At 45.6% G+C, this 72089-nt stretch overlaps 1 protein-coding gene across 7 annotated transcripts; it reads right to left on the bottom strand.

Moving 5' to 3' along the window:
- Nucleotides 1-15708: 15708 nt before the first annotated feature.
- brip1 (BRCA1 interacting DNA helicase 1) lies at nucleotides 15709-53214 on the bottom strand. Of its 7 annotated transcripts, XR_006760989.2 has the most exons (24): nucleotides 53110-53200; nucleotides 52527-52649; nucleotides 52162-52273; nucleotides 50429-50626; nucleotides 48434-48582; nucleotides 47967-48116; nucleotides 44325-44648; nucleotides 41696-41917; nucleotides 41209-41408; nucleotides 40163-40295; nucleotides 39873-40027; nucleotides 39517-39685; nucleotides 39207-39347; nucleotides 38732-38893; nucleotides 30906-31077; nucleotides 30544-30665; nucleotides 22666-22778; nucleotides 22411-22493; nucleotides 21651-22034; nucleotides 18911-19840; nucleotides 16413-17147; nucleotides 16208-16285; nucleotides 16034-16112; nucleotides 15709-15944 (listed from the first exon to the last, which is right to left on the bottom strand). XR_006760989.2 is itself a non-coding variant. In XM_045703729.2 (23 exons), the coding sequence occupies exons 2-23, from the start codon at nucleotides 52617-52619 to the stop codon at nucleotides 16105-16107; spliced, it is 4833 nt and encodes a 1610-aa protein (XP_045559685.2). In that variant the 5' UTR covers nucleotides 52620-52649; nucleotides 53110-53200; the 3' UTR covers nucleotides 15709-16104. The 7 variants fall into 7 exon arrangements, 5 of the variants coding, with proteins under 5 accessions (XP_045559685.2, XP_045559684.2, XP_045559683.2 ...); XR_006760988.2 differs by having other exon boundaries at nucleotides 16034-16285; XM_045703729.2 differs by having other exon boundaries at nucleotides 15709-16112.
- Between the last annotated feature and the right edge of the window lie 18875 nt (nucleotides 53215-72089).

The raw sequence follows: 72089 nt of genomic DNA, 5'->3' as shown, positions 1-72089 counted from the left end.
AGTCTAAGGCACTGCATCGCAGTGCTTGAGGTGTTTTTTATTTTTAATACATTTGCAATTTCTAAAAACCTATTTTTTCTTTGTCATTTTGGGGTATTGTGTGTAGCTTGATGAGGGAAAGAAACTATTTAATCAATTTTCGAATAAGGCTGTAACGTAACAAAATGTGGAAAAAGTCAAGGAGTCTGTATAATTTCAGAATGCACTGTACATGTTAGTCAATCATTTCACCCACACCGCTCCCACACGTGAACGAGCGTCTGTATAGCCAAGCGCTAAGAAAGAACTTGACGAGCTGCAAGTCCCGCCTCTCCCATCTACTCATTGGTTTTCAGGAGCATACAACCCCACGTGGGTATTTGAAAGATGAACGAGTAAATATTTATCTTCGTTCATATGCATTTAACATTTTAATTACTCTGCCATTTTCAAAGTCATGTCCCCTTCCTTCACTTTCCCTAAATAAGTCTAATCAATTTCGATTTTACAAACAGAGTTTATGTTATAAGAAGTTTAGGACAAGTAATCCCCCCCCCCCTTCCTGCCCTTCCTTCACCTGTTGGCTGCCATATGACAATGGCCCATTGAAACTACACCTAAACTATATCAAAACTAATCTCACACATAGGACTATAATAATAGATCGCCGAAAGATGAAATTGACAAAAGTCTGACGGGTGACAATATTATCAATTGCCTTGTGAATGAAGTGACTACAGTGCAGCGTGGGTAATTGACGAAGAAGGGAACAGAGCTTACCAAAAAGCAACTGTTTCCAATCATCTTCATGCAGGTAAGACGTTTTGATTTCATAACCTATCAGAAAGAACAGGTTCTAAGGTTTCTAAAACACATACTATACATTTGCCAAACAACTTAAAATGAAAGGGATACTTTGGGATTTTGGCAATGAGGCCCTTTAACTACTCCCCCCTAGTCAGATGACCTGGTGGATACCTTTATGTGCTTAATAGTCACATGTACAGGGTTGCAGGTGTGGTTGCTGGGTACAGTGAAAATCATAGGTCCGAGCTCCAACATGCAGGACTAAGTGAAATAAAATAATGAAAATTGTAATAAAAACAATATAAATATAAAAATAGCACTATATACATCATAACTGTAAAAGTGATTAATAAATGTCCATTGTGGTGGAGGCAGAGTAAAGACTGTTGAGGAGGTGGTGGTGAATGACCATGACCATGACCATTGAGGGTGTCTGGGGACCACGTTAAATAAAAAACAATAAAAATTACAATAAAAAAACTAGAATATACAATAATATTAAACAACTACAACAGTGATGAATGTTGTTGGGGTGGGGGCACAGTAAATTCCAGATGAGGAGGTGGGGGAAAATGTCCAAAGAGGGAGTAGCCGAGGGGAATGTCCATAAGGGGAGTAGCAGGGGAGGGGGGAGCAGGTAGCTAACTAGTTGTGGCTATTCAGCAGCCTGATGGTCTGAGGGTAGAAACTATTGCCCAGTCGTCCAGTTTTTGCCATGATGCTCCTGTACTGCCCGCGTCTGAGTGATTGAAGCAGGGTGAACAGGTCATGGCTCGGGTCCCTGATGATCTTCTTGGATTTCCTGCAAAACCTGGTGTCTTCCAGGGCAGGCAGTGTGCAGCCAATGGTGCGTTCGGGTGCACGTAGCACCCTCTGAAGTGCCTTACGGTCCGCGGTGTAGGAGTTGCAATACCAGGCTGTGATGCAGCCCGACAGTATGCTCCCGATGGTGCTCCTGTAGAACACTGAGGGCCCTAGGGGACAGGACAAATTTCTTCAGCATCCTGAGGTTGAAGAGTCGCTGTCGTGCCTTCTTCACCACGGTGTCTGTGTGGTTAGACCATTTCAGCTTCTCTGTGGTCTGTATGCTAGTATTTCGAAGTTATTGACAGTGTCCATGGTGGCTCCGTTGATGAGTATGGGGCGTGTCCAACCTGGTTCCTCCTGAAGTCCACAATCAGCTCCTTTGTTTTTCTAACGTTAAGGGAGAGGTTGTTTACCTGGCACCACACCTTCAGACTACCTACCTCCTCCCTGTAGGCTGTCTTGTTGTTGTTGGTAATCAGACCTACTACTGTTGTGTCGTCAGCGAACTTGATGGTGTTGGAACACTGAGAGGCCACACAGTCGTGGGTATACAGGGAATACTGGAGGGGACCGAGGACGCACCCTTGTGGGGCCCTCGTGTTGAGAATCAGGGTCAAGGAGGTAATGTTGTCTACCTTCACCACCTGGGGGCGACCCGTCAGGAAGTCCAGGACCCAGTGGCAAAGGGAGGAGTTCAGACCCAGGGTCATGAACTTTGTAATGAGCTTATAGGGCACTATGGTATTGAAGGCTGAGCTGTAGTCGCTAAACAGCATCCTCACATATGCATGTTATTTTGTTAAAAAAAATCATTGTGTATTTATTTTGTATTTAAATATATACATGTTTTTTTCCCTTCCCCCTTTTCTCCCCAATTTCGTGGTATCCAATTGGTAGTTACAGTCTTGTCCCATCGCTGCAACTCCCGTATGGACTCGGGCGAGGCAAAAGTCGAGAGCCGTGTGTCCTACAAAACACAACCCAGCCAAGCCGCACTGCTTCTTGACACAATGCCCGCTTAACCCGGAAGCCAGCCGCACCAATGTGTCGGAGGAAACACCGCACACCTGGCAACCGTGTTAGCGTGCATTGCTAGTGCGTGATTGGACAAGAACATCCCTGCCGGCCAAACCCTCCCCTAACCTGGACGACGCTGGGCCAATTGTACGGCGCCCCATGGGTCTCCCGGACGTGGCCAGCTGCGACAGAGCCTGGACTCGAACCAGGATTTCTAGTGGCACAGCTAGCCTTAGACCACTGCGCCACTCAGGAGATGCATTGCTTTTGTCCAGGTGGGTAAGGGCAGTGTGCAGTACAATGGCGATTGCGTCATCCGTGAATTGGAGAGGGTTGAGTGTGTCAGGGAGTGAGGAGGTGACATGGTCTTTGACTAGCCTTTTTAAGCACTTCATGATGACGGAAGTGAGTGCTACTGGTCGAAAGTGAGTGCTACTGGTCGAAAAATGTGATCATATTACTCCAGTGCTAGCCTCCCTACACTGGCTTCCTGTTAAGGCAAGGGCTGATTTCAAGGTTCTACTGCTAACCTACAAAGCATTACATGGGCTTGCTCCTACCTATCTTTCCGATTTGGTCCTGCCGTACATACCTACACGTACGCTACGGTCACAAGATGCGGGCCTCCTAATTGTCTCTAGAATTTCTAAGCAAACAGCTGGAGGCAGGGCTTTCTCCTATAGAGCTCCATTTTTATGGAATGGTCTGCCTACCCATGTGAGAGATGCAGACTCAGTCTCAACCTTTAAGTCTTTACTGAAGACTCATCTCTTCAGTAGGTCCTATGATTAAGTGTAGTCTGGCCCAGGGGTGTGAAGGTGAACGGAAAGGCTGGAGCAACGAACCGCCCTTGCTGTCTCTGCCTGGCCGGTTCCCCTCTCTCCACTGGGATTCTCTGCCTCTAACCCTATTACAGGGGCTGAGTCACTGGCTTACTGGTGTTCTTCCATGCCGTCCCTAGGAGGGGTGCATCACTTGAGTGGGTTGAGTCACTGACGTGGTCTTCCTGTCTGGGTTGGCGCCCCCCTTGGGTTGTGCCGTGGCGGAGATCTTTGTGGGCTATACTCGGCCATGTCTCAGGATGGTAAGTTGATGGTTGGAGGTATCCCTCCAGTGGTGTGGGGGCTGTGCTTTGGCAAAGTGGGTGGGGTTATATCCTGCCTGTTTGGCCCTGTGGCCACAGTGTCTCCTGACCCCTCCTGTCTCAGCCTCCAGTATTTATGCTGCAGTAGTTTATGTGTCGGGGGGGCTAGGGTCAGTCTGTTACATCTGTAGTATTTCTCGTCTTATCCGGTGTCCTGTGTGAATTTAAATATGCTCTAATTCTCTCTTTCTTTCTCTCTCTCGGAGGACCTGAGCCCTAGGACCATGCCTCAGGACTACCTGGCATGATGACTCCTTGCTGTCCCCAGTCCACCTGGCCGTGCTGCTGCTCAAGTTTCAACTGTTCTGCCTGCGGCTATGGAAACCTGACCTGTTCACCGGACGTGCTACCTGTCCCAGACCTGCTGTCCCAGACCTGTTGGAACCCTTACCTGTTCACCGGACGTGCTACCTGTCCCAGACCTGCTGTTTTCAACTCTCTAGAGACAGCAGGAGCGGTAGAGATACTCTCAAAGATCGGCAATGAAAAAAGCCAACTGACACTTACTCTTGAGTTTCTGACTTGTTGCACCCTCGACAACTACTATGATTATTATTATTTGACCATGCTGGTCATTTATGAACATTTGAACATCTTGGCCATGTGCTGTTATAATCTCCACCCGGCACAGCCAGAAGAGGACTGGCCACCCCTCATAGCCTGGTTCCTCTCTAGGTTTATTCCTAGGTTTTGGCCTTTCTAGGGAGTTTTTCCTAGCCACCGTGCTTCTACACCTGCATTGCTTGCTGTTTGGGGTTTTAGGCTGGGTTTCTGTACAGCACTTTGAGATATCAGCTGATGTAAGAAGGGCTATATAAATACATTTGATTTGATAGTCATTCAGTTCAGTTACTTTCCCTTTCTTGGGCACGGGATGATAGTGGACATCTTGAAGCAGGTGGGTATAGCAGCCTGAGCTAGGGAGAGATTGAAAATGTCCAAGAATACAACAGCCAGCTGGTCTGCACATGCTCTGAGGGCACTGCTAGAGATGCCGTCTGGGCCGGCAGCCTTGCAAGGGTCAACGCGTTTGACTTACATACGTCCTCAGTGGAGACTGTGTGTGAAGTCCACATTGTCATCGGGGGCTCTCCTCGGCAGCTCAGGGTCATTGTGCTCGAATCTTGAGAAAAAGGTGTTTTGCTCCTCCGGTAATGTGGTGTTGGTGACCACGATGTGGCTTTCTTTTTGCAATCCGTGATCGTTAGGAGCTCCTCCACATACGCCTTGTGTCCGACCCGCTGAATTGCTCCTCCAGTTTGTCACTATACTTGTGTTTCGCTATCTTGATCGATCTGCGTAGGTCTTATTTGTACTATTTAACCAAACTATTGTCCCGGTCACCTTGCCCTTTTCATAAGCAGCATCACTCTCTTTCAGTTTCCCTACAAGGCTGCTATCAATCCATGGTTTTTGATTCAGGAACGTCATCTATGCATTTTTTTAATGAATCCGGTGTCTCAGTCTGCGTATTCATTGACGTTATCTCCAGAGGCGACCTGGAACATATTCCAGTCCAGTTGGAGAGAGAATTCTGATTGGTCGGACCAACGCTGTACAGACCTGTCTCTACGTGCAGTTTAGCGTAATGAATGGAAGTCTTCCAGTCATGCGTTAACGCTAGTTAGTATTTGCTCACGAAACGAGCTCTAACTTCCTTCATACTGAACACAGAGACATACAAATGGAATCGACAAGTTCATCTGACTCTGGGAAGTAGATTTTCCAAAATACATAAGTATCCCTTTAATTAAGGCATGAGCTCTATTTCATAGAATATTACAGCCACTATTCCATGAGTTCTACATGTGAACACTTGTAGCAGCATAGCCATAGACTACTAAACACTAGTAACATAAAACAAACTTGAAATTATGTTCTTTTGAAATACAATTCCTTCGTTTTTTTGTTTCTGAAGACCTGCCGAAATGATATAATAATGGATTTCTTTGTGATGGTGTAGACTATAACACTTGAATTGTGGTGTTTTCTGGTTTTTCATTACATATAGCCTACAGCAACATAGAACATTTTAATTAGTTTCCCCCCTCATATTCTAATGGTAGGCATGCCTAAAACCTTCATAAACACAACCAGATGATACATTTCATATAAGCTATTGCAAAAAAGTATCTCGATCCCCAGCTTTTCTTAATAGTCGGAGTAGAGAAACACTACATTTTGTATGACCCCAGGTCAAAATTCTACAAAGATGCAGCTAAAAAAAGGACCTATATGCATTTCAGGTAAAATAACAACCCAATGTTCACCTCCCAGGACAAATTAGCTAGCAACAGCAAGTTAGCTAAATGTCCATGAATGTTTCATGTGTGTTTGACATGCCCCCAAAGTAATATAGTTGGTTTAGAGTTGGTTTTAATGTGTTAACCTGCGTGTCATGGTCTGATGTGGATGGACAAAATCCACATACACAGACACACGCGCGTGGCAGGTGTAGTCAGCATGCTCCTCCTTAGCTTCAAGTGCACTGTGTTGTATTCATGGCCAGGCAGCTAACCAGCAGGGTTCCAGCCACCATGCAAGCCTTTTTAACCCTTTAAACAGTGCCTCACAGAACAGAGCAGAGGTCTAAGGTATGGAAGGCAGAAAAAAATATGTGTATTGACAATGAGACATTCAATTATACAATTAAATTACAACAGTTTCAACTTTTTATATTTAAATAGTCTTGCTGCGATTATCTGAAAGTTCTCATCCATCCTGCAAACCACTCGCTCTCTGCAGGGAGGGTGTATGTGGTATGAGTCTCTGTCAGCGGCATTTGCGATGTGTTCCTAGCACACACTCAACTCGCGGCCATTGCTGTGGTCCTCCCTTTGTCCAGTGTTCCAGCTGAAAGGGGATTCAGCTGACATAATCGAATTCTGATCAAGAAATGATCCCGCATAGGCATTGATCACCTAGAGCAGGGTTCCCCAACTGGTGGCCCACAGGTGATTTTATTTAGCCCCCCAAGTTTTGATCAAAAAAAATGTACACAACTTTAAATTGTTGGAAATAAAATACTTTAAAAATCATCATTAAATCAGCTCCAAGTGATTTTAATTTTAGACATCTGTTCCAGATATGTGATCATATCCAAAATGTAAGCAAGGTTTGAAATTATTATGTTTTAGTCAAATATCATATCTGTTAGTGTTCCTTTTGGTAAATTTGCAGTCTACAAATTATTTCGAATTATGTTCCGGCCCCTTGACCATCCGCTCAAGAAAAAACAAATAAAATAAAAATAAAGAAAGAAAATTGGCCTGCGGTTGAATCTGATGATCCCTGACCTAATGAGAATTTCAATGGGGGCACCAGAGTACCAAAATTTTGACTTTGCTAGGGCACGCACCATTTTTTACAAGGGAGAAAAGGAGAAAATAGAATGCAACGGAGGGAGGGGAGATGAGGAAGTAAGATTGTCACTTGTGCCTCTGTGTTTACATCCCGAATGGCACCCTATTCTCTACATAGTTTGTTTGGTGAAGTTCAAAGCAGTTTGATTATTTGTTACATTGTGGTTAAAATTATGAATGTAAAAGACAAATCAAATAAATCAGATTCATAATTAATTAATTAGATACGTGTCGCGATCTTGTCATTTTTCCAATGCACCTAAAACGTTTGTAATTCATCAACACTGTCGAGTACAAGCATATTGAGGCTAATGACATAGGGTAAAGAAAACGTTTTCACATACTGTATGTAGCACCCTCTTGAACTGACCCATATTTTCCTGCATTCTAGAACACTGAGTGGACTCCTTTATTTATTGTCCATTTGTTTAATTAGAACGCAGGTGAAATCTGTTCACACGCAGATCTTTGTAAATGATGACTTTTGTAATCTTTTTTTTTTATTTATCTAGGCAAGTCAGTTAAGAACAAATTCTTATTTACAATGACAGCCTAGGAACAGTGGGTTAACTGCCTTGTTCAGGGGCAGAACGACAGAATCTTACCTTGTCAGCTCAGGGTTTTGATCTAGCAACCTTCCGGTTACTGGCCCAACACTAACCACCAGGCTACCTGCCGGATAAGGTTTGTAAGAAACGTGTCTTGTGTGTAGACACAGTGCACAACGTAAGTGGAAAACAAACTGAGCTGCAACACAGATGGCCAAAAGTCTGGGGTGTATCGATCGACTAAATATTGATCCAACATACACAGAAAACAATGTTGCTGGTAGTAGCGTTTGCTGGTATTCACACTAGTGATTATTATTTTGTGTATCTATGCACTCTCTTACAAACCTTTCTGTAATGTATTGAACAACTACATTTCCTTTAAATCATCTAATAATCATGGTTGAGAAGACTTGTGGGCATAGTGGGAAATGTTTATACATTGTTTTCATATGGAGTTCACACATCAAACTTTCCCTTCTAATTTTCTACAACTAGCCTACCATCCCTGCTTTAATCTGTCATTGACTGGTCAACTCAGGACAGAACTTTCCTAGACACGGCAGTGAATTTGTTCTGACCTGAGTTTACCAGTCAATCAAGGCCATGCCTTTCAATCAGAAAAGAGGAATTAACTAGCGGGCCTTGAGTTTGACAAGTGCTCTAGCCTATATAATTAGTATAAAAGGTAATAAACGAGAAATAATATAAAATACAATCTCTCAGTTTGTCGAAAACAAGTCATTAAAATCATGTTCTAAAAACAGTATTGTTTATGACACAAATGTGCTAGCTGTCACACCCAAGCTTCCCCAGTGTGCTAGCCATCACCCCCAAACTTTTGCAGAGCGGCATCTCTGTAATCTCTCATCACTCAATTGAACTATTAAAAAAGCAGCTCAGGAGTGATTAAGACATTGTAATCGATTAAGACTTGGCAGCAGCCGCATCGACCGACGGGTCAATAAAGGCTTGTTAACTCATTCACAGGGAGAAGAGTGACAACTTGGAATCGGTCTTCAGTCCGTCACCAATATCAGACAGATTATCTAATTAAATAATTATCCTGCCACTGTTGTGTTGTTGGTATTGATTTATCCACCCAAATGTCTCGCCACTCCACCCCAGGCGTAGTGTAGCATAGCATATGGACGCTTGGCAGGAGACAGAGTCTAAGTCCCAAATTGCACCCTATATAGCCAATAGGTCCTGGTCAAAAGTAGTGCACTATGTAGAGAATAGGGTGCCATTCGGGATGTAAACACAGAGGCACAAGTGACAAACACCAACTGAAACGATCTGCCCTAAGAACATGATGTGCAACAAAACAGTACAGTAGCCCTTTGTCTAGCACATGTACTGCAGTTTGAGGACATCAAACAAATGGCCTGTTATTAAACCTCTAAAATGTAACGCATGTAATTGTCACAGGATCCAACGAAAGTGGCGCCCCTCGTCGGTCGGTCGGGCGGCGCTCGGCGGTCGTCGTCGCCGGCCTATTAGCTGCCACCGATCGTTGTTTCTGTGTTTTTTGGTTTTGTCTGTGTGTTCCGCACCTGTTTTGTGTCTGTCATTAATGGGGGCTTATTTAGTGTGTTTTCAGTTGGGGTTTTGTGCGGGATTGTTTATTGTCCACTCAGGACGGTGAGACGTGATTTGTACATTTTCACTGACAGTTTTGTCAGAAGATTTACTGGGCTGCGCCCCTTGCTTTTTGTGCCGTGTGATAATTTTTCGTGTTTTATGGGAATGTGTTTTTCCCAGGCAGACTGTATGTAGCGCCCTGTGCCTTACAGCCTTTTGTGTGTGTCGATTTATTAAAAGACACTCACCTCCAGCACCTCTGTCTCCTGCATCTGATTCCGCCTCTACACTAGTCCAAGTCAGTCGTGACAGTAATCAAAAATGTAATCTACATACTCCCCCAAAATAAATATTTATCATGAGAGGGCCATAAACAATAACTAGTAATGCTGCATACATATTCATGGGGCAGCAGGTAGCCTAGTGGTTATAGTGTTGGGCCAGTAACCGAAAGGTTGCTGGATCGAATCCCCGAGCTGACGAGGTTAAAAAAATCTGTTGTTCTGCTCCTGAACAAGGCAGTTCACCCACTGTTCCCCGGTAAACCGTCATTGTAATTAAGAATTTGTTCTTAACTGACTTGCCTAGTTAAATTATAAATAAATACTCCAAGAAAGGTTAATTAAAATCTCACCTTTCTGGTAAAGGTGAGGTATAGTCACTTTTAAGTACACAGTACATATGAAATATTTACCAAATAAAGTAAAAATAACACAATAACGAGGCTATATGCAGGTGGTACCGGTACCGAGTCAATACAGGTTAATCAAGGTAATTTGTACATGTAGGTAGGGGTGACGTGACTATGCATAGATAATGAACAGCGAGTAGCAGCAGTGTAAAAATCAAATGGGGGGGGGGGGGGGTGTCAATGTAAATAGTTCGGTGGTCATTTGATTAATTGTTCAGCAGTTTTATGGCTTGAGGGTCGAAGCTGTTAAGCAGCCTTTTGGTCCTAGACTTGGCGCTCCGGTACTGCTTGCTGTGCGGTAGCAGAGAAAACAGTCTATGACTTAGATGACTGGGGTCTTGGACAATTTTTTGGGCTTCCCTCTGACACCGCCTAGTACGTAGGTCCTGGATGGCAGGAAGCTTGGCCCCAGTGATGTACTGGGCAGTACGCACTACCCTCTGTAGAGCCTTACGGTCATATGCCGAGCAGTTACCATACCAGGCGATGATGCAACCGGTCAGGATGCTCTCGATGGTGCAGCTGTAGAACTTTGAGGATCTGGGGACCCATGCCAAATCTTTTCAGTCTCCTGAGGGGGAAACGGTGTTGTCGTGCCCTCTTCACAACTGTCTTGGTGTGTTTGGACAATGATAGTTTGTTGGTGATGTGGACACTAAGGAACTTTAAACTCTCGACCCGCTCCACTATAGCCCCGTCAACATTAATGGGGGCCTGTTCGGCCCATCTTTTCCTGTAGTTCATGATCAGCTCCATTGTCTTGCTCACATTGAGGGAGAGGCTGTTGTCCTGGCACCACACTGCCAGGTCTCTGACCTCCTCCCTAAAGGCTGTCTCATCGTTGTCGCTGATCAGGCCTACCACTGTTGTGTTGTCAGTAATGTCGTCAGCAAACTTAATGATGGTGTTGGAGTCATGTTTGGCCATGCAGTCGTGGTTGAACAGGGAGTACACAGGAGGGGACTAAGCACACACCCCTGAGGGATCAGCGTGGCAGAAGTGTTGTTGCCTACCCTTTCCACCTGGGGTCGGCCCGTCAGGAAATCCAGGATCCAGTGGCAGAGAGAGGCGTTTAGTCCCAGGGTCCTTAGCTTAGTGATGAGCTTTGAGGGTACGATGGTGTTGAACACTGAGCTGTAGTCAATGAACAGCCTTCTCACATAGGTGTTCCTTTTGTCCAGGTGGGAAAGGGCAGTGTGGAGTGCGATTGAGATTGCGCCATCTGTGGATCTGATGAGGCGGTATGCGAATTGGAGTGGGTCTAGGGTATCCAGGAGGATGCTTTTGATGTGAGCCATGACCAGCCTTTTAAAGCACTTCATTGCTACCGAAGTGAGTGCTACAGGGCGGTAATCATTGAGGCAGGTTACCTTCGCTTCCTTGTGCACAGGGACTATGGTGGTCTGCTTAAAACATGTAGTTATTACAGACTTGGTCAAGGAGAGGTTGAAAATGTCAGTGTAGATACTTGCCAGTTGGTCCGCATGCTTTGAGAACACGTCCTGGTAATCCGCCTGGCCCCATGGCTTTGTGAATGTTGACCTGTTTAAAGGTCTTGCTCACATTGGCTACCGAGAGCGTTATCACACAGTTGTCCAGAACAGCTGGTGCTCTCATGCATGCTTCAGTGTTGCTTGCCTCGAAGCGAGCATAAAAGGCATTTAGCTCGTCTGGTAGGCTCGCATCACTGGGCAGCTAGCGGCTGGGTTTCCCTTTGTAGTCTGTAATAGTTTAAGCCCTGCCACATCCGACAAGCGTCAGAGCCGGTGTAGCAGAATTCAATCTTAATCATGTATTGACGCTTTGCTTGTTTGATGGTTTGTCTGAGGGCATAGCGGGATTTCTTATAAGCGTCTGGATTAGTGTCTCGCTCCTTGAAAGCAGCAGCTCTAGCCTTTAGCTCGATGCGGACGTTACCTGTAATCCATGGCTTCTGGCTGGGATATGTACATACGGTCACTGTGGGGACGATGTTGTCGATGCACTTATTGATGAAGCCAATGACTGAGGTGGTGTACTCCTCAATGCCAATGGATGAATCAAGGAACATATTCCAGTCTGTGCTAGCAAAACAGTCCTGTAGCCTAGCATCCGCGTCATCTGACCACTTCCGTATTGAGCGAGTCACTGGTACTTCCTGCTTTAGTTTTTGGTTTTAAGCAGGAATCAGAAGGATATAATTATGGTCAGATTTGCCAAACGGAGGGTGGGGGAGACCTTTATATGCATCTCTGTGTGTCTAGAGTTATTTTTCCTCTGGTTGCACATGTGACATGCTGGTAGAAATGAGGTAAAACGGATTTAAGTTCGCCTGCATTAAAGTCCCCGGCCACTAGCAGCGCCACTTCTGGATGAGCATTTTCTTGTTTGCTTATGGCCTTACAGAGTGGTTGAGTGGTGGTAAATAGACAGCTATAAATAATATAGATGAGAACTCTCTTGGTAGGTAGTGTGGTCTACAGCTTATCATAATGTACTCTACCTCAGGCGAGCCTCGAGACTTCTTTAATATTAGATATCGCGCAACAGCTGTTATTGACAAATAGACACACAGCCCCGCCCCTCGTCTTACCAGACGTAGCTTCTGTCCTGCCGGTGCATGGAAAATCCCACCAGCTCTATATTATCTGTGTTGTCGTTCAGCCACAACTCGGTGAAACATAAGATATTACAGTTTTTAATGTCCTGTTGGTAGTATAATCTTGATTGTAGGTCATCCATTTTAATTTGCCAATGATTGCACATTGGCCAATAGAACGTATGGCAGTGGGGGTTTACTCACTCGCCTAAAAATTCTCAACAGGCAGCCTGACCTCCACCCCATCTGTCTTTTCTTCACTAAAATTATGTGTTTTGGGCCCGTTCCTGAGAAAGCAGTATATCGTTCGCATCGGACTCGTTAAACTAAAAATCTTCTTCTAGTTCGAGGTGAGTAATCGCTGTTCTGATGTCCTGAATTTATTTTCAGTCATAAGAAACGGTAGCAGCAACTTCACTACATTCCTAAAGAAATGTATGTACTTTTACTCCATATCTAATTCACACACTTATCAAGAGAACATCCCTGGTTATCCCTACTGCCTCTGATCTGGCGGACTTAATAAACACATGCTTCATTTGTAAATTATGTCTGAGTGTTGGAGCATGCCCCTGGCTCTCCGTAAATTAAAAAAAAACAAGAAAATGATGCCGTCTGGTTTGCTTTATAAGGAATTTTAAATTATTTTTATATTTACTTTTGATACTTAAGTATATTTAAAACCAAATACTTTTTTACTCAAGTAGTATTTTACTGGGTGACTTCCCATTTTACTTGAATAATTTTCTATTAAAAAAGGTATCTTTACTTTAAGTATGGAAATTATGGACTTTTTCCACCACTGCTTGTAACTGTGAAATACAGATGTATATTTAGTGTTAGAGAAAATGTACATATTTTCTAAATTTCTCTCTTGATCAAACGTCTGCCCCCATCACTGTGAACTTCTCACAGAGCTTGGCTTCCAGAACTCGTGAGGAACTCACCTTTCATCTCCTATTAATCTTGTCCATCTATGACAAACAGTGTTTTTTGTTTAAAATCTATGAATTATTTTAGATTACTGGCTATAAAATCGGTCTCTGAATGTGCTACAGCGACAAAACCACTCTCTCCTGCTGCATTGCGATGTAAGGATTCCAGGCATATGCATTGTTAGTGGCTGTTCGTGACGTAGGGTTCAGTCAGGAGTTGATGGACAGCCGGAAGAGCGAATTAAATGGTCGGTGGGACATGCCAGCTTCAAGTGGTGTCAGATTTCACAACCTGCTTCACACAGGCAGAAGAGACATATTCCTGTGTCCATGAGGATCAGGACTACCACTCAATGCAAGCCATTTCGATTTATGGTGTCCACATACTGATTTATAAGTGAAAATGTCAGTCGGAACCGGTACTAGAACCAAGCAGGTCCCCAAAACAGGGGACTTTACATCTAAGAGGTTGTACAGTACAATGCCATCACACATGCATGTATGCATGCGCGCGCACACACTGTCGACCACAGATTGATATTGGCATGATGTTTCAGTCTTCATTTTGCATCATCATACAGTTCAATAATTACAGCATATTTCTGAACACAGAAGAGGGACAGATATTGGTTAAAATGCAACTTTCAAATTGGTTACTGAACCCACACTTCAAACCCACAGCAACATATGAAGATAGAAAAGAACTTCTTGTACTAAGCGCAGAACAAAAGATGTGTGTCATTTCATACATTATACCTCTTAGTTCTACAACTGATTTGACCTGTTATGGTCAGGTTAACATTACAGTCTTGATTCATAACTTGATTATGAGGCAAACATTTGGGGTACATTGACTTCCATTGGTTTTTGGTTAGAAAATGCTAATATTTTTGGTTGGTGCAAAGTTTGGTAACAGAATGATGTCACAAACCGTCATTCTGTTAGAAAACTTTACATCTGCACTGTTCTTCAAGCAAATGTATTTTTGTAGAATTTTCTGTGGAAATTGTGCTTAGAACTGTATGGTTTGATTAACTTTGCAGTCATTGGTTTTTGACATACATTTTAAAGTGACAAATCTGAGTCTCAGAATCATTCTGTAACCATGGAATTGCTCTAAACAAACCCAAAGTGTGGATATTAGTCTCTCCTTATGCATAAGCTGCTTTCAAGGAATAAACAATTGTTTGTGTGTCTGGTGAGCACCAGCTAGAGGACAACCAGATCAAGCACACCTAGTACAAGGTGCTGTGTCCCTCCCTGTAAGGTTGAAGCTCACACCTGGTCCAGGGTGGGGTCCTGTGGGTGCTGGATCTCAGCTGCTACCAGAGCAGCAGACGAGGAAGAGTAGGGGTTGTGGAAGGCACAACCGCTACACTGTAGTAGCCTTGTCACAGAGCACTCCACTGGGTCCCAGATAGAATTGTAGGCTGTATGTGTACGTGTACGTGTGTGTTTCAGAGAGAGAAAGAGAAAATGAAAATAAAGGACAAAAGAACTAAATGCAAAGTAACCCACAGAAAAGCCTGTAGGGAGACAGCATCAAAGGCCTCTGAGCCGCCAGCCACACATTAACCCACTCGTCAGCACAGGAAGTCATACACCTTAATCCTGGGGGAAAGTGAATATGAATAAACGCTCTTTGGCTAGTCACACTGATTGCTGTTTTATAACGACAGATAGTTTAAATGGATCATTACTATGAAGGGACTGTAAATACATATACCAATGGAACTATAGAATGCTGTTGGGGAAGTGTGTACTGTATGTATGGATGAAAGGTGCTTGGATCAGAGAAATAGAATGATTCATTCTTATTCTTTGGCTTGGATAGCAACACTGTCAAAGGGAAAAGTGACTAGGGGATTCTAGCAGGCACCATGGCTTCTTTTGTCCTGAATAATCTATTGAGTAAGTGATTTGGGTGGATCCAGTTTAGATCCTTTCAGAGTTGGGACATCGTTCAGACAGGTTGGTTTCTCTCACTTCAAAGAGAGGGGAGCTCCCCAGCATAGACTTATGGCATCAATGAAGCAGGGGTTTTGTAACTATGGAAACATCTTGCTGACTGCAATGTTTAGCTCCTATAACAGTGCTTCCCTCTCTTTATGGTCATCCCCAGAGGTACTAAAACAAGCCTGAACAAGGAAAGTCTGTAATAGCAGGTTCTTCGTATGTGGCTGTATTATTCCAGTGAAATCACAAATTAACTAATTCCTGTAGGTTAGGCAACAACGTAAAGATTAAAGACAAAAGTCAGATGTATGATTTATTTAATGTCTACCTGTAGTGTTGTTGTCCCTGTAAGGCTAAAGACAGCTTCTGAGGGACTGTAGCGCCGCAATGCTCCCGTACCACCAGTAGGATAGGGGGGGGACACTGGGGTCTGGGTGGGAGGCAGGGACACTGGGCTGGACCTGCAGCCCCCCACCCTCTGGTGCCTTTAAACCTGGCTATCTGTTCCAGATAACACATAGTGCTCAGCAGCTCACCTAAGGTACACAGTCACAACATCCACTTTTGATTTGATTGAGGATTACTGACATAAGGATATGTGTTTATTTGTGGGAATGAAATGTACCCTCTGCCACGGGCGGTAGCTGCTGCCCACACACAGCACAGTCTAGTCCTCTGGAACAGGGTCTCTGGTTGTTAGTCCTCTGAAAGACAAGACTTGAGTTGGCATGATGTGCATCATATTAGCCCTGTTACACACAATGTGCATCACTACTGTTCAGATACCTAGGCTCCAAACCTGGTCTATGCAGTGGCCCCTGACGCACCTTCCTCCTCCGAGAGGCCCTGTTGCCCCCTCTATCGTGCACCTTGATGCCTAGAGGGGGGAACAAGCAACAGATGGATGGTTTTGATTTAATTTCCAAATGAGCACTGACAAATTCACTGACAAAAAAAAAAGGACAGACTGACCAAATGACTGTGATGCGCACAGGCTGTCTAACCTTTCTGTAAAGAGTTCTGACTACCAGGCCCTTCCTTTGTTAGACCAATGGAGCTACTCTCAGTCTCAGGTTCACCTCCAGGACTTCCTGGGGGACACACTCTACCCTCGCATTTAGGGTTGACAATGTCAAAGTGCACTGTTGTGGTGGCGGGGGTGCTGCTCGTGACTTCTTCCAGGCCCTCCCAAGAGGGGGGCAACCGTGCTTCTTTCCCCCTGAATCTCTTCACCTCTGGTCTGCATGTTGCCTTCAATCTCCCCCCGATGCAGTACTGTTGGCTGAAAACACTAGTAACCTCCTGCCCCTTGGCCTTACTGCTGTTGGTCTCTGGCTTGGGAACATCCTCCTGCCCTGTGGCCGCCCTGCTGGTTCCTGATTTGAAAGAGTCCTCTGGCCCCCTGGTCTTGGCCCTAATACTAGTCCCAGGCTTGGTAGAGGCCTGGTTCTTCCATCCTGTGACGGCCTGCTCTCCCTCAGTCTCCTCAGGACCAGCGACACAAGCAGATCTGACTCTGGCTGTCCTGCCCTGGACCTCTAGGCTCTGGTCTTTGGTCTGGGGCTGGACTGGGAGACTGGAGGTGGGTGCAAAGGGCACCCCTACCTTGGTCCTGCCTCTGCCCCTCTGACTGCACCTGACATGGGTCTGGGCCTGGTTCTTAGCCTGAGTCTTGGAAAGAACAACTCTCCCTTTCCATGGCTGGGTTGGTCTTGCAACAAAGACCTCAGCGCAGTGACCTGCCAATTAAAGCAAATGATGTTAATATGCCAGCTGCCTCATACTGCGTGGTGTCATCTTTTAAATGGCAAAATCTCAAACAAGCTGAAATAAACTTACTTTCCAATTATCAGCAACATGGGACATAAAAAATAAATAAAAATACTACAATTAGCCTACTGTGTGGATAATTGTATTTGTTCCAACTCGTAAGGATATATAAAGGCCTAGGCTAATCAGATACTGATGAGATAAAGGAACTTAGGGAAGCCTCAGTAAACACTCCAATAACCTCACAGTGCTGCATAACAGCCTTACAGACTAACCACCTATTCAGACATCTGCTTACCCTCTCCCATGGTACCCTTGATGATACTGATATTAACGAGGTGCCCTGCCACGTTCAGCCATGCAATTACATTAACTAACGAAGCTAAGGCACTGTCATATAGTGAGGCTAATGAGCAGAGGGATGAGCTTTAATTGAATGGTTCGGACTTCCACGTTGGACTCCTCCGTCAACCAATCACAGGTTAGGGATCGTTAGGGAGGTTTGTGTTCTAACGAGACAACGTCCTGTCAAGCTGATTGTGCTTAATTTGCCAGACTTCACTGTTCCCACCTCCCCCCATCTACAATTCAGCTTCTTTAACCAATGGTATGATTGATCATTTTCGGGGTAAGCCCAAACCACGATCACAACTAATCACTCTAACACTGTAAATGGCCTTTTACTCTTCACGACATCATTAAACCATTTCCCCCATTAAGGGGAATGGTTAGGGTGTACGTGAGAACATATGCCATTTGCTTAACTGCTCGTACATACAGAACATTAGGCATATACGGGAGGGAATGGACATAAACAGCTCAATAAATATTTATTTACCAAGGTTTAATGAAAGCCATAATATCACATCAAATACAATAGTAACCTGCTTTAGCAAGCCGGAATGGAAGAAATAGAGAAAATGACCACCACTATAGCAAAGACAAACAGGTCCAACTACTAATAAAATATTAACATAAAAACAACTACAGTTTAACAACTGAGACTAAAAATGTAAAAACACAGCATTCATAATTCTTCATCGGCTTTACCTTCTTATAGGAAGATAAAAGGTATTTTTGGTACTATTGGGTCAATAACATGGTAACTGGCAAAGTAAAGCCAATACAAGGTGCTTTATTGATGGTTCTAACTACCCATCTGCACTCTTCTACATCAACTTGACAACACACAAACAAAAACCTGCCAACATGATTTTATTCATCCATTGCTTCCATCGCGTTTACATGAAAATAAAGACATTTTCATGCATTTTAATGATGTGTACAAAAATATAAGACTGCACGTTAACATGGCAATTTGTGAGAAGTTCGTTAGCTCCAAACTGTTTAAACAGATAATGTCGGTCAGACGAGTCAACCCAGTTATGCTGTCACGCCAGATAATGAGACATGATGATCTGAGAACTAACTGGCTTTACTGAGCATTTTTGGTGTGTCTAGTTATCTATATTTATAACCATAGTTTATGGGTATAACCTGGGCCAGTGTCCATAAAGAGTTCAGTTGGAGTGCTGATCTAGGATCAGATCGCCCGTCCATTTAATTTGAATAATTATTATCTAAAATGAATAACTGATTCTAGATCAGCACTCCTACTGAGACCCTTTGTGAATATGGGCCCTGGTGCCTAATCATCTACAGTTATAACTCGGTGTCTAGTTGTCTATGGTTATAACCTGAGGGACAACAAAGAAGTAGCTGGTTAGTTTACCTGAGGATGGCTCTGGAGCTTTCTGTCTGGACCTGGACAGTCTGTGTGTCCTGCTGCCTGTCTGCCTGCTCTGGCCTTGGGTTGCCCCCTGGGTTGCCCCCTGGTTCGCCCCCTGGTTCGCCCCCTGTCCTTCTCCCTGACCTTGGTCCTCCTGTCTCTGGGTCTGTTGGACCTCGTCACCACTCCCTATCCTACTCCCCTGCTGCCTGTCCTGTTCCCATCCCACACTGACACAGTCTCTACTGGCTGAGGGAGCGAGAGTGCCGCCCCTCTTGGTATCAGTGGTAGTGACTGTCTCTGTGCCCTCCCTGGGACCCTCCTCTGGGGCAAACAGGTCCTCAGACAGAGCCTGGGCTGTTCCGGTAGAGAGGGCAAGGCTGGACGCAAGCACAGTTCCCTCCCCTGTCATCATCCCCTGCACTGTCCTAGGGAGAGGCTTGGTGTCCACCACCTCCTCTTCGTCATCAAACATCTCCGGTGTGAAGAAGATGCTCTGGTCTTCCTCTTCCTCTAGCAGGGTGGGATCATCAACAACTACAGTGGTCTGTCTGGGCTCACAACTGGCAGGGACCTCCACTGGGGAGAGGTCTAGAACCGGACCCTGGTCCTGGCTGGGAGGGGTAGATGCCGGTCCATCCAGCCCCTCACGGGCCATCCCTCCTGGGAAGGGGTTCCAGGGATCCTGACTTACATTCTCCTGGTTCTTCTTCTTCTCCTCCTCCTCCACAGAGTCAGGCCGTGGCGGGTCATCCAGATGATCTTGATGCGTGCTTGGGTTCTGGGCCTGGAAGATTGGGGTCTTGAAGTGGGTGGAGCTCACAGGGGTGGAGGTGAAGAGGTGGTGCAGGGAAGTGGAGATGTTCGGGGGCGGGGCCTTGGGATCACTGTTAGGATGAGTGGAGGGGTGTTGCTGTGTCTGCTTCTGGTCACCTGCCCACAGAGAATACACACGTTATGGGAAATCATGGAAAGGAAAGACAACACAGTTGTATGAAGACTGTTACAATGCATTTAGAAATTCAGCTGAGGAGCTGATTGGAGCAGTCATCAGGTGTTGACAGTAAAGATGAGAAAATAACTGGGAAAGTACGTTCAAGATGCCAACATTGGCCTCAAGGAGCCTATAAGTTGGACCCGTAACAGCTAGGTTAATGTACACTATACATGTTTAGTTGTTTAGGGGTGTGAGCAAAGGATGTCTCTCTCTTATCCAGAACAGTGCAGAGAAGAAAACGGCACCACCAGCTCACGCTCAATATAACACAAACAATGGTCAATGGGATTTAATTAAAAGCAACAGTCCAACATCTGCTCATCATGCTGCTTGTCTCAGCCCAACCCAGCACCACTCCATGTAGAGGGCCTCGTAGTAATGAGACTGGTGTACACACACACACAACCCCCCCCACCCCCCCACAGCCTGATGCAGCTCATGCCGCCACCCCCACCCACCCCTCAAAACACAATTGAGCAAACAGCTCAGCCTTACAGTGACCCGAGTCACCCGACAGACTATAGACTAGAGCTCTAGAACGGAGAATATCCACCTCATTTAATCGACCCAGTGACCTCAGTAATATCATTCCGTTAGGCTCAGACGCATGTTTTTCTATTGATCCATCCTCAGTGAGGGCCAAGGTACTGTATGAAACCTGATATCTCACTGCATTTACGCTCGTTTAGCTTGACACATAAGAGGTTCAGTGGTAACAAACAGTGGAGGGTAGGAGCAGAAGAAAAACCTAGCATTGTCAAATGAACCAGAGCAAGGTATCAATAACAGATTAGGGCCTTGGTCAGGGAGGTGACCAAGAACCCGATGGGCACTTTGACAGAGTTCCTCTGTGGAGATGGGAGAAACTTCCAGAAGGGCAACCATCTCTGCAGCACTCCACCAATCAGGCCTTTATGGTAGAGTGACCAGTCAGAAGCCACTCCTCAGTAAAAGGCACGACAGCCCACTTAGAGTTTGCCAAAAGGCACCTAAAAGGACTGACCATGAGAAAGAAGATTTTTTGGTCTGATGAAACCAAGACTGAACTCTTTGGCTTGAATACCAAGCATCACGTCTGAAGGAAAGGCACCATCTCCACGGTTAGGCATGGTCATGGCAGCATCATGTTGTGAGGATGTTTTTTAGCGGCAGCGGCTGGGAGACTAGTCAGGATCAAGGGAAAGATGAACGGAGCAAAGTACAGCGAGATCCTTGATGAAAACCTGCTCCAGAGCGCTCAGAACCTCAGACTGGGATGAAGGTTCACCTTCCAACAGGACAACAACCCTAAGCACACAGCCAAGACAATGTAGGAATGGCTTCGGGACAAGTCTCTGAATGTCCTTGAGTGGCTCAGCCAGGGCCCGGACTTGAACCCGATCAAATATCTCTGCAGAGACCTGAAAATAGCTGTGCAGCGACGCTCCCCATCCAATCTGACAAGCTTGTAGTGTCATACCCAAGAAGATTCGAGGCTGTAATCGCTGACAAAGGTGCTTCAACATAGTACTGAGTAAAGTGTCTGAATACTTATGTAAATGTAAATCAGTTTTTTATTTTTAATACAATTGCAAAAAAATTCTAAAAACCTGTATTTGCTTTGTCATTATGGGATATTGTGTGTAGATGGATGAGGGGAAAAAAACTATTGAATCCATTTAAACTAACAAAATGTGGAAAAAGTAAAGGGGTCTGAATACTTTCCGAATGCACGGTATATACTGTATCTAATGTAATACATCTCACCTCTGTTCCCACTCTTTCCAGTGCTGGTGGTAGGGAGAGGCCACAGAGCAGGTGGGACAGAGACCGTAGGGGGAACCCAGGACCTGAACCCCTGTAGCTGGGTGTGGGGCTCTGGGACCTGAGAGGTGGTAGTGTGGTGCACCGTGGCCCAGAGAAGGCAGTCTGAGCTGGGGCTAGGACTGGGCCGACAGTGGGACAGATCTTCCACAGTCACTGAAGATTGACTGGCTGGAGACAGGACGGTGGTGCTGTTGAAGGTCTGGCTCCCTGCTCCATGGGTCTCTCCTGCCCCCTGTTGGCACTGGGAGAAGGCCACCAGCGACTGCATGGCACCGCTGAAGGTGTCGTGGTGCCTGACCAGGTTACGCACCCACTTGGACAGACCTGGGGTAAACAGAGACCAATCTTGTTAGTGGAAGGGCATTCCACCACCTACACCCATTTTAAAACACCCATTATTATATATAAAAACTAATTATTTAGTCATTTCTAATAACACTTATTTTAAGAGAATTTCATTTTCACTTTGTCAGCTCGGGTATTCAAACCAGCGACCTTTCGGTTACTGGCCCAATGCTCTAAATGCTAGGCTACCTGCCACCCTGCTCAACACAAGCCCTCTATCTTGTGGACTACCATCACCACCGTGTGCCCAAGATAAGAAACTACACATTGTGAAAGACAACGGGGACATTAGAGGGCTTGTTTGTGAGTACATGAAGCTCGAGTGGCTGCAACATGTGATCATTTATTTCAGTACCTGAGATGTATTTGTTGGGGTTGTTCCCAAACCTGTCGTCTACCAGAATGAGGGCTCCCCAGTCATTCTTGTGTCTGATACACCTGTGGTAGCAAAAACATTGTCAAGTTCAGGTAGTAACCGCCTGGTTTTTAAAATGTATCAAAACTTTTTCAGCCTACTGATCATGAGCCTGTGAGCTAGGAGGAAGTCTCCTGTGATAAGTTGAGTCAAGGATGGAGAAACAAACAGGAACATAAAGAAAGAGACCCGTACCTGCCCAGGGCCTGGTTGAGGGCTCTGTAGGCCTGGATCTCATACCAGCGGGAGCCTGACAGCAGACCCCTGGCTTTACAGTGCTGGTCATTATACTTCATCTTCAGCTCCACCTGAAAACACAGCTGGAATGTTAGATAGAGACACACCTCACAGGACGGGTCATCAGGACACTGCAATGCTGCCACCACAGACCAATCAAAGCTGAAAACAGAGCAGAAAAGACAACAGGAGACAGACTGGTATGCTTACAAAAACACTGAAAGATTAATAATAGACAACATTTGTCCCATTTTAAAACCTGGTTAGATGAAGTCACTAGTCTGTTACATATGGAAAGGACTGGTCATGATCCAGCACATTTGATAAGATATGGCAGCCCTTTCTGTCTTATCACGTGATGGGCAACATGACACGCAGTCTGCAATCCACCCTGATCCATAGTAGCCTACTTAATTTTTAATGGAGCATATTCTGTGTCAAATTTCAATGAAGCATGGTAATGATTATTTTCCACTCTGTCTATTTTTTGTATAAGAGCATTGCTCGGGGGGGTGTTATGTTATTGTTTGCTGTTATCCGTCTGTAAAACTGAAAATGTATGAATAAAATGTATTATATAAACTCAGCAAAATAAGAAACGTCCCCTTTTCAGGACCCTGTCTTTCAAAGATAATTCATAAAAATCCAAATAACTTCACAGATCTTCATTACAAAGGGTTTAAACACCGTTCCTCATGCTTGTTCAATGAACCATAAACAATTAATGAACATGCACCTGTGGAACGGTCATTAAGACACTAACAGCTTACAGACGGTAGGCAATTAAGGTCACAGTTATGAAAATTTAGGACACTAAAGAGGCCTTTCTACTGACTCTGATAAACACCAAAAGAAAGATGCCCAAGGACCCTGCTCATCTGCGTGAACGTGGCTTAGGCATGCTGCAAGGAGGCATGAGGACTGCAGATGTGGCCAGGGCAATAAATTGCAACGTCCGTACTGTGAGACGCCTAAGACAGCGCTACAGGGAGACAGGACGGATAGCTGATTGTCCTCGCAGTGGCAGACCACATGTAACAACACCTGCACAGGATCAGTACATCCGAACAGCACATCGGTACACACGAGTTACACCAGGAACGCACAATCCCTCCATCAGTGCTCAGACTGTCCGTAATAGGCTGAGAGAGGCTGGACTGAGGGCTTGTAGGCCTGTTGTAAGGCAGGTCCTCACCAGACATCACCGGCAACAACGTCGCCTATGGGCACAAACCCACCGTCGCTGGACCAGACAGGACAGGCAAAAAGTGCTCTTCTCTGACGAGTCGCGGTTTTGTCTCACCAGGAGTGATGGTCGGATTCGCGTTTATCGTTGAAGGAATGAGCGTTACACCGAGGCCTGTACTCTGGAGCGGGATCGATTTGGAGGTGGAGGGTCCATCATGGTCTGGGGCGGTGTTTCACGGCATCATAAAACTGAGCTTGTTGTCATTGCAGGCAATCTCAATGCTATGCATTACAGGTAAGACATCCTCCTCTCTCATGTGGTACCCTTCCTGCAGGCTCATCCTGACATGACCCTCCAGCATGACAATGCCACCAGCCATACTGCTCGTTCTGTGCGTGATTTCCTGCAAGACAGGAATGTCAGTGTTCTGCCATGGCCAGCGAACAGCCCGGATCTCAATCCCATTGAGCACGTCTGGAACCTGTTGGATCGGCGGGTGAGAGCTAGGGCCATTCCCCAAAGAAATGTCCGGGAACTTGCAGGTGCCTTGGTGGAAGAGTGGGGTAACATCTCACAGCAAGAACTGGCAAATCTGGTGCAGTCCACGAGGAGGAGATGCAGCTGGTGGCCACACCAGATACTGACTTACTTTTGATTTTGACCCCCCCTTTGTTCAGGGACACACTATTCAATTTCTGTTAGTCACATGTCTGTGGAAGTTGTTCAGTTTATGTCTCAGTTGTTGAATCTTGTTATGTTCATACAAATATTTACAAGTTAAGTTTGCTGAAAATAAACGCAGTTGACAGTGAGAGGACGTTTCTTTTTTTGCTGAGTTTATATAGTGCATTCAAAAAATGTTCAGACCCCTTTACCTTTTCCACATTTAGTTACATTACAGCCTTATTCTAAAATGGATTAAATAAAATAAAAAAATCCTCTTCAATCTACACACAATACGCTATAATGACAAAGTGAAAACAGGTTTTTAGACATTTTTGCAAAATGTATATATATAAAAAAAAAGTGCATATCAGAGCAAAACTGAAGCAATGAGGTCGAAGGAATTGTCCGTAGAGCTCCGTGACAGGATTGTGTCGAGACACAGACCTGGGGAAGGGAATCAAAACATTTCTGCAGCATTGAGGGTCCCCAAGAACACATAAATGGAAGAAATTTGGAACCACCAAGACTCTTCCTGGAGCTGGCCGCCCTGCCAAACTGAGAAATCGGGGGAGATGGGCCTTGGTCAGGGAGGTGACCAGGAACTCGATGGTCACTCTGACTGAGCTCCAGAGTCCCTCTGTGGAGATGGGAGAACATTCCAGAAGGACAACCATCTCTGCAGCACTCCACCAATTAGGTCTTTATGGTAGAGTGGCCAGACGGAAGCCACTCCTCAGTAAAAGGCACGTGACAGTCAGCTTGAGTTTTGCCTAAAGGACTCTCAGACTATGAGAAACAAGATTTCCTGGTTTGATGAAACAAAGACTGCACTCTTTGGCTTGAATTCCAAACACCACACCTGGAGGAAACCTGGCACTATCTCTACGGTGAAGCATCTCGGTGGCAGCATCATGCAATGGGGATGTTTTTCAGCGGCAAGGACTGGGAGACTAGTCAGGATTGAGGGAAAGATGAACGGAGCAAAGTACAGAGATCCTTGATGAAAACCTGTTCCAGAACACTTATGACCTTAGACTGGGGGCGAAGATTCACCTTCCAACAGGACAATGACCCTAAGCACACAGCCAAGACAACGCAGGAGAGGCTTCGGGACAAGTCTCTAAATGTCCTTGAGTGGCCCAGCCAGAGCCCGGAATTGAACCTGATCAAACATCTCTGGAGAGACCCGAAAATAGCTGTGCAGCAACATTCCGCATCCAACCTGACAGAGCTTGAGGAGAGAAGAATGGGAGAAACTCCCCAAATGCAGGTGGGCCAAGCTTGTAGCGTCATACCCCAGAAGACTAGAGGCTGTAATCGCTGCCAAAGGTGCTTCAACAAAGTACTGAGTAAAGGGTCTGAATACTTATGTAAATTTGATATTTCAGTTTTTATACATTTGCTAACCTTTCTAAAAACCTGTTTTTGCTTTGTCATTATGGGGTATGTAGCTTGATGAGGAGAACAAATAATTTAATGACGTTTAGAATAAGTCTGAATAATTTCCGAATGCACTTATATATATATAAAGAGAAAATATTTGCGATCAAATGTCCTTGTTGGGGATCAATAAATTAATGTTGAACTGAAGCAGCCTTCAATTTTCCAAAATCATGACATTTCAATTTATCTTGTGTAGCCCGGAGCATTATCTTTGACATGAAGTGAGAAGGACAAATCAATCGCTACCCGTCAGACACCCCAAAACCACCAAATGTGACCCAGTGGCTAGAAGGCAGCTAATAGGCTAACAATAGCTGTGGGCCATCACCTGTGCTCTGACCTGCCATCCAGCACCTTTCAGGCATCAGGCAGGGCTCATCCATTGAGAACTAATGTGATTAATGTGGGCTGTGGAGTGGGAAGGTGAGAGGCAGACAGGGAGCTCAGGGGGAGACGCCAACCCTGTTAAAAATACATAGGGCCTGAAGAGGTTTATTATTGCCTGCCTAGAATGCCCCCTCAGACAGATCTGTTGTGAAAGGGGGAATAAAGGGAGGATACAGCAGAGGTGAAGAAGAGACGAGAGGTAGGAGGGGGTCTAGTCAATACAAGTGATGAAGAAGGTGGTGTGGAGGACAGATCTGTTGTGAAAGATGGGGGGGATCGAGCAAACAGGCAAAGAGGTGGTGAGACAGGAGGTAGTTGGGGCAGAAAAGGTGGTCCAGTCTACACAAGACAAGCAACAAGCTAAGCCACAAAAAGGCCACAAAGGCATCCATCTCCATCAATTTGCATCCATCCATCAGTCCTGGACTTTCAGCGCTAACCTTTTGGGATTGACAAGTGAAAAGTTCATGTGGCGTCTGACGGGCGGGACATATGGGACATGCCGGTGAACAGGGCTCTAACAGGGACTGACAGGCAGGTGCCGTGTGTTCACAGCCCAGAGCACCATGACCCCTAACGACACAGGCATGTACACACTGCTCCCCTCTCTCTGCTTTCTGTCCTAGGAGAGATGATGTGTCATAACTGGACGTCAACATGGCCTACGGAAAAGGCACTTTTTTAATGTTGATCTAACCATCATGATTCTCTTTTATAAATCATTCATTGAGCGCATTCTGTCCTACTGCTTGACCTGCTGGTTTGGGAATATCAAGTTTGCAGAGAAAGATAGTCAGGACTTGTGGAAGAATCATGGGGCAGCAACAGCAAGAACTGTCATCCATCTACCTGGGCAGAACCCTCCAGAAGGCCAATCAAATAGCGGTTGACTGTTCCCATCCACTCCACCATGAATTCCAGCTCCTTCCCTCTGAACGAAGGTACAGACTACCTAAGGTTTAAAAAAAAAATAGGGCCAGGGTCTCTTTTATCCCGAATGCAATTCTGTAATTTAACAAATGTTGCACTAATTGCACTTAGCACTTGCACTATGAAATTGCACTTACCCTGCCTATTTGTAAATATCCATTTTTAGATGTTATATGTTTTATGACTGCTGCAAGATGAATTGCTCTGAGGACATTCGAGTTCTGAATCTGAATGAGTCCGTCCATACTCAGTACACATATTTGATCTGAACCAAATAAAAAGGAGCAGGAACTAGATCACATTTAAAATGTTATTTATTAAGAAACACTTCACTAGACCATGTCAAAATGGACCTGCAGTAGCCATGCTATTTTCTTGCTGGCCAGATGTATACTACTCATGTTATTGGGGCTCACGAGGTGCAGGCTAGCGGCTGTATGGTGAGATGAGATGTCTCCTCCTGTCAACCAGAGGGGTTGACGCATCTACTTCTGAGACCACGAAACTAACGGAAATGGCCAGTAGCCCCGAGCCGCCAATGTCATCGAAATCCAATGGGAGTCCATTTCAGCGTCCCACCCTTCACGTCCCTGCACTATGTCAACACCAGATCTGACATGACAGGATGCATATGTGAAAAAGCCAATTCTAGCTTCTAGCGAATCTCCTCCTGAAAGTGAAAGAAACCTCCAGCTAGAAGGGATTAGTTAAAATGTCAGGAGATCGCTAGTCGCTCGCTCGCTTTGGCCCGGTCCTCCCACCGCTACCTGTTCATGCTTAAAAACATACATTTGACCAGCAAGCATGGTTTGCAGCTGAGCGTACCCGTTCGTGTGTGTGTGCCCCTGGCAGTCCCAACCATCTTGTGCCTGTCAGTGAGATTGTGGAGCGCTCCATCTACCTAATGTGGCAGAGATGACAGCTGGGTGCCTCGTCCTTGGTGTGTCCCTGTGTGACGTGAACACACACGCACAAGCACCTAACCAGGACGCACGCACACACGCACGTACGCACTTACACACCTCCCCACACCAAAATTCCAAAGTGTCTCCCACTCAACAACATAGGATCTAAACTGTCTGGTCCTCCTCCTCCATAAAGTATCAAAGCAGAGACACCAGGTCTCTATAAAACGGTGTTCAGTGTCTTTAAATGTCTGCTGTGCTACTCATTAAGCAAACAGAGATGCCATATCAGCTGTAAGTGTCCTTTTATTGCCTGTTAATCCAGAGGATTGTTTCTCTCCCTCACACACACGGCTGCCTATTCTAAGACATACCTGTTAGGGGGGAAAAAACTACTCTACATGTGTATAATGTAACATTAGGTGCTTCCCAAAAGGCACCCTGTTCCATATATACAGTAGTGCACGGCTAAGGTCAAAAGTTGTGCACTAAATAGGGAATAGGGTTCCATTTGGAGTGCATCCTTGATGTAATAGCAGCTTAGCAAAGCTTTCGGTGTGGAGGACTGTTTCCAGTTCACCTTTGATCTCAGGCACGATAACAGGCTAGTAAACGCAGTGCTGCTCTGTGAGTCGGTTAAAACCTTAAAGTTTTGCTGAGAGTCGAGTCTAGGAAAAGCAGTCTAGGCACGAAGGTAGGCATCCACACTACATGAGGTGTGTACATAAGCTATAGGGGGTGCATGTTTGAAATGTGGGACAGGGTCAGTGAGTCCAAGTTAATGTGTTCTGAGAAGGGAATGTCTATATGTGCTTGGGTAAAGGTAGAAATGTTAAACAGGTGGGAGAGCGAGAATATACAGTATGTATTTTTGTGGCTCTGGGCATGTGAGTGAGACCATTTGAGTGTAGTATGAGCGTAGTTGTGCACTACATGTGTCATATGAGCATGCGAGTGTGAATCTGACCCCTCTATAAGATCCCTGTCACAGCCAGGGCAGCGTTGTGTTGCTGTATACCTGTGGCTTCCTGCCTGCCCGGCGCCCGCTGGGTTGTTTTAACGTAGCTGTCAGAGGGGCCGTGGGGACATACAGTGACCTGGCCCTGACAGTCATTAGTGTCATGTCCAGTCCCCTCTTCTGGTAATGGGGCTCAGCTAACAGACCTTACCACCCCTAAGGGCTCCTCTGGGGCCAGGGCAGGCAGCTGACACACCACGAGAAGAAAGGAAAGAATAGAGAAAAAGAAAAAAGGAGAAAGAAAATAAAAAGCAAGAGACAGACCTTTACACCCGCTCATGGCTCCTCTGAGGCAGCTGACATGCGGCCTGCCATTTACCCTATTTACTCAGTAGAGAAGAGGAAATGAGAGAGAACTTAACAGAAAAGATGTGCTGTGCTATTGGGTGAACCAGTTTCTCAGCATGAGAAGGACAAGGGGAGCCCATAGCTCTCTCCAGTCTTCAGCCACATCTAGCCATCTCCCACCCCTCAAGGGCTACTCAAAAGGGAGCTGCGAGCGGGCTACATAAGGCTAAATACTGTTGTTGGGCCTCGCGACCCTGACCTGCTCATCACAAACTTCATTTGAACTTACTCTACCTGTTGTCTGCTGATTTCGTCCTTATTTTGGGTGGAAATATGAGACAAAATATCCTCAGAAAGGTGTATTAACCCGCATGTCTCTGTGTGTGGCTATCATAATTTGCTCATCATCACCTATGGCAAGCACACAATAATGAAAGTACATGCGATGCATGCATACCAACCAGTCTTAAAGCGGTTTACATATTTTTGTGCCTGTACAAGGTGATTGAAATCTCCACAGCATTACCAGCTTTTTGAAAAGTTAAATAATAATAATACTTTGATGTGTTTAATAATACTTTCCTCTGTTTAATAATACTTTCCTGTGGACATTTTTTTCGACCCAATGGACCAATCGCACAGACAACCGTTAGAGTAAGATAAAATCCTATATATTATCTGGCTTGTAAGAGAACTTTACAAGTGTTTGCAGTGCTTTAATTCAGACTGTGTACCCAGAAAGCTGGTATCAGACTGATTTATTAGGCAACACTGGGCCATGACAGAACGTTTTCAGGGTTGGCACTGGCGGTCTGTAGGAAAATACATTGGCACCCAGCAGATTCTGTGAAGTGCAAAGTCTAACCTGCAGGAGGCTGCTAGAGAGGTGGTCTCTTCACTGTAAACATGGGTCTCTCTCTGTCCCTCTGGGTCCTCTGCTGTTAAACAGACCTGGTGGGGCTCACCACCAAGACGTTGAACCACCTCTGTCCTCGGTCTCTGGTTCTTACCTGCAGGTCCTTGATGTTGGGGAAGGGGATGCCGATGGTGACCACTGCTCTGGCGTTGTCGTCTGTGAAGTCCAGTCCTTCACTCACCTTCCCTCTACACACTGCCATCAGTAGAGCTCCATCTGGGGGGAGGGGGAAACAACACCAAAGGTACCCAACACCAAACATTTTATAACTGTTTGTACACAGCTAATCAATGCTGAATTAACCAATTTGTGCTCTGTAATCCCTGGCACAAGAGAGATAGACAAAGATAGAGACAGAGAGAGACAGAGAGAGAAGAGAGAGAAAGAGAGAGAGACAGAGAGAGAAAGAGAGAGATAAATGAAAGATAGAATGAAAGAGAGACAGCCCAGTCTCACCTCTGTCCCCTGCAAACTCTCCACTGATTCTGATGGCATCATAGTACATCTGCAGCAGCTCATCAAAGTCTCCCTTCCCTCCTCCTCTAGGCTCTGTGATCACTGTCTTCCTCTCCTCCAGCTTCTCCCACAGCCCTGTGTTGGTCCAGCGGTCACGCAGCTTGTCCAGCATCTAGGAAAACAGAACACCAGCAAACTGATCAGGGCTTCATGCATGCATCAACAATATTAAACAACGTGATTTGTTCATATCTTTTTCAATTGATATTTTTGTTACTAATTTTCCAAACTCAGCCATCAGCAAATTCCTGAAGTCTACACTACATAGCCTTCCAATAAATAAATATCAGTCGGTGCTAACATGAATCAGGCTTGGCACCACTATGGAATAGAAGCTATTCTTCAAATGGGTCATAATGACCTAATGAAGCAACAGAGCAGGAGTTGAAACTACAGTAAACAGGAGGAAAAACTAGGGCCATATTAGACTAAGAAATGTGGTCCACATTAGAGCACCCTGAGAAAACCTTTCACATAGCAGCATAATATACTCCCCTCACAGGACATACAGAGAAATAGGTTTTCTTTCTTTCTTTCTCTAAACTGTTTTTAGAGTTAGTGGGTGCACCTTGAATCCGTTCAGGGATACACAGTACAGTGCACTGTCCTGACAGCTTGGCATCCAGACACTGCAGGTATGTGTATGTGTGTGTGTGTGTGTGTGTGTATGTGTGTGTGTCAAAGTCTGAAACAAAGTTCACAGCATGATGGCACGTGAAGCTCTTCCCCCCCCCCAACCAGTCGCTCTCCCATGGCTCACTTCCCCCCTCCCCTTCCTACACAAAGTTGAAGCGTTTAAACTCCTCTCCTCCTCCATCCGTAATAAAAATCACTGTAGCTGTGGTTAGTGCAAAAAGTCACAGTCTCTCCTGGGAGGAACATTGATCTAAAAGCCCTTTCCTCGTCAGCTCCTAGCAGAGATCTAGTCATGTCTCCACCGCAGCGGATTATTCACATGGCTTCACAATCAAAGAGCATCTTCATTGGTTTGGAAATGTGTTCGAAGGGTTAAGTAGAAGTTATTTTTGTCTTGCAGTCAGCAGAAAAACTTCTCACAACAGGGGAACAGGGCTGGGTTTGCTCCTGGCTACAGGGGAAAGCCCGAAACAGAGGGGTTTTTCATACAGGCCTTGCCGTCCCTGTTAATTGAGATACAGAGACAGACTAGGACAGAGAGAGATTGACCGAAAGAGAGGGAGAGAAATTCAAAGAGAGAGATGGGGAGAGAGCTGAAAGGGAGGAGGGGGTGTTTGTTTGGGCCCCATTATCCCCCTGTCCCTTATTAAGTGTAAACGTGCTGTTTACTGTCAGTGAGCAGCGGCGTACTCATCAGAGACGATACCCAAAAAGAATCCAGGCAGTACATGGTTTAGGACAAATAATTATGTACGAAAAAAAAATATAAGCAGTTAGTAGGTTACTCTAACAAAGTGAGAATTGGGAAATTAAACATAACAAGAGGGTGGATGGATGGATGGTTCCTCTAGTTCCTGGCACAGTAAGGTGACTGACTAGCTACAGCCTGCCTGTGATTGTGAAATGAAGCAGAGGCGTATTTCATCAGGTCGCCTCGCTCAGCGCCGCAAAACAAACGGGAGGGCCGGGAAACAGGAAAGTTTCCATCAATAAAACATGACACTTTCACAAAAGCCTCAGCGTTACATCGACAAGGCCCCCCGCTGGTCTTTTCACAGCTTTTCATTCGTCAACCACCACGACGACTCCACAAAACTGGTTGTCCCAACAATTGCTTTCCAATCCAATCCTGACAATTGGTGAATTATTAAATGTTATGTACTTTAGGATGTGAAACAAAACAGTCATTATCTTCCACGCTGCACTTGAGGAAGACCAGAGGAGAGGCCGATTCAAGGAGGAAGGGAATAGGGGGGAAAAAAGAGGGGGAAAAAACTCCCAGCAAGGAGGGGAGAGGAGACATGCGAAGTTCACTCTCTTGCTGATCTAATTGATGGTCTGGGTCACTGTAGTCAGCATCTTGGATTGTTCTTTATGTAGCCGACGTAAACTTCTGCCAGGGAACAGCGAGTAACCTGATAACAAGGGAAGCGTAACCCGATAATAAAAGGCCAGCCAGGGCTCTTAAAACACAGGGTATGGATCACAAATGGCACCCTATTCCCTATATAGTGCACTACTTTTGACCAGAGGCCTATGGGACATGGTAGTAGTGCACTATATGGGGAGTAGAGTCCCATTTGAGACACAGAAGGAACACATGCACTTGAACAGCACAAAACGGACCTTGTACAGAGCTTGTTGTTTACATTCCCTGAGCTGTAATTTGTAAAGTCCTTATAAAAGCGGGGGGCGAAATACAATCCAGTCAGTGCCACTCCAGCAGGAGCCCCTTGACTTGCAGCAGGGCCCAGGGTAATGGTCCCTAATGCTTTTATCTCTCAGACACTAAGAGTAAACATCACTCTGGCTGTGAACCAAATAGAACCCTACTCCATATATAGTGCACTATTTTTGACCCGGGCCATAAAAGTAGTGTACTTGATAGAGAACAGGGTGCCATTTGGGACAAACCCTCTGTCTCGTTGCCCCAACTGATGCTGCCATTTAATTACGAGCACATTTTCCTTAATCTTGACTGAGTAGAGCCGGGTTCAAAGGCGATGAGGCGAGACAGGGCAGAGAATAGACAGGGAGCATAGACATTAAAAGCAGTAGCTAGTAATAACGCTGACATCATCCATGTATTCCTATGCAACCGATGGTGCATGAAGCCGGAACTATTTGAATTTGAAGCGCGCCATATCGCTGAACCTTATACCTCAGTGGGCTGAATGGCACCGCTAGGTTAGTACTCAGTAGCCAACCAGCAGAGCTCGTGACTTCAGGACACTGGGGACCTGGCAGGGAGATGAGGAGACAAGGAGGGCTGGCTAGATCTAGGAGAGGAGACTGTGCTACACTACTCTATGGAAAGGCAGGCAGACAAATTACAATTACCTAGCTATTCATCAAGGCTCGTCTCATCTGCCAGACAGCTCACCTTGACCTCCAACTGATCCAACCAAACTAATGACAGCTAATGAAATGTTGCAAGAACTATGTACAAGCAACCAATGAAAACCAAAGTGAGGACCTGTGTAGCGTTTGTGGCCCAGTCCACACGTAGTACAGAGAGTATGACTGGAAGGATGCCATGGTGTGCCATGATGTATGTGTAACTTGGCCTTCATGACTCATTTAAGGGCATTATCTGACGGGGAGGTGGTGTATCTACTGGGCTCACATCGGTCTGAGGCGGTCTGCTGAAGCGCTACGGCAAATGTCAATCTGCACACTCGGCTGGCGCCCAGGTGCACAAACACGACAGGAACGACCCAGCGCACCCCCACAGAGGACAAACCACCACACACACACACTTCAAAGTAAAATGGCTCCTTTTGAATTTAACGGTATTGTACTTAGTTTAGACAAATATGAAGGAAATAGAAACTGAAGACGGTTGCAAAGATGGGAATCAAACCCCCGGCCCCTAGTGGCAATGTGTAGTCCACAACCACTGGCTCTCCAGCAGGGCAGTGCTAGCATGGCCCCTCATTCAAGGCATGCCATAAGGTTCCACTGCAGCCCTGAGATGCTGTTGGTCCAGGCAACAACATGGAATGAGGAGGACTACAGTATTTAGCCAGTCTTAGAGTAACAAACAGGCACAACTAACAGTGAATAATTCCTGGTGATTTCTGGGTATGGTGTATGTGTGTGAGCGAGTCGCTCAGCTTCTAGTCATAAACAACATGGCAGAGTGGGCCGGATCTCTGCTTTGTCTGGTTTGGAGGGTCGAGTGCCACTCTTAGGCATTGACGCGTACACTTCCTCTCTCTTTCGCACGTCTTCGCTCCCTCCATGCCCCCAAAATCTCCATATTTCACCTCCCCCCCAGTGTCGGTGGGCTGTGTTGCGACACGTCAATGTTCTCCTAGCGCCTGATAAATAATGGAGGTGGTCTTGGGCGACGGTAGTATTAATTAAACATTAACGGGAGACATGTTGCAGCCTTGAATTATTCAGCCGTTTAAATATGACAGCAACCATCACGCCAAGAGTGGTGCCAACCAAGTGGCTTCCGCGCCACCTGCCACCCCAACCCCTCCCCTGGTGTCCACACTTCGAGAGTGAAGTTTGGGCTGTCAAGCTAACCATTGAAGATTTTCTTGGTGTCAATCTCTCCAGAAGGGTTAGCTGTTAGTAAGCACAGACAGGGGTCTAAAGGGAAACTCCACTGCAAAACGCATTATCATGATGATGTGGACGGTGACACTGCTTCTTGAAAGTCCAATATCTTGAAAACGTGACCACTGACATGCAAAACATTTTGGGACTGTATCAACAGTGGACTAACGAAACAAATTTTCCACTCAAAATATTGTTTGAGTGGAATTCCCCTTTAATGCTTTGCCTCCTCAACGCTGTAGCTTAGTGAAACATTTAGCCTTCAACAGCAGCGCACCTCAAGTTTCCACTGTAAAAGGCCATATAAAACGTCATCTCAGCTGGAACATTAAAGACGGATATGTGCCTGTCTGAGCAAGGTGACCCACAAACACAGACACACACTGTAGAGATGACCGCACACCTTACGCTGAATCTCGACGTGTGGCTGGGAGACAGCAGGGCGGACGTGTGTGTGTGTGTGTGAGAGCATGCCCCCAGTCTCATCCTCAGCCTCCTTCAGGCGCCAGCGTCTTCACACAGACAGCTAGGCGACATCACCCCTAATGGCCCTTATCTCAATCTGCTTTAAAAGCATCTTGCGTTTCCCTGCAATCTTTTCACCTCTGGAAAACACTTTTTAATAAACCCACCTCTCCACCCCCCTCTTCCCAACCCCCAACGGTGGGTTTTGTCCCTTTCCTCCAGCGGTGCGTCCAGACGGCGAGGCGCGGGCAGAGGGGTACCGTGGTTTTAATGGGCATTAACTGGGGGGCTGTTGAGGCTCAAGTGCTACAAACCACAGCTCCAGGAGGGCTCTGGGAGATGTCTGAGTGTGTAATGTCTGCATGAGAGTGTTTGCATTCCCACACACACACACACACACACACACACACACACACACACACACACACACACACACGTGTGCGTGCAAGCGTGAGAGAGAGTACCTTTAACTGGGTGTTCTTGAGTTGTAATGTATGTTCTGTGTGCGTATGCACATTCAGTGTGTCTGCCAGGAGTGTGTGTATCTGTCAGAGGGCGACAGACAGAGCCGAGAGGGAAGGAGGACGCCTCTGCGGCCTTTGTGTGATCTTAGTACTGTGTGAATGTGGCCTCTGTCTCTCAGTACTGCAGCCTCCCCGATAGGCATCACCCAGACAAGAGGTGAGCCTGGAGATGACCCATCCTCTGTCTCACATACACACGACCCACACACGACCCACCGGCTCCAGAGGGCCTCAGAATCTCCAATTAATACCCCAAGTAGCCCCTCATCTCTTCATCTTTAAGCTCTGAATGTCTGCACATTAAATATTAATGCACAGAGGGCATAGAGCTCCTACACTAGCCATCAATAATACACAATATCCACCCAGAGTTGTTCTGTGGCTGTCTCTGCCTGCCTGGCGTCATGGCTGGGGGGGAAATGAGAGGAGAAGGAGACAAAACTGGATCCTAAGAGGAGACTGTCAGCTTTCCTTTCATATTCTGATATCATTGATATAGTCTCAATTGGATAGTCAGCTAGAGGAAAACCTGGAGCTTTGACAACATCAAAGGGTCAAATACAAACCATAGACCTATTGTATATAAGCATAAAGAATGAGTGCAATGTAAGACACCAAACAGGCACACAAGTGGCCACACAAAGGTATGCAGCGCTATGCAAAAACACTAACAAACCTTCACATGTAACACTCTCGTATGTGTGCACGTGTGAGCACCAACACGCCAACAGTGACACGAGTGAGCCAGCTGGTCCCTAAGTGGACTGGTGACAGAGCCTGAATGGAAATCTATTATTGATGGAGGAAAGCATAACAAACAAAGGAGGACCAAGTTTATCAATGGGCCTTTCGAAGTGTCTGGTTAACTGAAAGGGGATACAGGGTTTTATATAAGGTATTTGTTAGCTTACCGCTATTTAAGAGATACCCATTAACTCTACATTACAGCTGCTCACCACATATGGACTCTTAGGACCTCTTCCTTTGTCACTCAAATCAAAATCTCATTTTATTGGTCACATACACATATTTATCAGATGATATTGTGGGTGTAGCAAAATGCTTGTGTTCCTAACTCCAACAGTGCAGTAGTATTTAACATTTCACACAAATCTCAATGGAATTAAGAAATATAGAAATATTAGGACGAGCAATGTCGGAGTGGCATTGACTAGAATACAGCAGAATACAGAAAATACATATAACATGAGTAAAACAGTATGTAAACATTATTAAAAGTGTACAGTGCCTTCAGAAAGTATTCAGAACCCTTGACTAACATTTTGTTACGTTACAGCCTTATTCTAAAATGGATTTCATAGAAAAAAAATCCTCAATCTACACACAATACCCCATAATAACAAAGTGAAAACAGGTTTAGACATTTTTGCAAAAGTATAAAAAATCTAAAACAGAAATACCTTAATTACATAAGTATTCAGACCCTTTGCTATGAGACTCGAAATTGAGATCAGGCGCATCCTGTTTCCATTGATCAAGCGTGAGCTGTTTCTACAACTTTATTAGAGTCCACCTGTGGTAAATTCAATTAATTGGACATGATTTGGAAAGGCACACACCTGTCTATTTTTATTTTTATTTTACTAGGCAAGTCAGTTAAGAACCAATTCTTATTTACAATGACGGCCTACCCCGGTGAAACCCAGACAACGCTGGGCCAATTGCGCGCAGCCCTATGGGACTCCAAATTACGGCCGGATGTGATACAGCCTGGATACGAAGCAGGGACTGTAGTGACGCCTCTTGCACTGAGATGCAGTGCCTTAGACCGCTGCGCCACTCGGGAGCCCTCGGGAGTCTAGAGAAAGAAACCTGCTGAAAAGATGAAAACCTGCTCCAGAGCTCTCAGGACCTCAGACTGGGGCGAAGGTTCACATTCCAACAGGACAACAACCCTAAGCACAAAGCCAAGACAATGCAGAAGAGGTTTCAGGACAAGCCAGAGCCCAGACTTGAACCCGATCGAACATCTCTGGAGAGACCTGAAAATAGCTGTGCTGCGACACTTCCCATCAAACTTGACAGAGCTTGAGAGGATCTGCAGAGAAGAATGGGAGAAACTCTCCAAATGCAGGTGTGCCAAGCTTGTAGCGTCATACCCATGAAGACTCAAGGATGTAATTGCTGCCAAAGTTGCTTCAACAAAGTACTGAGTAAAGGGTCTGAATACTTATGTAAATGTGATATCAGAAGCAGAGCGGCCATGTCTGTCGGCAACATCTTATGTATCTTTCTGTTGAAATCAAACAAAATGTCTCTACTTATGAACTCAACTTCCTTCTCATACCAGTTGTGCCAAATTTGCTTATACACAGCAAGGACATCATAAGAGTACATTAAAACATTCAAATTCAATATGTGGTCTCTAGCCCCTCCTGGTGGTAAACGGTAGGAGATGAAGACGTTTTTAAACAAGAGAAAGAGTGATGAGTGAAGGATCACATCAGCTCAGTGGTTCTTAAACAAAACGTTTTGCATACGGAAAACAAAAATCAATTGAAAATGTTTCAAACATCCTCGAACTAGCTTTAGCAAAAAGACTGGTCTTACCTTGTAGGAGGGCAAAAAGCAGAGCACTCCCCTTCCAACGGCCTGGCAGACCCTGAGCAGCAAGGCTCCCACCTCATCCTGGAAGGCATAGGTCTCAGCGTGCTGGAAGGTGGCACACAGCTTCCTCCCCTGGGGGCCAGAGCCCAGCGTACCCACCCACACCTGGCGGAAAGACAGGGACAAGTCAGACAATGACTGAACACACTGAGCAGGGGTATACCAACTAACAAGCATGCAGGATTTGACTGATTATACATTGAGGGGGGGTAAGGATGTCCTTCTGTCAGGATAAAATTCATGAAGGACAAGACCCAGTCAAATCTTATTCGTTTGGGCTTTTTTTGCTTGGCTACATAGTCCAGTTCCTTTCTGAGCATAGTTAACCATCAATCAGACTGTTCCTGGATACTATGATAAAATCACCACCCATAACATCAGTGGAGAGGCTGAAATGAAGGCAGAGGTTTCTACTGACCTGTGACTTGCTGATGACGTGGCTGGCCTCCAGCTGGATAGAGAACTTGACCCCCAGCTCTGAAGAGAAGGATCCCATAGGAGACAATGTGCCTGAGGTCAGCACGATGCTGTGAACACTGTCCGAAAGGTCTGAGAACGCCTGCCATGCGCGCGCACAACCACACACACACACACACACACACACATACAAAGACCACACCCCTTAGGACGTGCAGCGCTCAAAGTAATATAATAATACGCTACTTTTGCATAACAGGTACTTTCCCCCCCATATAAACGTTATACAGTACATCTTCCCTGCTACTCACCACGGCAGGGTTGAGGCACCAGAAACTGAGTGTGTGTACGAGGGTCTTGGTCTTGGCACTGTGGCGTCGGCGGTTGGGCCTGGCGAAGAAGCCCTGAACATCTGGCACGTCTGGAGCAGTGGTCCAGGTGTAGGACTGCTGCAGCGCCACACGGTAGTCCTCTGCAAACCTGACCACGGGAACATGACCAGGACAGAAGTGTTCGTCAGTGATGGAAAAGTGTTTGTATAATGTATTTTGTAGTATGTTGTTGTGTTGCTCTTGTTTTTCCACCCTGACTACAATACACATTTTCCAATTAGGACAATAAAAATATTGAATGATTGTTAAAGACTTGTTCACAGACTGCCTCTGACCTGCTCTTGTCCCTGTAGAGGAAGTCCAGCACCATGAAGAGACTCTTGAGGACAGAGGAGCTGGCTGAGCTGATGGTGGGGACCTCCACTGTGTCCTCTCTCCCGTTCACCAGCCCAACTCGCTCCTCCTTCTCCAACACCGCTGCCAGGTGTTTCTATACCGGGGGAGAGATGAAGGAGGGAGAGAGAAAAGAGAGATGCTGTAGACCTCCTTTCTAAACACACAAACCTTGCAACAAAAAAGAAAAAGGTGGTGAAAGTGACCTAGGTGGTCAACAACATTATCTGACCTGCAGCATGGCAAAAGTGTCAGCAGTGATGCCCATGGTGTGGAAGAGTCCCAGAACCTCCTTGCCGTTCCACACCTTACAAGACATCTCATACTCCCTTTCAGCCAGCACACTGCAGCTCTCCTGCATCCAGCTACACCACAGGAGGAAGAGACAGACAGCAAGAGAGAGAGAGAGAGAGAGTGAGTGAGTGTGAGAGGCGGCCATCTTAGAACTAAAGTTTGATATTGAGGGAAGTCTAGTGAAGATATTCTTTAGAAGTATTGATTACATTTAAATGAATGTTTAACCAAGACGGATTGATTAGTAGACCAGTTGTGCTTGTGCTGGCCTAGAAAGAAAAACATGCACCAGGAATAGACAGGTAGAGAAACACTGCTGTAGTTTCAGTAGGGGAGGTGGTGATGAGAGGGAGGTCTTACTTGAGCAGGCTGCAGCAGAAGACCCAGAGGGGTTAGGGTCTACCTAACTCCAGGAGGTTAGGGTCTATTTACTTGAGCAGGCTGCAGCAGAAGACCCAGAGGGTTTAGGGTCTACCTAGAGGGGTTAGGGTCTACCTAACTCCAGGAGGTTAGGGTCTATTTACTTGAGCAGGCTGCAGCAGAAGACCCAGAGGGGTTAGGGTCTACCTAACTCCAGGAGGTTAGGGTCTATTTACTTGAGCAGGCTGCAGCAGAAGACCCAGAGGGTTTAGGGTCTACCTAGAGGGGTTAGGGTCTACCTAACTCCAGCAGGTTAGGGTCTATTTACTTGAGCAGGCTGCAGCAGAAGACCCAGAGGGTTTAGGGTCTACCTAGAGGGGTTAGGGTCTACCTAACTCCAGGAGGTTAGGGTCTATTTACTTGAGCAGGGAGCAGCAGAAGACCCAGAGGGTTTAGGGTCTACCTAGAGGGGTTAGGGTCTACCTAACTCCAGGAGGTTAGGGTCTATTTACTTGAGCAGGCTGCAGCAGAAGACCCAGAGGGTTTAGGGTCTACCTAGAGGGGTTAGGGTCTACCTAGAGGGGTTAGGGTCTACCTAACTCCAGGAGGTTAGGGTCTATTTACTTGAGCAGGGAGCAGCAGAAGGCACGTAGGGGTTCGTGGTTGGAGCGTCTGATGTTATGGGTCACCATGCCGTCCAGCTCCTCCCTGGCAGACAGCAGCTGGGGTTTGTTCAGGGTGTAGCTGGCACTCTCCCTGGCACAGTCCTCTATGTTGTGGGCCTCATCCAGAACCACGATCTGACCCTTCAGGTTGATCTGCATCTGCAGGGGAGGCGAGGGGAAGGGGAGGAGGAGGAGAGGGGAAAATATGACATACAGAGAACGATAGCCTCCCCTCACTACTTTTCTCCTCCAGTAGACATGCAGTGGGTTTGACCAGGTGGTGGTCAAGGAATATGTTCAGCTAAAAGTATAGGAGAACACATCTATACTTTAATGTGTGAAACCACCTTTCTTCTGGCCTACATCCTCATCCCTCACTCCTCTTACTCCAACAACAATTCCCTCCATCCCTCGTCCCACCCTCCTCACCCCAGCCCCAGACTCACGCTCTCCCTGATGAGGGGGTCCAGTAGGTAGTTGTAGGGACAGAAGACGATACAGGCTTCCTGCATGAGGTCCCTGGCAGCGTAGTAGGAGCAGGCCCTCAGCCGGCCCCCCAGCCGAACCAGGTCCTCTATGTCCCAGGCCTGGTGGAGACCATGGACCCACTGCAGAGTGTTCTGGTCCTGCATCTTGTGCACGCCGTTTTTGAAGCGGCACGACACGCCCTGCGTGTGGTAGGAAAAAGAGAGAGGAGGAGGGGTTGTTTCATCCTTGACAATACACACATATTTACTTCAGCACACTGGTGACCTTGAGGACCTCTCAGAACCGACACGTTGGTCAATAGACCTTCATCATGGTTTACACACATAGTACATGAGTCTGTTGGTTGGAATTTACCACCGGCCCAAACAATATTGTAACAACTTCCCTGAGATATTGGTAATGCCAGAAGAGTTGCTGTTGGTCTCAGCCTATATTGAGTGTGTGTATATGTCCGAAGGCCCATTACCTGAACATCAGAGATGCCACAATCAGCCAGCTCCCCAGTGACACACACACACACGTGATGACTATACTCCGTTACCGACAAAGGCATGGAAAAGCAGCTATCAAAGCCCTCACTTTCTTCCAGACATCAAGGATAAACTTCAGCACTTAAAACAGTTTTGTTTCAAACGGTTCAGTCTGTGTGTGTTTGTGCGTGGCGAAGGTGAAAGGATTAGCATCCACTCATGTAATTCTTATATTGGGGCAATGGCAGCTTAGGGGTGTGATTTGACTTCATGACTCCACAAAAAGAGAAAGCACAACAGAGTCTTAACCCAATTGAGCTCAGTCAAAGCCAGGTGGGGTGTATAGTGTTGTAACAAGAGACTGGCTTTAGACAGGGCCTAGGGGACTGGAGAGTGGAGGGGGTGGAGGGATAAACAGGGCTGGTAGAAGTAGGATGAGTGCAATGGAGCTGTGGTCATTCTATCCTCTGGGGTTGTCGCGGGGACACCCATTCTCTGTAACAGATCAGGATGTGACACCGTCACCGTGTCGACTGTAGACTGAGGCAGACAGAACAGGTAGACACCTCTGGTGACAGCGCAATAGGGTCTTATTATACGATCAGTCTCACATTTGTGTGTGTGTGTGTGTGTGTGTGTGTGTGTGTGTGTGTGTGTGTGTGTGTGTGTGTGTGTGTGTGTGTGTGTGTGTGTGTGTGTGTGTGTGTGTAATAGGTGCTCATTACACTAGCCACCTCACCTTGAGGAGAACAGGAGTTAGGACCGTAACACTGACTATAAAGAGTCTCCCATCAGACACAAAACCTGTCTGAAGCCTCCTCACACATCGTCCTGCTAGAGAGACTGTCTGACCGATTGAGGATATTATGTAATTGCCACCCGGGGCGACGGTGACGGGGGTTGTCTGCCTGTCCTTTAACTGTGGGGTTGGTTACGAAGCCTTTCTTTCTAGAGCTCAGAGGCGGCTCGAATTCACTCCCTTTAAGTGTCTGTCACTGGGATTAGAAACACCACTCAAACTCAGGATTGGAGGTGTGTGTGTTTCCATTTCTGAGGAGGAATTGGTTTTCACATTTGGATTGGGGTAAATCTCCATCAAAAGAATCCAATTCAGGCCAACCACCTCCATTGAGAGGTAACAGGGCAACACTAATGTAGCCTATCTAGGAGCTGAGCTGGTCGAAGCCATAGGGTGGAGCAGGCCAAGAGGCCTTGACCTCGGCTCTACACAACAAGACCCTATTGGTGACACTAAGGAGGACACCATGTTAATACAAAGAATGGCGGTAGGTGAGCCAGCGGTTAGGGAAGCGGGCCAGCAATTGAACAGTCGTCAGTTAAAATTCCAGGTTTGATTAACAAAAAAAAAGTGTGTATAGGGTTGCAAAGCTAACTGTAGTTTACCAAAATTACCGGAATCTTCAGTAATTAAGAGTAAATCTTAAATCACTTGATTCACTTCAAAAAATGTATTCATACATAGTATTCATTTTTTATATCTGTGTCTATATTGTCCATGAGTTTCTGGCAGATAGACCAGACCATACGGTTCAAGAGAAAATAGCCTAATTAATTTAAAAAGCATCAACAATGGCATTATTTTCAATTAACTCTGCAACTTTTCCAACTATTGTCTATTTTCACAACTGCCACCAGTTTGATGGCGAAATATTAACAAATACATACTGACATATTCAAATACATAAGTGTGTAAAAAAAATATATAAAGGATATCATGCTAAAACCCTCATATGAAACACCAATGATATTCACTACGTTGATGGTTTATATGTAGGAAAATGTTTTACAGATTTGTCATTCTATTTTGTATTTGAAAATAATATTTAATTATTTCTAATGTTTAATATGTGATAAGGACACACAGAGGGGCAGAGATAATTACAGACACCTCTACAAATCTGAAGCACCAAAAAGGACCCCCAGATGTCTTGTGATAGATTACATAAAATCCTTGAAAGATACCAATTTTCTAGAAGTTTACTGGTAAACTTAGAAAAGTTTCTAGAAATATACTCTCCCTTTGCAACCCTGTGTGTGTTTATTAGGTCTAAGTATGTGTAGGTCTGTATGTGCTGTGTGTCTATACTCTACTCACATTCTTGGCTTCCAGCAGTTCCTTGCAGCGTTCGTTGCGGTTGGAATGAGGCACCACCTCTGGGTGAACACAGGTGTGGTCCCTACTGGACAGGATGGTCATGGGGGCGGAGGAGTAGAGCGTACGCTTCATCTCGTGGGCGATCTGAGTGATCTGTTTGTGAGTGCGCGTGCCAAAGAAGATCTTGGGGACTTGTTTCTTCTTGCCCTCTTTGTCCTTCTCCTTGCCCTCTTTGTCCTTCTCCTTTGAAGACTTCCCCGCGGCACCATTCTGGCCGCCTTTGGACGAGGCACAGGGACAGAGAGAGCAGGACACCACGGGGGACTGGTGGACACATGGAGGAAGAGATGGGGGGAGAAAGAAGATAAAAGAACAAGATATCAACAGAGTTCTCTTCAATCTCTTCAATTTTACATTGCTCACTATAAAAAAGGTAATGACCAATACCAGACAACCGGTGAATTCTATATGCTCTAGTAGTTAACATATAGGAAAGTAAAGCAAGAATGTGTATCCACATAATACTGCCTGTCAGCCATGGTTAGATGACATTCTCTGACTACTGAAAGCTGATAGGTGGCCATTGTTGGGGATGTGAAAGTGTAGCTGCTTTTTAATTGGCTGTCAGTAAACACAATGGATGTGTGGTGTCCCTTTCTCTTGACAGACAGGTGAAGCGTAGCCGACAGCACTGCTGAAACCAATACCAGTCAGGTGGTGAGCTCTTTTAAGTGGGACACGCCAACCCTTTCAATAACACTAACATAAACCTTAAGATTAGTAACTGCATAAGTCCTGCTTTTAAAATAATAAGAAATCCCTCACTCTCTTTCCATCTTTTACAATCTGGCACCAACCGGTTTATATCCCTCACCGTATAAAGGAAAGCTCAGGGTGTGTGTTACACCTCTCTGCCAGCAGATCAAGCTAGCTGATCTAGAGGGGCCAGGCGGTTCAGGTAACCCTCCTTAACGCTCCTTCTCAAACCATTCAATATTACAATGTGTGTTAGGGGACCCTAACTGAGCTCAGCCACTTTTCCCTTGATTGAACAGGTATTCACTCACTCTCAGCATCACACATGGAGCAACAGGCAGCGGCGGTGGGTGGAATTGTCCAGTGTTGAATGAATGAGCCGCTGTGTGTCTGTTGCAGAGGGCAGCCAACACCATCAGGCCCCGTTAGTTAGTTATCTACATTCCATTCCAGGGGGGTGTCTGCTCGCTCCTATGAGCCCAGCGAAGCCCCAAACCGTGTCGGTCTGCGCCTCGGAAGGGGACAGGCATGTAAAGGGATACCCTTGTCAGCAGTTTCCTGCTGCTGCCTCTTGACAAGGGTCTCTTTTCAGCAGTGACCCCCCTCCCCCCATCCTCCCACCTGTCGATGAATAAGTAATTATTTGCCATGATCTCGCCGTAGGAGGAGGGACATGCAGAGGGGCCTATTTAACGTGGCAGCAGCAGCAGGTAAGGTGATCAGGCTGTTGCCCAGGCGAGTAGCGGAGCCGCAAAGCCGACTAGTCTGTTCCAATGATCTGGCCCTGCTGTAACCTGATCCTACTAGGGGACCCTAGGGGCCCCTCTGTTTATTCATCATGTCAGCTCAGGGTTCTTTATCCCCTTAACTCACAGAAGCTGCCTCCCAAATGGCACCCTATTGCCTTGCTTGTGGCTTCTCCCTACAGTGTTCTTAAGAAAACCCCTCAAAGATATCCCTTGGTATGTTTCAAACAGTACTAGCGTCATCCTTATTGTCAGGGCAGCGACAGTCAAAACCATGCCCTGGATGTGGTGGTGGTGTGGTTCTCAGTCACTCAGTATACTTTTGGCCACGTAGACCTAGCCGATTCCAGCCCTGTGTGCCTTTGAGTTTCAGCATTGCACAGCTGACACCTGAGAGACAGGAATCTCACACTCCGGGGGGCCAGGTGATGGTGGTGGGGGGTTGGCGGGGACAGGCTGGCTCTCTGGCGCCGCTCGCTGGATGCCAATTTGCTCCTCAGTCCTCAGCCTTCAAGGTTCGGAATGCATTCCAGTGGGAGGTGGGGTGCACAGAAAAACACACACACAGGGGGTGGGCTGGCTAAGTCTCAAAAAGATGACTGCAGTGCCATCCTGATCAAATACCTTAGGAGACATGACACAAACTAGCCATCACCCCTCTGCTCTGGAGTGAATCCCAAATGGCACGCTATTCCCTATATAGCGCATTACTTTTGAACAGGGCTCATTGGGCTCTAGTCAAAAGTAGTGGACTATGTATGGAATAGGGCCCCATTTGGGATGCACCCTGGTCTGCAACTGGCACAGGTGTGATGTTGTGGGGCCTGCCGAATGGCCACCCAGCCCTCCCTCCTCAGAAAGCATGCGTTTATCCCTTTAGGTCCCAGGGCTCAGTAACCAGCAGGTGAACCCCATTCAATATTTATCCCTGGCTTTCACAGATCAGCGGCGAGGCAAACCCTCTTAATTAAAAGTGGAGCTCTAGCCCATCAAAGAGCCCCATTCATGACTTCAGTCAGCAGTTCACAGCAGAGAGGAGCCGTTCAGTTATCAGCTGGGGAACGCAAGATAAACAGTGGGAGGGAACTTTCTCCTCCTTCCACCTCCTCTTCATTTCTCCCCCCCCCCCCTTCCTGCCTTATGCAGCCTAAACACAACCTATATTACATGACACATTCACTTGGCACACAAGAAATGTGAGAACAATGCCAAATGGAGCACAGCCACAAATTAAATAGGCTATGCTGCCACCCAGTGGACACAATGTAGTACTTGGGTAGCGGTACCAAATTGTGTAGCTGTACAACACTAAAATATTTATCTTCATGGATTCTAAGGTTGGCATTAAAGTGGTAGTCAGTTGAGCTGATCCTAGATCAGCATTAAAAAGCAACATATCCTTAGTTAAAAATAGATGTACTCACACAATAGTGTGCCTCAGGGGGCAGGTCCATCAGTTAGGGCTGGGCGATATGGCCAAAATAATTATCATAACACAATATTTTCCTCATTTTTACAGTATGGCGATATGTGACTATATTTTATGTTTTTGAATAATAAAACAGTTCTAAATATGTTTTATGAGTAGTGCATGAGCCTATGATGGAAACAAATGAATTCTAAGTGATTTGAATGGACTTTCTACATTCTGATGGTTTTATACTCAACCAAACTAAATCAAATCAAAGTTTATTGGTCACGTACACAGTTTAGCAGATGTCATAGCGGGTGCAGCGAAATGTTTATGTTACTAGCTCCTAACAACGCAGTAAAATGTTAAACAATACAAAATAAAATAAAAATAGGAAATCAAGAAATGTCAGAACTAGGTCACATCTGCCTGTGAAAGTAGTCCAATTTGTAGAACTTTTCATTAAATGTAGCACTTAATCAAAATATCTTTGTAGACGGTAAAAATCCATATCGGTATGTGGATCTGTACCGGTATACAGAATATATTTCCTAGCCCTACCATCAGTTGAAATGATCCTAGATCAGCATTAAAAAGCAACATATCCTTAGTTATGAATAGAAGTACTCACACAGTAGTGTGCCTCAGGGGGAAGGGCCATCAATTTAGATCAGCACTTATAGGCAACTGGCAACATATCCTTAGTTAAGATACAGTAGATGTACTCACACAGCAGTTTCTATCAAGGGGCAGGTCTATAGTCTGTGCCTGGGTACTCAGCTCCACAGTCCAGGTCTGTGCTCCAGGCACTGGCCTCTCTCCTTCTGGCTCATCATCTATAAACACCACTCCCTGCTCCAAGCACCTCCTCTTACGACCCTGAGGGAAACAGAGAGTAAGGGTTTATGTTATTATTGACTGAATTTTATCATTGTCCTATAAAAAACATAAAACACTAAGGGTGTGTCATTATCAGCACAGGACTACATAGATTATAAGATCTTTATATCTTGTTCAAGTAGTTCCTGAGATGTCAAATACTTCTTTAGGCATTCAAGGCAGCAAAGAACTGAAAATCCGCAGACATGCAGATTTTGTATACCCTGGAACTTGAAACAGGGACAAATCATAATGATTAAACGTATTGTTAATATGGCTACCCATAAAAATACATACAATTCTATAAGGTGTCCTACCTTCTGCTCCATAGCAGGGGTGCGGATGCGTTTCCTATCAGGCTGGAAGTCATCATCCTCGGAGGTGAGGGAGGTCTGGATCTTGTCAGACAGACGAGAGGCTAGAGACTTGGGCTTGTACTCTTCTGGTGGAGGGGGCACTGAACAGACTGAGACAAAGGTATCAACATTTGTAGTGAATTGAAAAATGTACAAACTGAGCTGAGCTAGGGGATTGGGAGTGTGACTTACACTGCAGTACAGATGGTTTCTCTCAATCCATTCCTGAGAGGATACCAACGGGGTGCACATTTCTGTTCGAACTCAGCGCGAATACACTGTATTCAACTAATAAAATAATCACCAAGCCCTGCATTTGTTGAATCATACGTTTTATTAGTGCTGGGTTAGAATGGAAATATTCACCAGCTGGGCATCCCCCAGTCACACTGACTAGAGGTCGACCGATTATGATTTTTCAACAACAACAAAAAGCCGATACCGATTAATTGGCCGATTTTTATAGTTGAATACAGTGTATGCGCGCTGAGTTCGAACAGAAATGTGCACCCCGTTGGTATATTTGTAATAATGACAATTACAACAATACTGAATGAACACTTATTTTAACTTAATATAATACATCAATAAAATCTATTTAGTCTCAAATAAATAATGAAACATGTTCAATTTGGTTTAAATAATGCAAAAACAAAGTGTTGGAGAAGAAAGTAAAAGTGCAATATGTGCCATGTAAAAAAGCTAACGTTTAAGTTCCTTGCTCAGAACATATGAAAGCTGGTGGTTCCTTTTAACATGAGTCTTCAATATTCCCAGGTAAGAAGTTTTACGTTGTAGTTATTATATAACTATTTCTCTTAATACCAGTTGTATTTCATATACCTTTGACTATTGGATGTTCTAATAGGTACTTTAGTATTGCCAGCCTAATCCTGGGAGTTGATAGGCTTGAAGTCATAGACAGTGCAATGCTTGAAGCACAGCGAAGAGCTGCTGGCAAATGCAGGAAAGTGCTGTTTGAATGAATGCTTACGAGCCTGCTGCTGCCTACCACCGCTCAGTCAGACTGCTCTATCAAATCATAGACTTAATTATAATATAATAACACACAAAAATACAAGCCTTAGGTCATTAATATGGTCAAATCCGGAAACTATCATTTCGAAAACAAAACGTTTATTCTTTCAGTGAAATATGGAACCATTCCGTATTTTATCTAACGGGTGGCATCCCTAAGTCTAAATATTGCTGTTACATTGCACAACCTTCAATGTTATGTCATAATTATGTACAATTCTGGCAAATTAATTACGGTCTTTGTTAGGAAGAAATGGTCTTCACACAGTTCGCAATGAGCCAGGTGACCCAAACTGCTGCATATACCCTGACTCTGCTTGCACTGAACGCAAGAGAAGTGACACAATTTCCCTAGTTAAAAGAAATTTATGTTAGCAGGCAATATTAAATAAATATGCAGGTTTAAAAATATATACTTGTGTACTGATTTTAAGAAAGGCATTGATGTTTATGGTTAGGTACACATTGGTGCAACGACAGTGCTTTTTTCGCGAATGCGCTTCTTAAATCACCCGTTTGGCAAAGTAGGCTGTGATTCAATGATAAATTAACAGGCACCGTATCGATTATATGCAACGCAGGACAAGCTAGATAAACTAGTAATATCATTAACCATGTGGAGTTAACTAGTGATTATGTTAAGTGATAGTTTTTTTATAAGATAAGTTTAATGCTAGCTAGCAACTTACCTTGGCTCCTTGCTGCACTTGCAGGTAGTCAGCCTGCCATGCAGTCTCCTCGTGGAGTGCAATATAATCGGTGTCCAAAAATGCAGATTACCGATTATTATGAAAACTTGAAATCGGCCCTAATTAAATCGGCCATTCCGATTAATCGGTCGACCTCTAACACTGACCAACATAGTGGATGGCTAAGTGGTTAGGAATCTCACTATTCCCATTTCTCAACTAAGATTACCTGGGTCTGTGGGTGAAGATGAGCGCTGTGCCACCACTACCTCCGGTGAGCCTGTGAGGTCCACCACCACAGTGGCTAGTGCTTTGGGCCTGTTGTCTGGGACAATGGCGGGTTTGCTATGACAGGCACACTGACAGGGGATTGTGACAGCTTGCTTCTTACCCTCTGTAGGACTGCTGCCGTCCTGTTCAAGCTTACCTGGACACACACAGGACATACATACTGGAATCATCATCACAGTTAACCTCAGAGACTATGATTTCTAGTATGCAGCTGCAGAATATGCTACACTTGAATATACACTACACACAGTAACACTTTATGTGGACCAGAAATGGAAAATAAAAGCATTGCTTGTTTTTTTATTTCACCTTTATTTAACCAGGTAGGCTAGTTGAGAACAAGTTCTAATTTGCAACTGCGACCTGGCCAAGATAAAGCAAAGCAGTTCGACACATACAACACAGAGTTACACATGGAATAAACAAACATACAATCAATAATACAGTAGGAAAATCTATATACAGCGTGTGCAAATGAGGTAGGATAAGAGAGGTAAGGCAATAAATAGGCCATGGTGGCAAAGTAATTACAATATAGCAAATATATACTGGAATGGTAGGATGTGCAGAGGATGAATGTGCAAGTTGAGATACTGGGGTGCAAAGGAGCAAGATAAATAAATAAATACAGTATGGGGATGAGGTAGATTGGATGGGCTATTTACAGATGAGCTATGTACAGGTGCAGTGATCTGTGAGCTGCTCTGACAGCTGGTGCTTAAAGCTAGTGAGGGAGGTAAGAGTCTCCAGCTTCAGAGATTTTTTGCAGTTCGTTCCAGTCATTGGCAGCAGAGAACTGGAAGGAGAGACGGCCAAAGCAATAATTGGCTTTGGAGGTGACCAGTGCGATATACCTGCTAGAGCACGTGCTATGGGTGGGTGCTGCTATGGTGACCAGTGAGCCGAGATAAGGCGGGCTTTACCTAGCAGAGACTTGTAGATGACCTGGAGCCAGTGGGTTTGGCGACGAGTATGAACCGAAGGCCAGCCAACGAGAGCATACAGGTTGCAGTGGTTGATAGTATATGGGGCTTTGGTGACAAAACGGATGGCACTGTGATAGACTGCATTCAATTTGTTGAGTACTTTGTAAATGACATCGCCGAAGTCGAGGATCGGTAGGATGGTCAGTTTTACGAGGGTAAGTTTGGCAGCATGAGGGAAGGATGCTTTGTTGTGAAATAGGTAGCCGATTCTAGATTTAATTTTGGATTGGAGATGTTTAATGTGAGTCTGGAAGGAGAGTTTACAGTCTAACCAGACACCTAGGTATTTGTAGTTGTCCACATATTCTAAGTCAGAACCGTCCAGAGTAGTGATGCTGGACAGGTGGGCAGCGATCGGTTGAAGAGCATGCATTTAGTTTTACTTGGATTTAGGAGCAGTTGGAGGCCACGGAAGGAGAGTTATGGCATTGAAGCTCATCTGGAGGTTAGTTAACACAGTGTCCAACGAAGGGCCAGAGGTATACAGAATGGTGTCGTCTGCGTCGAGGTGGATCAAAGAATCACTAGCAGCGAGAGTGACATCATTGATGTATACAGAGAAGAGAGTCGGCCCGAGAATTGAACCCTGTGGCACCACCATAGAGACTGCCAGAGGTCCGGACAACAGAATGCAAATAAGCCTAGAATCATAACTCATAAGAAGTTGTCTAAACAGCACCCTTACCATATTGTGCCTGCTGCCAGGCCAGGGCAGAGCAGAGCAGGGCTAGGCTCTTGCCACTCCCTGTAGGGCTCTCCAATAGACAGTGCTGCCCATGATTCAGCCCTCGCACTATCTGGGGAGACAATCACACACAACAACACAGGTTAGTCAGTCACACACTCAATAACAGAGTAGGCTAACTTTATACAGTATTTATGGGATATGGGATGAATCTCAAACGTTTTTCCGCTCCTCAGATCTTATCCTCCAGTCTCCTTGCTTCCCTCTGACCTTTTAAGGAGAAGGCAAGGAGAGAGGACGAGGAATCAAGGAAAGACTTTTGAAAATCCCCCATGGTTAAAAGTGTGTGATGCTTACACACTTACAGAGTTCATCATGGCCAGCTGCGAGGGGTAGGCTTTGCAAGGGAACTGTATCTTCACCCCTCCTATGGTGTACTCCACTGGGGGAGCAGCCATGGTGACTGCCTTGTCCAACTGGTATACTATCTGAAAAAAAAAATCAAAACGAGCTTGAAGCCAGTAACGTTACATGTTGCTGCAACTGACAATGTCATTCACATCAATTGGTCACATCCCCCTCACAATATGGCTCTGACTAGTTAACTAGCTAGATCTAGTTATTTGCGAAATAGAAGTCTCTGCATCTAACTACGGTAGCTTATCGAGCTAGCAAGAAATGTGTCCTAACTCACACAGCAAAACTAACATCAAGCGCTAAAATGTGACGTTTGCTACTGGAAACAGACTGTTTGCTTCTTAATTAAGGTAAGCTTAAGCTAACTAACCGCTTTCACTTTTATCTGTGTGATTTGAAGTACCAGGTAACAGTTAGCTAGCTGTCCTTGCTAGCTTGTATAGCCTCCAACTACCACAACTTTCAGCAAGCATAAACGAACTAGCTATTTACAATATCAATGAAATTAATGTATGAATGGTGTTAATTTACCTTTGCAGCTACAAATTTGATATACACGGCTTGTTAGCTAACTGTAAACATACCTGACTAGCTAGCTAGAAGTTCCCGCCGTGGAAGCAAGTCCCACAAACCAATCAGATTGGATAAAACATATTCGTCACGAAAAATGAGAGGTGACAGTAGCCAATTACCACAGAGCATTTGCTGGGCTTGCCGAGTGTTAGCAAAATATGAATAACCAATGTATAGTTGTCTACATTACAACAGTTATTTTTATAACATTATACATTACCATGCTAAATGTTTTATTTTTATTTTTATGAAATGTGTTTTTTTATGGAGGACCAAACCTGCCATCATTATAAATAAATAAATAAATAAATAAATAAATGCACATATAAATGGATGAATGAATGCACACATAGATACATCATTATTTAAATAATGAATCCCACTTTCATTCATTTATATTATTTCTTCATTTATTTATGTATTTCTTCCTCCATATGATAATAAACAAAAACATATTGGTGGTATCTAACACACCATAAGTTAATGTCACTGCGCAGTGCTCTGTTGCATTTGCCTGGGGTTCGTTCAGTACGTCAGAACGGTGTTAAACATTTAATGAAACAGAAACGGTACTGTACTGAACGACCAGTTGAACAACGGCGTGATTATGGTGGCCCAGACGGCAATCGTCTATAGTGTACTGCACCAGGACTCTCTCTGTTATCACTTAAACTCTGGCGAAGTCATCAGGCAACTTCATCCAAATTGTTAAGAACTAACGGGTTCACTTCTGTGTCTGTTGTACCAGCTAGCTACCCAAGTTGTTGATGCATGCCGCTGTAAACGGGGTCAGTGTGCTAGCTTAGCATACACCGGTGTCTTCCTGAACTTGCCACTGACTGGACTTGAACCAGGGCCTGCTTGACAATGTGCTAACCGATTGCGCTATGCAAAAGGTACCAATTGGCTAGCTTTAGACACGAGCTGTACACTGGGTGTACAAAACATTAGGAAAACCTGCTCTTTATATGACAGACTGACCAGGTGAATCCAGGTGAGCGCTATAATCCCTTATTGATGTCACCTGTTAAATCCACTTCAATCAGTGTAGATGAAGGGGAGGAGACAGGTTAAAGAAGGATTTTTAAGCCTTGAGACATGGATTGTGTATGTGTGCCATTCAGAGGGTGAATGGGCGAGAGAAAATATTGAAGTGCCTTTGAACGGGGTATGGTAGTAGGTGCCAGGCGCACCGGTTTGAGTGCCTCAAGAACTGCAACGCTACTGGGGTTTTCACTCTCAACAGTTTCCAGCCAACTTGACACAACTGTGGGAAGCACTGGCTTCAACGTGGGCCAGCATCCCTGTGGAACACTTTCGACACCTTGTAGTCCATGCCCCGACAATTGAGGTTGTTCTGAGGGATAAAGGGGGTGCAACTCAATATTAGGAAGGTGTTCCTAATGTTTTGTACACTCAGTGTATGTGGCAGGGACTCCAGACAATCACAGGCTATAAAGGGAAAGGCAGTCACGTCGTGGACACCGACGCCTCGCTCCCAGACATGCTACAACTTCTTTGCCCGCTTCGAGGAAAACACAGCGGGCCACTATGCGGGCCACCGCTGCTCACGAGGACTGTACCCTCACAAGGCTTCCGGCCCAGACTGCACCCCAAGCCGCGTAATCAGAGCATGTGCAGACCAGCTGACTAGATTGTTTACGAACATGGGAAATCTCTCCCTATCCCAGTCTGCTGTCCCCACTTGCTTTAAGATGTCCACAATTGTTCCTGTACCCAAGAAAGCGAAGATAATTGAACCAAATGACTATCGACCTGTAGCACTCGCTTCTGTCATCATGAAGTGCTTTGAGAGGGTTGTTAAGGTTCATACAGTATCACCTCCACCTTATCCGACACCCTTGATGCACTGTAATTTGCATACCGCCCCAACAGATCCACGGATGATGTCATCACACTGCCCTATCCCATCTGGAAAAGAGCAATACCTATGTAAGAATGCTGTTCATCACTAAGCTCGGGGCCCAGGGTCTGAACCCCGGCCTGTGCAACTGGGTCCTGTACTTCCTGGCGGGCTGACCCTGGGTGGTGAAGTTAGGCAACAACATCTCCACCACGCTGATTCTCAACACATGGGCCCTAACGGGTGTGGCTGAAATAGCCAAATCATGGGCATTAATATGGAGTTGGTCCCCCCTTTGCTGCTATAACAGCCTCCACTCTTCTGGGAAGGCAGTTCCACTAGATGTTGAAAGATTGCTGGGGGGACTTGCTTCCGTTCAGACATGAGCATTAGTGAAGTTGGGGCACTGATGTTGGGCGATTAGTCGTGGCTCACAGTCTGCGTTCCAATTCATCCCAAAGGTGTTCAATGGAGTTGAGGTCAAAGCTCTGTGCAGGCCTGTCAAGTTCTTCCACACCGATCTCGACAAAGCATTTCTGTATGGATCTTGCTTTGTGCATTGGGCCATTGTCATGCGGAAACAGGAAAGGGCCTCCCCCAAACTTTCACCACAAAGTTGGAAGCACAGAATCATCAGAATGTCATTGTATGCTGTAGCATTAAGATTTCCCTTCACTGGAACTAAGCCCGAACCATGAAAAACAGCCCCAGACCATTTTAACTCCTCCACCAAACTTTACAGTTGGCACTATGCATCGGGGCAGGTAACGTTCCTGGCATCCGCCAAACCTAGATTCGTCCGTCGGACTGCCAAATGACGAAGCATGATTCATCACTCCAGAGAATGCGTTTCCACTGCTCCAAAGTCCAATATAGGCAAGCTTTACATCACTCCAGCCGACGCTTGGCATTGTGCATGGGGATCTTAGGCTTGTGTGCGGCTGCTCGGCCATGGAAACCCATTTCATGAAGCTCCCGACAAACAGTTCTTGTTGCTTCCAGAGGCAGTTTAGAACTCGGTAGTGAGTGTTGCAACCGAGGACAGACAATTTTTACACGCTTCAGCACTGGGCGTTTTTTTTTACATTTTAGTCATTTAGCAGACACTCTTATCCAGAGCGACTTACAGTAGTGAGTGCATACATTTCATTTTTTTCCCGTACTGGTCCCCCGTGGGAATCGAACCCACAACCCTCACGTTGCAAACACCATGCTCTACCAACTGAGCCACACGGGACTGTGAGCTTATGTGGCCTACCACTTCGCGGCTGAGCCGTTGTTGCTCCTAGACGTTTCCACTTCACAATAAAAGCACTTACAGTTGACCGAGGCAGATCTAGCAGGGCAGAAATTTGACGAACAGGCTTGTTGGAAAGGTGGCATCCTATGACTGAAAGTCACTGAGCTCTTCAGTACGGGCCATGCTCCTGCCAATGCTTGTCTATGGAGATTGCATGGCTGTGTGCTGATATAGCTGAATGCACTAATTTAAAGGGGTGTCCACATACTTTTAGCTGTGTATGTGTGTATAATAAATATATAATATACTGTATGTGTGTATACACAGTATCAGTCAACAGTTTGGACCCACCTACTCATTCAAGGGTTTTATTTTTACTATTCTCTACATTGTAGAATAATAATGAAGACATAAACTATGAAATAACACATATGGAATCATGTAGTAACCAAAAATGTGTTAAACAAATCAAAATATATTCTATATTTGAGATTCTTCAAAGTAGCCACCCTTTGTCTTGATGACAGCTTTGCACACTCTTGGCATTCTCTCAACCAGCTTCATGAGTTAGTCACCTGGAATGTATTTCAATTAACTGGTGTGCCTTGTTAAAAGTTAATTTGTGGAATTTCTCACCTTAATGTGTTTGAGACAATCAGTTGTGTATACAGAAGATAGCCCTATTTGGTAAAAGACCAAGTCCATATTATGGCAAGAACAGCTCAAATAAGCAAAGAGAAATGACCATAATTTCTTTAAAACATGAAGGTCAGTCAATGTGGAAAATTTCAAGAACTTTGAAAGTTTCTTCAAATGCAGTTGCAAAAACAATCAAGCACTATAATCTCATGAGGACCGCCACAGGAAAGGAAGACCAAGAGTTACCTCTGCTGCAGAGGATAAGTTCATTAGAGTTACCAGCCTCAGATATTGCAGCCCAAATAAATGCTTAAGTAACAGACACATCTTAACGTCAACTGTGTTTTAATTTTTTAATTAAAAAATATATTTTTCTATGGTCGAATTGCTGCAAATAAACTACTGCTAAAGGACACCAATAAGAAGAAGAGACTTGCTTGAGACAAGAAACACGAGCAATGGACATTAGACCGTAAAATCTGTCCTTTAGTCGGATGAGTCCAAATTTGAGATTTTTGGTTCCAACCACTGTGGCTTTGTGAGACGCAGAGTAAGTGAACGGATGATCTCTGCACGTGTGGTTCCCACCGTGAAGCATGGAGGAATTGTGATTGCGTGGGGATGCTTTGATGGTGACACTGTCTGTGATTTATTTAGAATTCAAGGCACACTTAATCAGCATGGCTACCACAGCATTCTGCAGCGATACGCCATCCCATCTGGTTTGCGCTTAGTGGGACTGTCATTTGTTTTTCAACAGGACAATGATCCAACACACCTCCAGGCTGTGTAAGGGCATTTGACCAAGAAGGAGAGTGATGGAGTGCTGCATCAGATGACCTGGCCTCCACAATCACCCGACCTCAACCCAATTGAGATGGTTTGGGATGAGTTGGACCGCAGAGAGAAGGAAAATCAGCCAACAAGTGCTCAGCATATGTGGGAACTCCTTCAAGACTTTTGGAAAGCATTCCAGGTGAAGCTGGTTGAGAGAATGCCAAGTGTGCAAAGCTGTCATCAAGGCAAAGGGTGGCTACTTAGATTCTCAAATTTAAAATATATTTTGATTTGCTTAACACACTTTTGATTACTACATGATTCCATATTTGCTATTTCAAAGTTTTGATGTCTTCACTATTATTAAACAATGTAGAAAATAGTAAAAATAAAGAAAAACCCTTGAATGTGTAGGTGGGTCCAACATTTTGACTGGTACTGTATGTGTGCGTTCTGGACCCTGACATTGCTAGTTCTGATATTATTATTATTATTATATTTTTGGGGGATGGTGGGTATTCTTTCTATTGTTAGGTATACTGCACTGTTGGAGCTTGAAACATAAGCCTTTCGCGGCACCTGCGATAACTTCTGCAAAATATGTGTACCGATCAGTACGATTTGATTTGAACTAGCTGTTTCAACAGACATGCTCCTTAGCTCTATCTTACTGCCTGTATTGCATATAGCACACATTATTACATTTCTGAGATAGATAGCTGTCTCACCACAGAACCATATTTGTTCCTATCCGTGGTCCATATTTTTCCCTTAGTGCCTAAAATACAGATTAGTACAAGAAGTCCTTATTCCTAGCGACAGGATGCAAAGCCACAAAACCACACAAGACATTTTGGAAGCCCTTTGTGCATCGCAAATGGCACCCTATTCCCTATATAGTGCACTACAATGGCACCCAAAAGTAGTGCAATATATAGGCAATAGGGTGCCATTTGGGACACATCCCTTGTCTTTGGAATCAGCATGTCTCATTGCTGAGGTCAATGGAAAATATCTGTGGTTTGACATTATATTTAAAGCAGCAGTCTAAAAAACAGCAGTCTAAGACCAGTTGGCTTGGCTCACTTATTCTTTCAACCAAGTTGCTACTACTTCAGACAACATATTTGCAAAATAAGGGCAAAGTTGAACATCAGACAAAAACGAAATGGACATTCAACCTACCGTTTCTCTGGTTGGCCGGATGATTTGGATGTTTTACAGAGTATTCTATTTGCATTCTGAAGTGTGTTGATTTGAAAAACAGAAAATGCATATGCTGATAAAGTCAGCTGTTTTGTGGATACACTCCACTTATAAACCCTATCAGTTCCAATCCAATTTAATGTCCAGCAGAGGTCAGTGTTGTCTATAATAAACACCACTGACAGGACATCATTACCTCAGCTTGGTGGTTGCATTATATTGTGAGTGCACATGCATAGTGTTACTGTATGGTTTGTCCAGCAAGTGCTGTTCCTCTTTCTGGCCTGTCTGTGTGAGTGAAAGAGGTGAAGGGAGAAACGGACTGAAGTTAGAGGAGTAGAAGAGACCAGACTGAACATGGAGCAAAAAAGGAGAGGGGAAAACAGAGAAGGAGAAAAGTTGAACGGGGAATGTGGAGGAGGAGGATAGGAGAGAGGGAAACAGAGTTAATGCGGAAGAAGAGGAGAGAGGGGGAAACATAGGAAACTTGAGTTTAGGCGACAGAACCAGAGGCTGGACACCCGATATCACCTTATCCTCCCGGCAACCTCCCGGCAACCTCCCGGCAACCCCGACACACTGAAAGAATTAGTCCTGTCGCCCAGCGTCACGGCTCTCCTTTCCCTTGCTTTCCCCAGCCTGCCAGACCCCTCGGCTCTGATTTATATTAGGTTTCTTATCTAATAACTCCAACTGCAGGAACCGTGGACTCAATGCTGTTTAACAGCAGCTGTAAAACACAAGTTGTAAAAACACACAGCACACTACAGCCACAAACACACCCCAACTCCTTATTCCATCACACAGGCCCCAACCAACTCCCTCCATGACACAGGCCCCAACCAACCCCAACGCCCTCCATCATACAGGCCCCAACCAACCCCAACGCCCTCCATCATACAGGCCCCAACCAACCCCAACGCCCTCCATCACACAGGCCCCAACCAACCCCAACGCCCTCCATTACACAGGCCCCAACCAACCCCGACTCCCTCCATCACACAGGCCCCAACCAACCCCAACTCCCTCCATTACACAGGCCCCAACCAAGCGTAACTCCCTCCATCACACAGGCCCCAACCAACCCCACCTCCTTCCATCATACAGGCCCCAACCAACCCCAACTCCTTCCATTACACAGGCCCCAACCAACCCCAACGCCCTCCATCACACAGGCCCCAACCAACCCCAACGCCCTCCATCACACAGGCCCCAACCAACCCCAACGCCCTCCATCACACAGGCCCCAACCAACCCCAACGCCCTCCATCACACAGGCCCCAACCAACCCCACCTCCTTCCATTACACAGGCCCCAACCAACCCCAACGCCCTCCATTACACAGGCCCCAACCAACCCCACCTCCTTCCATTACACAGGCCCCTACCAACCCCAACTCCTTCCATTACACAGGCCCCAACCAACCCCAACGCCCTCCATTACACAGGCCCCAACCAACCCCACCTCCTTCCATTACACAGGCCCCAACCAACCCCAACGCCCTCCATTACACAGGCCCCACCACCCCACCCCCCACCCGGCCCCACCCCCCCTCCTTCCATCACACAGGCCCCCCCCCCCCTCCCCACCACAGCCCCCCACCCCACTCCTTCCATTACACAGGCCCCAACCAACCCCAACGCCCTCCATCACACAGGCCCCAACCAACCCCGACTCCCTCCATTACACAGGCCCCGACTCCCTCCATTACACAGGCCCCAACCAACCCCAACATCACACAGGCCCCAACCAACCCCGACTCCCTCCATTACACAGGCCCCAACCAACCCCAACTCCCTCCATTACACAGGCCCCAACCAACCCCAACGCCCTCCATCACACAGGCCCCAACCAACCCCGACTCCCTCCATTACACAGGCCCCGACTCCCTCCATTACACAGGCCCCAACCAACCCCAACATCACACAGGCCCCAACCAACCCCAACTCCTTCATTACACAGGCCCCAACTAACCCCGACTCCCTCCATTACACAGGCCCCAACCAACCCCAACTCCCTCCATTACACAGGCCCCAACCAACCCCAACTCCCTCCATCACACAGGCCCCAACCAACCCCAACTCCCTCCATTACACAGGCCCCAACCAAGCGTAACTCCCTCCATCACACAGACCCCAACCAACCCGAACTTCCTCCATCTTGAGAAAGAAAGAAAAAGAAAGGAAAGGATTAATAAAGTAAAGAAATGTAATGTAATTGTCTGGCTCTGTGCTCAGTGTTTAAGTAGGTGTGATGGGCTTGTTGTGAGTGTGACAGACAAGCGCAGGTCCAGAGGCAGGTAGTCAGAGAGAAGAGACCATGGTTTGTATAAAATAGAAAATGTGGACAGACAGACTGCAGCAGTATGGTCCATGAGGGCATAATGAGACAGTAAAAGACAGACAGCAGCTCTGGTCTAGAGAATAGTGAATCTGTACAGGCTCATAGCACTGTATGTTTTAGTGTGGTGCTACACCCCCACCAGTCTTTATTTCATTTCCATCGCTCCCCACTCAGCTTTCTGTCACACCTGCATTCTGACCCTGTTCCAGAACACCACCAGCACAGGAAATGGTCTGCGGCAACAAATAGCACTCTATTACTTATTTAGTGCACTACTTTTGACCAGGGCCCATAGAGCTCTGATTAAAAGTAGTGCACTATTAGGGAATAGGGTGCCATGTGGTATACATTTTCCCAGACCGACCATTGACCTCTGCATCCCAGCTCTGGTCCAGGAGGGCTGCTGGCCGGGGTCACCTCAGGGCTGACCTGCTGTAAATCTCTCTCTCTCTCTCTCTCTCTCTCTCGCCCTCTGTGACCCTCTCTCTGACCTCTTCTCTCACTCTCTCTCTCTGACCCTCTCTCGCTCGCTCTGACCCCCTCTCTCTCGCTCTCTCTCTCTCTCTGACCCTCTCTCTCTCTCTCTCTTTGACCCCCCTCTCTCTTTCTCTCTCTCTCTGACCCCCTCTCTCTCTCTCTCTCTGCCCCCCCTCTCTCTCTCTGACTCTCTCTCTCTCTCTCTGACCCCCCCCCCCTCTCTCTTTATCTCTCTCTCCCTCTCTGTGCCTGTTTTAATCTCATCGTGGAGGGAAACGGGGTTCCCACTGGGCACACACAGCTGAATCAATGTTGTTTCCACGTCATTTCAATGAAATTACGTTGAACCAATGTGGAATAGATGTTGAATTGACGTCTGTGCCCAGTTGTGTATTAGAAGCATGGGAGTTGGTGACTGGTTCAGTTGAATTGTCTGGATGTATTTCCTGGCTTGGACAACCTCCACACTGTCTTACTGGGGAGTTGGGATGTGTCCTAAATCACCCCCTTATCCCTGTATACTGCACTACTACTGACAAGAGCCATATGGGAATAGGATGCCATTTGGGACATCCTTGGTTTGCATTTTTCAAACAGGCCCTGCAGAATGTTTCAGTGATATGTTTTGTCTTGGTGTTGCTACAGTGCATTCTCATAAATGCTGTCATCAGCTATAAGTGCAGTTGGCCAGGCTATACTGTAAAGAGAAAAGACTGTGATTTGTTCTGTAGTTAGCCAGTCTCACCTCTTCTCATTAACACCTGGCCCGCTGCAGTAGACATACATGGTGCAGTCCAGGCCTTGTCTAATATAAGGGAGAGGCTGAGTCACAGTGCTTCTCTCAACAATAGACCTCTTCATCCTAAACCACCCTTCTCTCAGCCCTGGACCCAGGGACCACCTCATAACCTAAACAGACAGAGATAGACGGAACCCTTCCAACCCTTCCCTCTCCCCTCCCAGGTCTGTATCTCAGGTTCACTCTAACTCTATGTGGCTGTTTGATATGTCTAGTTCCACAGCTGAGAGTCTCCTGGTGGGAGGAAGTACAGAAGGATTAAATTGGCGTTGGCTTTCCTGTTGAGGGAAGTGGACGTTATAGCCCTCCCCTCTGGACTTCTCTTAATTACTCCCAACTGAGGCGCCATGTCTAATTTCCCTCCCATTCCCTCTGTTCCCATGTCAACTGGTTGACTCTGAAGCCTTTTCCCAGCATCCTCCACTCTAATCTGATTACTGGAGGTATTCCCAGTGCATTGTGGGAGAAGGCTGTGTGAAGCCCAGCAAGCTTCAGAGCGACACAGAGAAAGAGTCTCACGGAGAGGAGGAAGGGAAGAGGATCTTTTTTTCTCTCTCCCTCTCTCTCTGGTGCTGTGGAGTATCAAACGCTGCGTGTGTGTCTGGGGAACCCCACACGAACCACAGACCTACAACAGAGAGAAAGGAGAGGAGAGCAGTCTTATAATAGCAAACTACAGGTGGAAAGACTAGAAACATAGCTAGCAAGGCTCTAGCAAAGAGACAATCTCTAAGAAACTAGCTTCTCAAAGAGACTAGCTTCTCGAGGAGACCATCTCTAAGAAGCCAGCTACATATTCTTGCATTTTATTTAAAATGTTATCTGAATCATCATGAAACACGTCGGCCAGACTTGTAGTGAAGTTCCTTGTTCGTGTGGTGACCTCAAGTCTTCCTGATGGTAAAAGCCTGGGCCATCGGCCGTGACTAGGCCTGGAAGGTGTTGTTGTTTCACGCATGGAGAACAATCAGCCATGCGCCTCATTACAGACTGGTAGTGGAGTGGTTGGCCCTCTCCTCCCTCCTCTTCCCTCTCTCCTTCCTCCTATCCACCTCCCCTCTCTCCTCTCTCCTCAGCCCTCTCCTCTTGCAATGACATTTTAGTCATCTAGCAGATGCTCTTATCCAGAGCGACTTACAATTAGTGCATTCATCTTAAGATAGCTAGGTGAGACAACAACATATCACAATCGTAGCAAGTACATTTTCCCTCAATAAAGGAGCTATCAGCAAAGTCAGCGGTAGTAGGAAAAGACAAGTGTGATTTCTCCTCTCCTCTCCCCGAGGGGCTGGGAGTGTTAGCCTCTGGACTACAGAGGAAGTAGGAGTGGCTGGGCCATGCAAAGCCTTTTCCGGACCATAAATGACAGGTTTATTTTTAAAGTTCTGCCTCAGTGTGCCTCGCTTCCTAAAATACCTTTCATGCAAAACAAAATGCTGGGTGTGCAGGGCTTGCCAGAGCCCTCTCTGCCTGTCTGCCTATTGGAGGACTGGGTTGATTGGTCGGTTGGATGGTTGGCTAGTTGGCTGGCTGGCTGGTTGGATGGTTGGTCAGGCAGGCAGCAGGCCTTGGTTTCTGGGCATTGGTGGAGAGAGACAGGGGTGGTCATCGGGGCCAAATCCCCAGCCACAAGTGGCCTAGACAGAATTATCATGTTGTCAATGGGTGGAACAGTGTGTGTGTCGGTGTGTGCGTGCGTGTGTGTGTGCGTGTGTGTGCGTGTGTGTGCGTGTGTGTGTGCGCGTGTGTGTCATTGCAGTGGAAGGGTGAAGCATCATGTTCCTGCCTGCAGGGGAATGAATGGAAGAGAGAATTATTATTTATGGTGTGGGTCTTTTCCATGCCACAATGTGCTACAGTACTCAGCCGTGATGTAGAACTTGAATAATATTTCACAGATGAAATAGAGCAAAGCAACATGTTGCTAAATACATTACCACTGCCGTATATTTCTAGTTTTTTTTCAGGGCTTGCAAAGACCATGCAAAGGCCCCTAAATGTTGCCTTCACGTGACTTAAAATCCTTGTATGTTTTACTGTATGTTATTGACTGGATATTCAGACTTATTTTAGTGCCTCTGTGGTGATGAGGATGTAGAATTGATATTTCAGTTTTATTTTTAACTCCTTATTTACAACTTATTTCCTAGATGTTTTATCTCATCTTCTACAACCCCAATAGCTACAGTGAGGAATACGGCTGGGGAGTCTGGGTTTGGTTTTAGGTATGGGTTTGTGGCAGGGGATGGGGTTGGGGTTGGGTCTGGGCCTGACTCTTTCTGGATTTGAGTTTCAAGCCTGGGCCTGCAGGTCTGGGTCTCCGCCTGGGTGTGGCTGCTGGGTGGTTTCCAGAAGGTTCCTCTTCACAGCTGAAGTCTCTCTACCCTGCCTGTCTTCATCCGCTGCACCACAGGCCTCTCTACCCTGCCTGTCTTCACCCTGCTGCACCACAGGCCTCTCTACCCTGCCTGTTTTCACCCCGGTGGACCACAGGCCTCTCTGTGAGGTTACTCCACTTCCGCTGAGCTCTACACCCTCAGACCCTGTCACAAAAACACTGCCGCCAACGCAGCCGAGCTAGCACATCAAACACGGCCCCACACCTAACAAACAGACACTTCTGGCCCAATCAGAAACATGTGGGGAGCGGTTGGGGTGCAGCTGTTTGCAGCTCCAATCAATGCCCACACCCCTCCAACCGACCGACCGACAGGCCTGGGCAGATGTGGAGAGAGGGAGAGAGAGGAAGAGGACCATCTCACGTAAGGTGCAGATGTTTCTTCTCCCTCTCCTTCCTGCCTCAGAATCACCACCACAAGGAAAACTGTGCTGCTGTGTGACTATGAATCGGTGCTAGTAATTTTAGCATGTTGGTGCTCCACCCAGATCAGATTCAGTACTGGAGTACAGACAGGACAGGCCACTGAGCTGAGGGTTGCCACCATGCAGGATGGAGGGGTAGAAGAAGGGAGGGAGGGATGCCTGTTACCATGCAGAAAGCTGACTGAAAACAGAGAAATGGAGAAAAACGTTACCCCTTCCAGACGAGGCAGTGAGAGTGCACCACTAACTACCCCCTCCACTCTGAGCTCTGCTGATAATACAGTTTATATAGTAGCCATCTGACACTATGCTGTATGTGACATTTAATGTGACGGTTTTGAATGACAGAAGCTATCCCGCTGTGTCTCTACAAAGATGTAATTTTGGTGTTGGCAAAAAAAGATATATGTTTGCCACAGAGGACCTCGGAATGTCCCTTGGAGTGGGAGGATGGTAAGGACTGACAGTAGACCCTGGGTTCCATGGTTGTGTGTCCCAAATGGCACCCTATTCCCTATATAGTGCACTACTTTTGACAAAAGCCCTATGGGTTCTACTCTAAAGTAATGCACTAAATACGGAAAAGGGTGCCATTTGGGACGCAGGCACTTACTCTCACCCTTTCAAACCACTAATGCTATATTTGGTGGAAATATACACTACCGTTCAAAAGTTTGGGGTCACTTAGACATTTCCTTGTTTTTGAAAGAAAATAACATTTTTTTGTCCATTAAAATAACATCAAATTTATCAGAAATACAGTGTAGACATTGTTAATGTTGTAAATGACTATTGTAGCTGGAAACAGCTGATAATTTAATGGAATATCTAAATAGGCATACAGAGGCCCGTTATCAGCAACCATCACTCCTGTGTTCCAATGGCACGTTGTGTTAGCTAATCCAAGTTTATCATTTTAAAAGGCTAATTGATCATTAGAAAACCCTTTTGCAATTATGTTAGCACAGCTGAAAACTGTTGTACTGATTAAAGAAGCAATAAAACTGGCCTTCTTTAGACTAGTTGAGTATCTGGAGCATCAGTGTTTGTGGGTTTGATTACACGCTCAAAATGGCCAGAACCAAAGAACATTCTTCTGAAACTCATCAGTCCATTTTTTGTTCTGAGAAATGAAGGCTATTCCATGAGAGAAATGGCCAATTATCTCGTACAACGCTGTGTACTACTCCCTTCACAGAACAGCGCAAACTGGCTTTAACCAGAATAGAAAGAGGAGTGGGAGGCCCTGGTGCACAACTGAGCAAGAGGACAAGTACATTAGAGTGTCTAGATTGAGAAACAGACGCCTCACAAGTCCTCAACTGCCAGCTTCGGGATGCTGGCCTTCTAGGCAGAGCCCTCTGTCCAGTGTCTGTGTTCTTTTGCCCATCTTAATATTTTATTTTTATTGGCCAGTCTGAGATGGCTTTTTCTTTGCAACTCTGCCTACAAGGCCAGCATCCCGGAGTCGCCTCTTCACTGTTGATGTTGAGACTGGTGTTTTGCGGGTACTATTTAATGAAGCTGCCAGTTGAGGACTTGTGAGGCATCTGTTTCTCAAACTAGACACTAATGTACTTGTCCTCTTGCTCAGTTGTGCACTGGGGTCTCCCACTCCTCTCTCTATTCTGGTTAGAGCCAGTTTGCGTTGTTCTGTGAAGTGAGTACTACGCAGCATTGTACGAGATCTTCAGTTTCTTGGCAATTTCTCTCATGGAATAGCCTTCGTTTCTCAGAACAAGAATAGACTGACGAGTTTCAGAAGAAAGTTCTTTGTTTTTAGCCATTTTGAGCCTGTAATCGAACCCACAAATGCTGATGCGCCAGATACTCAACTAGTCTAAAGAAGGCCAGTTTAATTGCATCTTTAATCAGAACAGTTTTCAGCTGTGCTAACATAATTGCAAAAGGGTTTTCTAATTTTCAATTATCCTTTAAAAATGATAAACATGGATTAGCTAACACAACGTGCCATTGGAACACAGGAGTGTTGGTTGCTGATAACGGGCCTCTGTACGCCCATGTAGATATTCCATTAAAAAAAAAAATCTGCCGTTTCCAGCTACAATAGTCAATTACAACATTAACAATGTCTACACTGTATTTCTGATCCATTTGATGTTATTTTAATGGACAAAGAATGTTATTTTCTTTCAAAAACAAGGACATTTCTAAGTGACCCCAAACTTTTGAACGGTAGTGTATATTACACAGTTGAAGTCGGAAGTTTACATAAACTTAGGTTAGAGTCATTAAAACTTGTTTTTCAACCACTCCACAAATTTCTTGTTAACAAACTATAGTTTTGGCAAGTTGGTTAGGACATCTACTTTGTGCATGACACAAGTAATTTTTACAACAATTGTTTACAGACAGATTATTTAACTTATAATTCCCTGTATCACAATTCCAGTGGGTCAGAAGTTTACATACACTAAGTTGACTGTTTCCTTTAAACAGCTTGGAAAATTCCAGAAAATGATGTCATGGCTTTAAAAGCTTCTGATAGGCTAATTGACATCATTTGAGTCAATTGGAGGTGTACCTGTGGATGTATTTCAAGGCCTCAGCCAAGACCTCAGAAAAGAAATTGTAGACCTACACAAGTCTGGTTCATCCTTGGGAGCAATTTCTAAACGCCTGAAGGTACCATGTTCATCTGTTCATCTGTACAAACAATAGTACGCAAGTATAAACACAATGGGACCACGCAGCCGTCATACCGCTCAGGAAAGAGACGCACGGGGGTGGCAGCATCATGCTGTGGGGGTGCTTTGCTGCAGGAGGGACTGGTGCACTTCACAAAATCGATGGCATCATGAGGAAAATTATGTGGATATATTGAAACAACATCTCAAGATATCAGTCAGGAAGTTAAAGCTTGGTCGCAAATGGGTCTTCCAAATGGACAGTGACCCCAAGCATACTTCCAAAGTTCTGGCAAAATGGCTTAAGGACAACAAAGTCAAGGTATTGGAGTGGCCATCACAAAGCCCTGACCTAAATCCTGTAGAACATAAGACACAGAATTTTTACTAGGATTAAATGTCAGGAATTGTGAAAAACTGAGTTTAAATGTTTTTGGCTAAGGTGTATGTAAACTTCTGACTTCAACTGTATGTTCCCCTTTTGTTAAAGTTGAAATTCCTCAAGTTGGTGTTTGGCGATTTCTGTATGTCATTTCTAGCATGGCTGTTGTGCTGTATGCTGCTAATGCTTCCATACCAGAAGTCTTCTTATTCTGGTATCATAGTGTAATTACAGCGGCGGAGTCCCGAGGCATTTCTCTTACTAATCTGACCAGGATTTTTACTCATTCAAAACGGGCTGTTCTAGTCACATCGAATCCTAAAGCTAACTGACTACCTCTCCTTTTTATTTGACATGTCACACAGCAGTGATGTTTACTAGTATACATCTCTAATGTATTACTAGCCTGGTCCCAGATCTGTTTGTTTTCTTGCTAACTGCATTACTCATTGTCAAACCATACATGTTAGGCATGACAATTAGTGACAAGGAGTTGGCATGATAGCACAAACAGACTGGCACACTCAGCCCACTGGGCACACACTTGAATCAATGTTGTTTTAACATAATTTGGCAACATATTGTGACGTGGAATCAACGTGGAAAATACCTTAGATTGGAAAAAAGTAATCAACCAGTACTGTTTTAATCTAATTTCAACCAGCGTTGTAAACATTGAAACTAGGGTAAAACTTAAATAAACTCAGCAAAAAAAGAAACATCCCTTTTTCAGGACGCTGTCTTTCAAAGATAATTTGTGAAAATTTAAATAACTTCACAGATCTTCATTGTAAAGGGTTTAAACACTCTTTCCCATGCTTGTTCTAAGGCACTGCATCGCAGTGCTAGCTGTGCCACCAGAGATTCTGGGTTCGAGCCCAGGCTCTGTCGCAGCCGGCCGCGACCGGGAGGCCCATGGGGCGGCACACAATTGGCCCAGCGTCGTCTGGGTTAGGGAGGGTTTGGCCGGCAGGGATATCCTTGTCTCATCGCGCACTAGCGGCTCCTGTGTCGGGCCGGGCGCAGTGCACGCTGACCAGGTCGCCAGGTGTACGGTGTTTCCTCCGACACATTGGTGCGGCTGGCTTCCGGGTTGGATGTGCGTTGTGTCAAGAAGCAGTGAGGCTAGGTTGGGTTGTGTTTCGGAGGACGCATGGCTCTCGACCTTCGCCTCTCCCGAGTCCGTGTGGGAGTTGCAGCGATGAGACAAGACTGTGACTAGTACCAATTGGATACCATGAAATTGGGGAGAAAAAAGGGCAAAAAAAAAAAAAAAAAGACACTAACAGCTTAGGCAATTAAGGTAACTGTTCTGAAAACTTAGGACAATAAAGTGGCCTTTCTACTGACTGAAAAACAACAAAAGAATGATGCCCAGGGTCCCTGCTCATCTGCGTGAACGTGCCTTAGGAACGCTGCAAGGGGGCATGAGGACTGCAGATGAGGACTGATCATCCTCGCAGTGGCAGACCACGTGTAACACCTGCACAGGATCGGTACATCCGAACATCACACCTGCGGGACAGGTACAGGATGGCAACACCAACTGCTGAGTTACACCAGGAACGCACAATCCCTCCATCAGTGCTCAGACTGTCCACAATAGTCTGAGAGAGGCTGGACTGAGGGCTTGTAGGCCTGTTGCAAGGCAGGTCCTCACCAGACATCACCGGCAACAACGTTGCCCATGGGTACAAACTCACCATCGCTGGACCAGACAGGACTGGCAAAAAGTGTTCTTCACTGACGAGTCGAAGTTTTGTCTCACCAGGGGTGATGGTCGAATTCGAGGTTTATCATCGGAGGAACGAGCGTTACACCGAGGCCTGTACTCTGGAGCGGGATCGAGGTGGAGGGTCCGTCATGGTCTGGGGCGGTGTGTCACAGCATTGTCGTGTCTTTGGCATCATTAAAACTGAAGACATGTTTATCAAATAACTCTGTAATTATTATTATGCGATTAAACTGATTAATCGTGTAACTGTAATTAACTAGAAGGTCGGGGCACCAAGGAAAATATTCAGATTACAAAGTTATCATTTTCCTATTATAACTTTCAGATATTATAATATCTGATCGATTTGTCTCCTCATTAATGATGTGTTATTTACCTCACGTCAATCTCATTCCAAACATCGTAAATTGTTGGTTATCTGCACGAACCCAGTCTTCACTATGAGTCATCCATACATCAATAATCTAAGTAATTCACAGAAATGCATAAACAAACAGATATGGTTACAAGGAAATGATAGGAGAATGTACCCTAGTGGGCTAAACCGGCATGGCGGCTTGTTACACAAAGAAAGGGGGTTGGGCTTGAATGAAAGAGCGGGAAGACTGAGTAACAAGAAAAAGCAGCTATGCCATCGTAAATACATTATCGTATGCATTCTAAATTACCGCCCATTTGGAAAATGAAAATGCAATAAATATTTACTCTGAGCTGCGCTTCGGTAGGTTGGTCGTAGATGCTGGCCGTGTTGGCCAACAGAGATCTTCCTGTCCTCGGAAGAATGTCACTGGTGGTAAAATGTATACGTTGTAGTATCTTCGTTGTGTGTTAGATTGGATCCGTCGTCCGTCCTTTCCTAGCCCACGTCTACATTTACATTACATTTACATTTAAGTCATTTAGCAGACGCTCTTATCCAGAGCGACTTACAAAATGGTGCATTCACCTTATGATATCCAGTGGAACAACCACTTTACAATAGTGCATCTAAATCTTTTAAGGGGGGGGGTTAGAAGGATTACTTTATCCTATCCTAGGTATTCCTTAAAGAGGTGGGGTTTCAGGTGTCTCCGGAAGGTGGTGATTGACTCCGCTGTCCTGGCGTCGTGAGGGAGCTTGTTCCACCATTGGGGTGCCAGAGCAGTGAACAGTTTTGACTGGGCTGAGCGGGAACTGTGCTTCCTCAGAGGTAGGGGGGCCAGCAGGCCAGTGGTGGATGAACGCAGTGCCCTTGTTTGGGTGTAGGGCCTGATCAGAGCCTGAAGGTATGGAGGTGCCGTCTACAGCGGCCGCTGCTAACTCAACGGCTAGGAAGTATCACTTCTGTAGTGAATAAGGGTTCAAAGTTCATACCATTCGCAACCAAAGCTCACGCCGAGGTTGGCTTAGTTCTGTACTTGACATGTGTGTCCTTTTAACGCAGAGGCTGCAGACCTCACGTACCCGGAACAGACTGATTACGGTTTTGTCACTGACTTATATAGTGGCGAGGGGAGAAGGGTGTGTTTCATCATTATAACCCCTGTCTCTTCACAGGGGCGGGCCACTGATTGGTCAGGGCTCTTTCCTTATGAAAATCCAATTCTCTCATTTGGAAGCTAAAATTACATTTAATCTCCTAACAAACAGTTTCAATATCAAACATTTAAATTGCACAACAATTCCATGTTAATCTGATAACTAGAATGTGTAGACTTTCCCAGGTACAATTTATGTCATCAGTCATAATGTCTCAGATGACAACCGAACTGACATCCATACTCATTAAGTTCCAACGCATATTTCCAATTGGTTCTATTACCGAAATATGGTTCCTTCCCCCAACTTGTTTGATGTTCCCAGACTCTCTATATTTAACAAAGGCTATTCAAAAGTCCTTCAGTAGGGTCAGAGAGAGAGGGGAAGGGAGAAAGGTATTTATGGGGGGGTCATAAACCTTACCCACAGGCCAACGTCATGACAGCATCATCAGACTGAGCTTGTTGTCATTGCAGGCAACCTCAAT

Source organism: Salmo salar, chromosome 20 (genome assembly GCF_965601325.2).
Source record: "Salmo salar chromosome 20, fSalSal1, whole genome shotgun sequence".
Classification (NCBI taxonomy): Eukaryota; Metazoa; Chordata; class Actinopteri; order Salmoniformes; family Salmonidae; genus Salmo; species Salmo salar.
Note: the sequence above shows the minus strand (reverse complement) of the source record. Positions and strands in the feature narration are given on the sequence as shown.

What these genes read in the sequence shown, in the direction of transcription:
- brip1 (XM_045703728.2), bottom strand. Translation starts at nt 52,619, where the DNA reads ATGGCTGCTCCCCCAGTGGAGTACACCATAGGAGGGGTGAAGATACAG. An exon ending in ACACTTTTGCCATGCTGCAG is followed by an intron (nt 40,028 to 40,162) that starts GTCAGATAATGT and finishes CCCCCGGTATAG; the next exon opens with AAACACCTGGCAGCGGTGTT. An exon ending in TCAGAACTCTTTACAGAAAG is followed by an intron (nt 16,286 to 16,412) that starts GTTAGACAGCCT and finishes TCCCCCCTCTAG; the next exon opens with GCATCAAGGTGCACGATAGA.